The 72,089-nt window shown below is 37.5% G+C and overlaps 1 protein-coding gene across 1 annotated transcript; it reads left to right on the forward strand.

The window, feature by feature from the left end:
* The first annotated feature begins 32,928 nt into the window (after positions 1-32,928).
* LOC145958327 (uncharacterized) lies at positions 32,929-39,720 on the forward strand. Its single transcript, XM_083075279.1, has 3 exons — positions 32,929-33,260; positions 34,182-38,594; positions 39,510-39,720. Exon 2 carries the CDS (start codon positions 35,093-35,095, stop codon positions 36,116-36,118), a length of 1,026 nt encoding a protein of 341 aa, XP_082931405.1. The 5' UTR covers positions 32,929-33,260; positions 34,182-35,092; the 3' UTR covers positions 36,119-38,594; positions 39,510-39,720.
* The last annotated feature ends 32,369 nt before the right edge of the window (positions 39,721-72,089 follow it).

Consider the following 72,089-nt stretch of genomic DNA (forward strand, 5'->3'; position numbering starts at 1 on the left):
AGCCAATCTCTCTAGAGAATACCTAATGTTAATAGGTAAGAAATGTGCACTCTTAGTCAACCTATCAACTATAACCCAAATGGAATCATGCCCTCTCCTAGTCCTAGGCAAAGCAACTACAAAATCCATAGAAATGCTATCCCACTTCCACTCGGGTATACTCAAAGGCTGAAGTAGTCCTGAAGGTTTCTAATGTTCTATCTTAGCCTTCTAACACACTAAACAGACACTCACAAATTCAACTATATCTTTCTTCATCCTAGGCCACCAAAATATCTTTCTAAGGTCTTGATACATCTTAGTTGCCCCTAGGTGAAAACTAAGCTTGCTCCTATGACTTTCCTCTAGGATCAAACGTCTAAGTGTAGGGTCACTAGGCACGCACACTCGGTCTTTAAATTTTAACACTCCATCTACACCCAAGGTAAATTCTCCTCCAATACCTTGTCCTATAGCATCACGTCTAGCCTCTAGAAATGAATCCACTAACTGTGCTTCTCCAATTTCCCTCAACAACTCACTAGTCACCCGAGTCATACCTAGTCTCACACTACTAGGGGTCACCTCACAAGTCAAACTCAAGTCTCTAAATTGAGCCAAAAGGTCCATCTCCCTAATCATAATAGAAGACAAATGCAAAGATTTCCTACTTAAAGCATTGGCCACCACATTGGCTTTGCTCGGATGATAACTAAGATCAAAATCATAGTCCTTAAGGAACTCTAACCATCTCCTTTGCCTCATATTTAATTCCTTTTGGTCAAATAAATACCTAAGACTCTTATGATCACTAAACACCTCAAATTTTGAACCATACAAATAATGTCTCCAAATCTTAAGTGTGAATACCACAACTGCTAATTCAAGATCATGGGTGGGGTAATTCTTCTAATGTATTTCAATTGCCTAGATGCATAAGATACAACCTTTCCTTCTTGCATTAACACTCCACCTAAACCCATCTTAGAAGCGTCACAACAAACCACAAAAGTCTTACTAAGGTCAGGCAACACTAAAACAGGTGCACTAGTCAACTTCTCCTTAAGGGTTTGGAAACTATTCTCACATTTACTATCCCATACAAACACAACTCCTTTCCTAGTTAAACTTGTCAAGGGTAATGTTAACTTAGAGAATCCCTCTATGAATCTTCTATAGTATCCAGCCAATCCAAGGAAGCTCCTAATCTCACTAACTGACTTAGGTTTCTCCCACTTAAGCACTACCTCAACTTTAGATGGATCTACTACTATACCCCCACTTGAAATCACATGTCCTAAGAAACTCACCTCCTCTAGCCAAAAGTCACATTTAGACAACTTGGCATAAAGTTGTCTCTCCCTGAGAGTTTGAAGTACTACCTTTAAGTGTTCTTTATGCTCCTCTTTAGTTTTGGAATAAACTAGTATGTCATCTATGAAGACAACTACAAATTTATCCAAGTACGGATGAAAAATTCGATTCATGTAATCCATAAAAATTGCAGGAGCATTCGTCACACCAAAAGGCATTACTAGATACTCATAGTGTCCATAACGAGTCCTAAATGCTGTCTTAGGTACATCCTCACCCTTAACTCTAATCTGATGGTACCCCGATCTAAGATCAATTTTACTAAATACATAAGAACCCACCAACTGGTCCATAAGATCATCTATCCTAGGCAATGAATATTTATTCTTAATGGTCACCTTGTTCAACTGGCGATAATCTACACACAATCTCATGCTACCATCCTTCTTCTTGACTAAAAGTACGGGTGCTCCCCAAGGTGATACACTAGGCCTCACAAATCCCTTCTCTAACAAGTCTTCTATTTGTTTCTTAAGCTCCACTAACTCTATGGGTGACATCCTGTAAGGTGCAATAGAAATAGGTCATGTTCCTGGTACTAAGTCTATGGAAAATTCTACTTCTCTTCTAGGTGGTAAGCTAGACATATCATCAGAGAAGACATCCGAAAAGTCACACACAACAGGCAGTTCATTCACCAAAACATTACTCTCAGCATTCAAAGAAGCTAACAACATGTACACTTGGGCATCCTCTTGTAAAGATACCTTAACTTGGTTGGCAGTCAAATAATCCTTACTCACTTTTTCAACAGGCTCACCAAAAATAATAGATTTATCAGCACAATTCAAAAGGACATGATTGGAAGATAACCAGTCCATACCCAAAATAACATCTAGCTGACTTAGAGGCAAACAAATTAAGTCAACCATGAAATCTCTACCATCAATAATCAAAGGACACTTTAAACAGACATCAGAAGTAGACACTGAACCACTAGTTGGTGTCTCTACTATTAATTCAAAAGACAAGGAAGAAACAGATAATTTAAATCTGGATACACACGCATGTGATATAAAAGAGTGAATCGCACCAGAGTCATACAAAACAATTAGAGGAGTTTCATTGATGAAACACATACCCTGGATTAAGTCTTTGGATTGTGAAGCTTCAGCACCACTCAAGGCAAACACCTTCCTATCGCTCTAGGTTTGCTAGCACTCCCTCCAACCTCTGTTGTCTTGTTCTTGGGGCAATCACGAGCTCTGCGTCCCTTCTCTTGACAAATGAAGCATGTTATTACTCTGGGCAACGGACACTCATATGCCCTATGACCTGGCTTCCCACAATTGTAGCAGTTGTTGTGTGGAACAGAACCCACACTCCCTCCTCTAGAAATTTGGCTAGCTTGGCTCCTTTATTGCACAGAACCTTGATTATTCACCTTAGAACTTGCGTCCCTAGTAGACTTGGTGTAAGGTTTACTCTTACTAGATGAACCAAACTTATTATTCCTCATAGGGCCTCCACTCTTATAATGAGTTACCCTAGCACGGTTGTCCTCATCATATACTCGGCACTTGTTTACCAATTCATGATAGTGAGTGATCCCTTGATAATTGAAAACTTGTTTAATCTCAGGGCAAAGACCACTCACAAACTTCACACATTTGTCCTCCTCATTGCCCACACCATCATACATAGGACAAAATCTGACCAAGTCTTCAAACTTAGTCACATACTCAGCCACAAAATCCTCTCCTTTCTTCAATTCAAGGAATTCCACCTGTTTCTTCTGTCTCACATCTCAGGGAAAGTATTTCTCCAAGAATAGCCGCTTGAAATTCTCCTAGTTCACTTGGGTACCTACAACCATCATTCATTGTAAAGCACATTGCCACCAAATGCCATCCTCTCTAGAAAGCATGAAGGCAACAAAAGTCACCTTCTGTATCAAAGGACATCCCATAGCTTGGAATATCTTTTCAACTTCAAAAATCCATTCAGCAGCTCCATCAGGATTATAACCCCCACGAAAGCTTGATGGATTATTTCGCTGGAATCTCTCCAACCAATCTATCTCTGGTTTTTGGTTCAAATTACCAAGAGCTTGAGCCATCGCTTGTAGAGCATCAGCGATTGCACGATCGTTCCTACCTCCTGCCATTACTATTCTGGATCACCAGAAAAGTTACCAATTATACTATAAGTAAACAACAAACTTAATCAATCATAACACTAACATATCAACAAATTCCACAATCAATTCATTCCATCAATTATCTACCAAACAAGCATAGTAGACTCATAACTCACGGCCGATTGGATCGACCTGCTCTGATACCACTAAATGTGACACCCTTACTACCCCAACACATATATAAATATTACACATATAAATATTAATCATGTAAATAAACTAAAGAATAAAATTTTCCACCTTGGTAAAATGGTTCACATAAAACTTCATAACTGTTCTTTCTTCAATATCCAAAATAACTAGAAATAAAACTTGGAAAGTAAAATTTAAGAGTTTACAAATTGTTTTCAAAAGACAAGGTATAACTCAAAAGACATATAAAAAAACTATATCCTAGAATTCTCTGCCCCGATGTCACAATATCAGAGCACACCCACAATTCAACTATTGGCACCCTAGATGCCACTCAAGCCGGGTCTTCCTCACCTAAAACATCCACAAATCGTACGGTGAGAAAAGAAAATATCTATATATATAGCACATAAGAAAACACAACATATTATCTCATTATAACTTAATATTCATAAGTATTTCAACATATTTTATTTCAATCAATCATGCATCGTCTTCACGTCATAATTCTCAATCACACCATTCATCACAAATCTTGTACTTCACACTATGCCAAGGTCTCGCTACCTAATTAACAATCCAAGGTCGTGCTCACCCCTGATATAACACTATGCCAAGGTCACGTTACCCCCTACCTAGGGCCGTGCTCACCCCTGACCTAGGGTCGTGCTCACCCCTGACATGTTAACCAAGGTCATGATACCCACGTAACAATCCAGAGCCGTGCTCACCCCTGATATAACACTATGCCAAGGTCACCTTACCCCTAACCTAAGGTCGTGCTCACCCCTGACATGTTAACCAAGGTCACGATATCCATGTAACAATCTCGGGTCATGCTCACCCCTGGTCATAGGTGTGAAGAACCACAATCACATCTCATTCACATTCCACACAACATCTCGTAGTTCAATTCCATACACGCATCAGATAAGTCCAAAATAATGGTTTCATACATCTCAAGCAATTCACATATAAATCATCAATTATTATCAAGTAATACAGCAATAACATTCATAAATTAATATAATAATCAATGAACTTATCAATTTAATACAATCTTAACATAAATAGTAAAACCCCAATTGTTCCAAAACCTGGCTCACAGGCACTTTTCTATAGTTTCGTTCTCTCTCTCAGATCATCATTCTTACAAATTAAATATATATTTCTAATCCTCAACACATACAGAATCTAATGGTATCATTAATTCCTCAAACAGAAATAATCTAATTTTTCCAAAACCTAACTTACAGACACTTTTCTATAATTTTGTTCTCTCTCCCAGAGCATCATTTTTACAAATAAATCATATATTCATAGTCCTAAATACATTCAGAATCACATAAGATCAATAATTCTCCAAACAGAAATAATTATAAAATTACTCATAATCCTAAGGGCTCTTCCTTTACCCAATTCCCTCATGTAACTCTACATATAAATAATCCCCTTTTCCCCCGTACCTGGATATGTAGAAGCTGAATTTATACGAGATCTGGTTGGTCTCCCTCGCTAGGTTCCCCTCGGTCTGAAGCAGAACATAGAGGGAAAAGAAGAGAGAGCTGAAGAAAAGAAATTGTTAGAAAAGAATGGCCAAATCCAAGAGGGGGGGTGAATTGGATTCAATGACCCTTTAAAAATTTATCAGAGTTTTTGGATCTTCACTTTCAATTACAAACTTTTCTATGACAGAATTCTCACTTGAAGCACTTCTCAAGACTTGTTATGATAATATGAATGCAATATGCTAACTTGATTACAACATCATGAGGTTCATCAACAATGTTCAATTTACAGATTTAAAACATCAAGAATTACATTCACTTGTTAATCAAATTTTATCTTCCTTAAAACTCAATCAAGAAATTACAAAACAAGAGATAAGGTTGAAGAAGATTGCACAAGTCTTTTATACTGGTTCAGCCACTCCACATGTGACCTACATCCAGTCCTTAATCACCACCTGATTAAGATTTTTCCACTATCTTTAAGCAAGAAGGTTTACAAGCAAACACACATGCATATACTTCACTACTAAAAGATAATCACTTTCTTGACCCCAAGAAAGTACCCCTTGTAGATCCCACTACAAGAACCTTAATCACTTGAGAAACCCTTCTCAAGATTTTCCACAAAGATTCACAAAGAAACAAAAATGAAACGAATTCACCTGGAATTCTTGAACAATTCTTTGTCCTTCTCTTTCAAGAGTATGATGATGATGATGATTTTCACAAGTTCTTTCACAAATGTTTTTCTTCTTGGAATTTCACAAAGAAACCTTTCCAAGATGTCACACAGACTCTCTAAAGTGCTTTTAGAAGTTGATTATCATTTCTCACTCAATTATCTTATGTTTCAAAATAGTTCAAGTCTATTTATAAAAGTTCAAACCCAGATAATCGATTATTTTAAAGAATAATCGACTATTTTGTTCTTCAGATTTCTGGAAATCAACCAAGAACAATTTAATCGATTATTTAGCTGGATAATCGATTATTCCAGAGAGTTGTTTCTGAAATAATCGATTATTTTGGCAAATAATCGATTATTACAGCAAGGCATTCCACTTAGCCCATTTGCTGAAATAATCGATTATATTTAACAATAATCGATTATTTTGAGTCAGTTCTTAAAACTTCATTTTAAGTCTCAAAATAATTTTCCAATGTTCTCAACTCATCATCATCTACTCCCTACTTGATTTTAGACAAGATTTGCTTAATGCACAAAGCACACACACAAGCACAAATATAACAATTCTTTTATAACACTTTATTTCCTAAACACTATTACATAGCTATACTTCAAAGCATTTTTCTTGAACTTCCTTGACTTTGTTTTTGTGTTCAATGTTGTTGTTGCACACTTGTTGTCTCCGGCTGTTGTGATCATCAAAACTCTTTTTCAGCTCTCCTAAGCTCAACAATCTCCCCCTTTTTGATGATGACAACCCATGACAACCCACGGACAATGATATCAATCCATAATGCACTTTGTGCCTGCTTCTTATTGTGTCATGAACCAAAACCTGTACAACACACACACACACAAAGCACAATACCTGCAACAAAAACTCAACACACAATACCATTTCTCCCCCTTTGGCATTATCAAAAACAAAGTAAGCCAAGGTTAACAATTATAAGCCATGTATAGAATTTTTCAGCAGCTCAAACCAAATCAGTTGCTCATTATTCAACCATACTTCAACCCAAAATAAACCAATGTGTGATTCCAATTGTGCACCATACCACAAACCAAATCAAATCAAGTCAAGATATCCATTATCTCAGTACAAAAATAGAGTATTTCAAATAATCACATTACAACATATATGCTCACCAAAAACAGAGCATTGTGCACCAGTATTCCAAAATAACCTTTGGAATCAAAATCAAGCCAATCACATAAGCAAACCAAACTTCAAATTCATCAAACTTAAATTGTTCAACATCAAAAACAATAAACTTGTTCAGGAATTAAAATCATTACAACCCAATTGAACTTATAAATTGTTCCAAACGTAAATTTAAAAACGACACAGAATAACAAAAACAGAAATCACTCCTCATCCTCCGGAATTCCAAGCTGAGTCTTGATCAGCCTAACTTCGCGATCCAGATCATCAAACCTGTCAAGCAAACCAGAAAACAAAGTCTCATGTCTCCTTGACATGTCCATAACAGCATCAATCTTGTTAATCATGATCTGCTCAAAAGGTGAGAACGGCTTTAGTTCCGGCTCAGCTTCTCCGACCGGCATACCATTCGAAGTAGTATTCCTAGGCCTTCTCATCGGCGAACCACTTCGAGATGAGTTGCTCCGAGGGAAGAGGGCGCTTGCTCCCCCTCACTTCCAGCTTCTTGGGTCTCTTGGAGGAAGATGCCATGGTTGGGTCTTAGAGAAAAATGAAGAAGAAGAGGGTTTTGAGATGTTTTGAGAGAGTTAGGGTTTGGAGGGTTTGGGAAATAATGAGAGAATGAGAGAATGAGATAATGAGAGGTTCTGAGAAGATTTTAAGGTGTTTGCACGTTCTGGGTATGGAAAAAGTGGGTAGTTTTATGAGTTGGCGCGGAGTTAATCGTTTTAAGAAAATTTAAAAAAAACCGCCCAAATAATCGATTATTTGTGCAAATAACCGATTATTTGCATCAGTAAACTCAATTTGAACCATTTTCTGATATGAATAATCGATTATTTTAAGGATAATCGATTATTACAGAGGGTTCATTTTCCTTGTACTCCCCAGATAATCGATTATTGACTGAAATAATCGATTATTTCAGTGACCTTTGAGTTTCTTCTTATCAAATAATCGATTATTACCCAAATAATCGATTATTCCAGTGACTTTTGAGTTTCTTGCTTACCAGATAATCGATTATTATCCAAATAATCGATTATTTTTGAAACTCTTGGAATTCTTCATGTTCCAGATAATCGATTATTTCCTCAGATAAGCGATTATTTTCATGAGTCACTTTAAGATAATCGATTATATCTTAAGATAATCGATTATTCCAGTGATGATTTGTTTCACTGAAAATTTTAACTTCTCAAATTTCACCAAGTCTTGTTTGCAACTTCCAAATATTATCTTCCACACATCTCTTGTATTCATTCTCACAACATAATCAATTCAAACTTGTTTCACTAATTATTCCCAGCTCAATTCTCAATTGATTGAACCTCTCTCTAGGTAGAGGTTTTGTGAAAATATCAGCTAGTTGTTTGGTTGTCTCTACAAACTCCACAACACAATCATTCCTTTGAACATGATCTCTCAAAAAGTGGTGTCTTATCTCAATATGCTTAGTCCTAGAGTGCAAAATTGGATTTTTGGTCAGATTTATTGCACTTGTGTTATCACACCTCAAAGGAATCTTGTTCAACTCAATTCCATAGTCTCTTAATTGTTGCTTCATCCAAAGGATTTGAGCACAACAACTTCCAGCTGCTATATACTCAGCTTCAGCTGTACTTAAAGCAACACAAGCTTGCTTTTTGCTATGCCATGAAACAAGTGCACTACCTAACAAGTGACATGTTCCACTTGTGCTCTTTCTGTCTAGCCTGCACCCAGCAAAATCTGAATCTGAGTAGCCAATTAGACTCAATGATACTCCTTTTGGATACCACAAACCAACATTAGTTGTACCCTTCAAATACTTAAGGATTCTCTTTACACTTTTCATATGAGATTCTTTAGGATTTGCTTGAAATCTTGCACATAGGCACACAACAAACATTATATCAGGCCTACTTGCTGTCAAGTATAAGAGTGATCCTATGATACCTCTATATTTTGAATTATCAACAGCAATTCCTTTCTCATCTAAGTCAAGATTGCAATTGTTTGATATTGGTGTGGCAGCCTCCTTACACCCTTCCATACCAAAAATTTTCAAAAGTTCATTGCAATACTTGCTTTGACTTATGAAAGTTCCATCATGCATTTGTTTGATTTGTAATCCCAAAAAGAAGGTAAGTTCTCCCATCATTGACATCTCAAATTCTCCTTGCATTGTTTTGGCAAATTCTTTACAAAGAGAGGAATTTGTAGATCCAAACACAATATCATCCACATATATTTGCACATACATTGTATCATTTTTAAATCTCTTAACAAACAATGTATTGTCCACCTTTCCTCTTTCATAATCATTCTCAATTAGAAATTTGCTCAACCTATCATACCAAGATCTAGGAGCTTGCTTCAAGCCATAGAGTGCCTTTTTGAGCTTGTACACATGATTAGGATTTTTGAAGTCCACAAATCCAGGTGGCTGTTCCACATACACTTCCTCTTGTATCAGCCCATTGAGGAAAGCACTTTTTACATCCATTTGATAAAGCTTGAAATTCTCAATTGATGAATAAGCAAGAAGTAGTCTAATAGCTTCAATCCTTGCTACAGGGGCAAAAGTCTCATCATAGTCAATTCCTTCTTCTCGATTATATCCCTTAGCCACTAATTTTGCCTTATTTCTAAGAATTATTCCTGATTCATCAAGCTTATTTCTGAAAACCCACTTGGTTCCAATAATTGGATAATCTTTTGGTAATGGCACTAAATCCCACACTTCATTTCTTTCAAACTGATTTAGTTCCTCTTGCATAGCCATTAACCAATGCTCATCTTTAAGTGCTTCATCAATGTTCTTAGGTTCAACTTGTGAAACAAATGCCATAGTGTTGCAAATATTTTTGATAGCACTCCTAGTTGTAACACCTTTACCAATATTTCCAATTATGTTATCTATTGATAATTCTCTAGAAGTCTTCCACTCTTTTGGCAATTGTTCACATGTTACCTTTTCTTTCTCATGTGATACACTCTCCTTAGATTTTTCATTTGGTTCACTCTCCAATAGGGGTTGATCAAGCAATTCATTTAAATCTTCAATTTCTGTTTGCCTTGTCTCTTGCTTATTTACTTCATCAAATACTACATGAACAGATTCCTCTACCACTAAAGTTCTCTTATTGTAAATTCTATAAGACTTACTATTTGTAGAGTATCCTAGAAATATTGCTTCATCAGCCTTTGCATCAAACTTCCCAAGTTGTTCTTTCCCATTGTTCAGCACATAACACTTGCAACCAAACACTCTAAAATAGGAAATGTTAGGCTTATTTCCTTTATAGATTTCATAGGGTGTTTTCTTTAAAATAGGCCGAATTAGAACTCTATTTAACACATGACAAGCTGTGTTAATAGCATCAGCCCAAAAGTATTTTGGTAGGTTTGTTTCATTTAACATTGTTCTTGCAAGTTCTTCTAAGGACCTATTTTTCCTCTCAACAACTCCATTTTGTTGAGGTGTCCTAGGTGCTGAGAAATTATGGTTTATACCATGTTCCTCACAGAATTTTTGAAACATGATGTTTTGGAATTCACCTCCATGATCACTTCTTATAGAGGTGATGTTTGAACACTTCTCATTTTGAACAAGCTTAGCAAATTTTCTAAAGGCATTAAAAGCATCATTTTTATTTGCAAGAAACATAACCCATGTAAATCTTGAGTAGTCATCAACAATTACTAAGCCATAGTAGTTTCCACCTAAGCTCATTGTTCTTGATGGACCAAACAAATCCATGTGAATTAATTGCAAAGGTCTAGATGTTGAAATCTGATTTTTGCTTTTAAAACTAGCCTTCACTTGCTTGCCCTTTTGACAAGCATCACATAATTTGTCTTTTCCAAACTTGAGTTTAGGTAGACCAACCACCAATTCTTTCCTACTCAATTTATTTAAGTGATCCATGTGAATGTGTGCAGCTCTCCTATGCCAAAGCCATATATTTTCTTCTTGAGTTATTAGACATTTAGTGTTTAACATTGATATTGAATGCTCTAAGTCTAGCATGTATATGTTGTCAATCCTTTTTCCTATAAATCTGATTTCTTTACTCCTTTTATCACAAATTAAGCAACATGTATTGTCAAATTCAATTTTAAAGCCTTTGTCACTTAATTGACTTATACTCAGCAAATTGTGCTTCAAACCTTCAACAAGCAATACATTTTCAATCAATGTTTGAGAGGAGGAATTACCAATATTTCCATGACCAAGAATTTTGCCTTTATTGTTGTCACCATAGGTAACATACCCTTCATTCTTCAATTTCAGACTTGAGAATTTGGAGGGATCCCCGGTCATGTGCCTTGAGCAGCCACTATCAAGATACCACAGCAAATTTTTGGCCCTCAAGCATTCCTACAAAATAAATTCAGAGGAAAAATTTAGGTACCCATGTGGAGGGTCCTTTTTGGTTAGTTCTCAGCCCTTGACTCTTCTCAACCCAAATCATTTTTCCACTTGGAACTCTAAATTTTCTTGAGTAACAGTTCCTAATAGTATGACCCATTTTACAACAATAAAAACAAGTTGCTTGTTTAGAAAAGTTACTTTTGAGTTTTCTAAAATTTTGACTTTTCACAAAAGCTACTTTCCTAGACTCAAATGGTATGCTTGTGCTTGGATTAAAGCCAAGTCCACTCCTATCAAAAGTGTTTCTTTGTTTTCCCAAAAGAATGTTCAAATTTGCATTTCCCTTTGTGAACCTTGCAAGTGTGAATTTTAAATAAGCATTTTCCTTTTCAAAAACTTTGCAATGTTCACAAACATCTTTTAAGGAATGAGCTTCACTAAAGTTAAACATAGTTTGAAGATCATCATGCTCATGCTTCAAATCTTCAAATTTTTGTTCAGCTTTAATTAAAGCATTTTCATACCATTTCAGCTTGTTTTTCAATTTTAAATTTGAGGCACCTAATTTGACAGCCTCTTCATGAATTTGAATGAAAGCTTCTTGAAGTTGGTCATAATCAGGATTTGATTCAAGGTCTGAGTCACTTACTATTGTGTCTTGTGCAGTTCCAGCCATCAAACACAGATTGTTTTCCTCACTTTCAGATTCTCCACTTGTTGTGCTTGAGTCATTGTCTTCCCAAGCAATATAGGCTCTTTTTCCTTTTGCATTTTTCTTAAACTTCTTCTCCTCTTGTTGTTTTTTTAAGATATTTGGACAGTCAGCTTTCATGTGTCCAGGCTTTCCGCATTCAAAGCAATTGAAGGAGGAGGAGGATGCTTCCTCTTTCTTGTTTGGCTTTTTGTTGAACTTATAGGGAGAGTTTCTTTTTCTTCTTATAAACTTTCTGAATTTCTTCACTAGCAGGTTGAAATTTTCGGTTTCGGAGTCATCGGAGCTTGTTTCTTCATATACCTCTTTTCCTTTGGCAGTTTTTAAGGCCTTCAATGACACTCCTTTACCTTTCTTGTCTTGCTGCTCATGTTCATCAAATATGTGCAGCTTTTGTTCATGCTCCCTTAATTTTCCAAAGAGAGTAGCTAATGTTAAGGAGGTCAAGTCCTTTGATTCTTCAATGGCTGTCACCTTTGCTTGCCATGTTCTATCCAAGCATTGCAGCACTTTTAGATTCAGCTCTTCCTTTTCAAATTTCCTGCCAAGATCAACAAGGTGATTTATCAAATGTGTAAATCTTTTTTGAAAATCAGAGATGGATTCACCATTTTGCATTCTAAACAATTCATATTCTCTAATGAGAGTATGTTTTCTTGATCTTTTGACATCACTTGTTCCTTCATGAGTGACTTGCAAGGTGTCCCACATTTCTTTAGCTGATGAGCATTGTGAAATCCTGAAAAATTCATCAATAGACAATGCAGATGTGATTATATTTTTTGCTCTCTTATCATGTTGGGCTCTTCTCCTTTCCTCATCACTCCACTCACTCCAATGTTTCTCCTTAAGCTCACCATCATCATTCTTTTTCATTGGAACATAGGGTCCATTTTCTATAGCATCCCATACAGCAATATCAATAGCTTCAATGAAAATTCTCATCCTAATTTTCCAATAGACATAATTTTCACCATTGAAAACAGGAGGTCTATGTATAGAGACACCCTCACCATAGGGTAGGTTGTTGTTGGCCATTTTTAAGTCTTGAACAACTCTCAAGAACCTTGCTCTAGATACCAATTGTTAGAAAAGAATGGCCAAATCCAAGAGGGGGGGTGAATTGGATTCAATGACCCTTTAAAAATTTATCAGAGTTTTTGGATCTTCACTTTCAATTACAAACTTTTCTATGACAGAATTCTCACTTGAAGCACTTCTCAAGACTTGTTATGATAATATGAATGCAATATGCTAACTTGATTACAACATCATGAGGTTCATCAACAATGTTCAATTTACAGATTTAAAACATCAAGAATTACATTCACTTGTTAATCAAATTTTATCTTCCTTAAAACTCAATCAAGAAATTACAAAACAAGAGATAAGGTTGAAGAAGATTGCACGTCTTTTATACTGGTTCAGCCACTCCACATGTGACCTACATCCAGTCCTTAATCACCACCTGATTAAGATTTTTCCACTATCTTTAAGCAAGAAGGTTTACAAGCAAACACACATGCATATACTTCACTACTAAAAGATAATCATTTTCTTGACCCCAAGAAAGTACCCCTTGTAGATCCCACTACAAGAACCTTAATCACTTGAGAAACCCTTCTCAAGATTTTCCACAAAGATTCACAAAGAAACAAAAATGAAACGAATTCACCTGGAATTCTTGAACAATTCTTTGTCCTTCTCTTTCAAGAGTATGATGATGATGATGATTTTCACAAGTTCTTTCACAAATGTTTTTCTTCTTGGAATTTCACAAAGAAACCTTTCCAAGATGTCACACAGACTCTCTAAAGTGCTTTTAGAAGTTGATTATCATTTCTCACTCAATTATCTTATGTTTCAAAATAGTTCAAGTCTATTTATAAAAGTTCAAACCCAGATAATCGATTATTTTAAAGAATAATCGATTATTTTGTTCTTCAGATTTCTGGAAATCAACCAAGAACAATTTAATCGATTATTTAGCTGGATAATCGATTATTCCAGAGAGTTGTTTCTGAAATAATCGATTATTTTGGCAAATAATCGATTATTACAGCAAGGCATTCCACTTAGCCCATTTGCTGAAATAATCGATTATATTTAACAATAATCGATTATTTTGAGTCAGTTCTTAAAACTTCATTTTGAGTCTCAAAATAATTTTCCAATGTTCTCAACTCATCATCATCTACTCCCTACTTGATTTTAGACAAGATTTGCTTAATGCACAAAGCACACACACAAGCACAAATATAACAATTCTTTTATAACACTTTATTTCCTAAACACTATTACATAGCTATACTTCAAAGCATTTTTCTTGAACTTCCTTGACTTTGTTTTTGTGTTCAATGTTGTTGTTGCACACTTGTTGTCTCCGGCTGTTGTGATCATCAAAACTCTTTTTCAGCTCTCCTAAGCTCAACAGAAATCAGAAAATGAGAGGTGTGCTTTTTGGGAGTGGCAGAGAGCTCAATTTATAGGCATCTAGCTTCGCCAGAATGGCCCATTCCAAATTCAGAACGGCCCATTCTGGACCCTTAAATTATGGGTAAAAATCACAACCAGAATGGCCCGTTCTCAAACCAGAACGGCCCGTTCTGGTGTGCATTAATTAATCACAACTGCCATAGCCCGTTCCAAGCCCGTTCCAAGCCCGTTCCCATTTAGAGTTAAAGGCAGTTTTTAATAGTCCAGAACGGCCCGTTCCAACTTGAGAACGGCCCATTCTGGGCTACGAACTCGCATATATTTTGGTAGTTTCGAACGGCCCGTTCCAATTCCGGAACAGCCCGTTCCAAGCTACTAAATCACCCCTATACATTTATAAAATTTACCTAAATACCCTCAATTTAATAAAATAAAAATGAAATAAAACTTGGGTGTTACACAAAACAAGACCAACAAGGCGTCGATCAAGTAGGTATACCCCTAACCTAAATACAAAGAGTACCCAACCCTTATTCGATTCCAAAACACGAAGGTAGTAAGTGGCTCAAGTAACCTACTCATCAACCATGTTTTGATCGTCCCCGTCACCTTCATGAGTATCTTCCTCATCCTGGATAGTAGTACCCGGGTCTCAGGTGCAAGAAAACGTGAAGGAGCCACCTCATCCGACTTGGCGTACTCAAGCATATCGTTGTACTCCATGTATACCGCTTTGTAGAAATCCTTATTGTCTTCAAAGTAAAGGTAGGAGGAATACTACAAAAGTAGGTCGCTTGACGAATCACATGCTTGAAGCCTGACTCATGCTTATGAATGATCTTGTTCTCACATTTGGTTTGGATTTCTTGCATAACAGCCTTTGAAGCAGCCTTAGCCTGAGCCTCACGCTCCAAAACCTCCTTCAACTTGGTCATACGCATCTTCTCGACCTCCTTCTCCATGATCGCTCGACCCGTCCCCCAAGGTCTTCTTTAAATGTGCCACTTTGACCTCAAGTTGTAACTTCTCTGTGGAGGTTGCCTCGTAGGCCTCAATCGAGTGCTGCAAAACAGTCTTTGTCTCTTCCAAATATTTCTTCAAATTATGGGCATCAACAAGTGGCTCCAAAGCCAACTTCCAAAGGATAGTAGTGGCACGAACCTGGAGTTTGCACACCATCGCCCACTAAGCCGAAGGGGTAGTAGTATAGACTCTAGCATCCGATGACCTTGTGCAGAGAGAAAGTCTAGAGCCACTGTCGCCACCGGCCCGAAACGGGCTTTCGGCATTCGCGAGGGATGGTTGGACTCGTTTATTTGTTTAAAAATAGTGGATTGCTAGAATGACTTATTCTCAAACTGAGACCTCGTCAAACGAGCAATTTTATTAAAAGGCTCACTAATCCATATTAATCCCAAGCGGGACCCTCCATGGATTAGTGGTTTTCATAAAAGGAGGGTTCGTGGAGTCGCCACCAATGTTTTACTCAAAACATTGGAAAAAGGGATAAGGCAATTGATTTAAAAATCAACTTTGGCCACTACAACCAGAGTTGGGTAAGGGAGTCGGTTACGCGTGGGGAAGGTGTTAGCACCCCACAGCGCCCCTTTCGGGTTCCCTATGACAGATTATTTTTAACAGAACAGTATAAAATTACTAAATTACCCCTATTTATTCTAAGCAATTATAAATTGACTATCTACATGATGACAGTTTTAAATATGCACACAGAAAGCAGTAAAAGGAAGGATTGAAGGGAAACCTCTTGAAGCGTGCTTTTATATTGCAAAGAACTGGGAAGCGTTTTGGCGTTCCCTCGCTCTACAAGCCCGCCCCTCGCTCTCCTAGAACAAAATGACTACGGAAATCCGGAGGATTTCCCTTCGACTAGGTTCGAATCTCCAAGCTAAGTGCTCGGAATTCCAGAACTTCGTCGGATCGACTCCCAGAGAGATTTCTAGGGCAGAACACTGCTCAAAAACCCCAGAATCCTCAAGGAAGGAGTCAAAACTGAGTGAAAAAGTGTCGAATGACGTCCAATTGACGTCATATTTATAGGGAATAGGCGCAGTACGGCCTACAGGGCCAATACGGCCGTATTGAAATTTTTGAACTTCAATACGGTCGTATTGGAGTTCAATACGGTCGTATTGAAAGTCAGAAATTTCAATACGCCCGTATTGAGTTCGCGGCGGTCGTATTGAAGTGTCAATACGGTCGTACTGACTTCAGTACGGCCGTATTGAAGCTTCAATACGGCCGTATTAAGTTCAGTACGGCCGTATTGGGCTTTTTCCCTCCACTTCCTTATTTTTTAGCTATTCTAAGACCTCTAGACCTACAGAGAACCCTCCTAGGGCTTTCCAGGAGTCCTTCTGGCTGATTATCCTTCAGTCTTCGAGAATCTTCAAGCTTTTATTTCCGACCCGGACAATTTTAGGGGTCTACAGCTGCCCCCCCTTTACTTAGTCGGACGGCCTTTTGGTGTATCGGCTGACAAGTAAAGGAGTTGACCCAATTGTCCGGGTATTGTGCCGACCTTCTGACTTGTAGCGTCTTCCGGTGGAAAAATGTTGAGTAGCCTCTCCAGGTGGGTGCATACCTCGGCGCTTTTGACATCCTCGGTAGCTGAGTTTACCTTCTCCAAGGTCAACTTCACTCGACGCTCGAGCCGGAAGTTGGACATCAACGCACCTCTGATGACGCTGATGGTTGAGTACCCGCCTTTCCAGGCTTAGCTTCACTCTTTGTTCGAGCCGGAAACCAAGCACCTTTACGACGACGGTGAGCAGTGTGAGTTTTGCCTCTCCAGGCCTTGCTTTGCTTGTTGCCCAAGCTGGAAGCTGTGAGTACCGTCTCTCCAGGCTTAACTTCACTCTTTGTTCGAGCCGGAAGCTAAACACCTTTGTGACGACGGTGAGCAGTATGAGTTTTGCCTCTCCAGGCCTAGTCTCGCTCTTTGTTCGAGCCGGAAACCAAGCACCTTTGGGACGACGGTGAGCAGTGTGAGTTTTGCCTCTCCAGGCCTTGCTTTGCTTGTTGCCCAAGCTGGAAGCTGTAAGTACCGTCTCTCCAGGCTTAGCTTCACTCTTTGTTCGAGCCGGAAGCTAAGTACCTTTATGACAACGGTAGGCGGTGAGTACCCTTTTTCCAGAGATAGCTTCGCTCATTGTCCGAGCCGGAAGCTGCATACCTCCGTGTTTGTGACGACGGGGTAGCGTGAATATCTCCTTTCCAGGGATTCGTGATGATTTTGTCTCCACAGTCCACGATGCTGCTTCGACGGTTGTTTTTTGATTTTGTGCCACTAAGGGCTGGATAACGCAGGGATCCGTCTAGGGGATGTGCAGTTACTCATAGGTTCTTGTGTCCCAACTTTCCATTGCGTAGTTGGTTCCCACTGGGGAATTTCTGATTCCTTTGGGTGCAGACACAAAGATGCTCTTTCTGATGTGAGCGGTGCCTTATGATTGGCTGACGTCCTTTCGACGTTGGTGGAGTATCCCGGTTATCCTTGTTCGGGTGTCTCTTTTGGTTTTCTGATTTTGCTGCCTCTGTGTAGGCTGTTATCCACTGGGGGATTTTGTCGTTGATTTTGATTAGCCTCTTCTGTTAGGCATATCAGCTTGACGTTCAATGATTGGCTGAGAGCCAGATTCCACTTGGGGAATGATCATTGATTTTTATTTTCTTCTCCTTCTGCAGGGATGCCTCTTGAGTAGGCGACTGGGGATTTGGGGATCTTATGTATCCCAGAGTATTATTTAGGAAGCCTCTACAGGCTTAGCCTCACTCGACACTCGAGTTGGAGAGCTATCTTCACTGAGGAAGTTTAAGTCCTTTGACTTGGATATTCTGCTTGGGTGATCGTACTTCCATTGGGAATGTCGTCGATCTTGTTTTGATAGCTCTTGCTGGGGATTTTGAGTCCAAGAGCGTGAGTTGAGGTTTCTCTGGGGAGTATTATTTCTGCGAGCCTCTCCAGGCTCAGTTATTTATGAGGGAGTATTATTTCGGTGAGCCTCTCCAGGCTCAGTTATTTTGAGAGTATTCTTTCGGCAAGCCTCTCCAGGCTCAATTATTCTGTATGATGCTGCTGATTTTCTGAATCTTTGTATTTTGCTTGCTGCTGTCATACACAAGCAATTTTCTATTTTTCTATTTTATGCAGTTGCCTCATGATAAGGTCTTTGAATGTGTAACTCATGTGTGTGATGCACAAATGTAATACAATTTTATTTTTGTTCATTTATTTAGAAAAGTGAGTGGCTCTCCCTGTCCTCTTCTTCTTGGAGGACTTTTTGTCATTGACGCGAGGGAGTATTTTTGTGAGCCTTTATGCAGGAGATTATGGATTTTACAGGAACCCCTCCAATTTTCTTTTATTGACCGATTATTAAGAGTTTCGTACAATTTTTAGAAACATCAATTTAAAGGCATAATCACAAGGTCAAGAAAGAAAAGAAACAAATGGATATTTTATTGATATTCACAAATGTTTATACAGAAAGATTTACAAAGGGAATTTCTGAAGAATGGCTGGCCAAGGTTGGCTATACATTTTTGGCTTAAACAATTATATCTGTAATTGCTGCTCTTCCCGTTTCCCTAGTTGTTTCGGGTGAGATGCCTGAGCCAGGAGTGTAGATACTGCAAGACGCTTGCTTCTAGAAGATTATCACTTGAACCGCCTTTCGGTTTTCGGTTCAAGTGATCGTCGCTTGCTTTGTTTTTATATCTTATTCTTTCGCCCCTAATTTTTTGCCTAGGACATGTCCTAGCGGGGATAATTTTGCCTTTGTTTTGCCTAGTACCCTTGTACTGGCGGGCTTTTTGTCTTGCCCTAACTTTTGCCTAGGATGCCCTTTTTGGGTTTTCATCCTAGCGGGCTGATGCAAGCAACGTCTTCAAGCATAATACTTCTTTACCACGTCAGCGTTGACTGGGTATCGAAGTTCTTCTCCGTCCATATCTGTGAGAATCAATGCTCCTCCGGAGAAAGCTCGTTTCACCACATATGGTCCTTCGTAATTTAGGGCCCACTTTCCGATTTTGTCCTTTTGAGCTGGTAGTAGTTTCTTCATCACCAGCTCTCCCTCATGGTAGATTCGAGGATGGACTTTTTTGTCGAAAGCCTTTTTGATCTTCCTTTGATAGGCTTGACCATGGCATATGGCGTTCAGTCGTTTTTCTTCGATAAGGTTCAATTGGTTATATCGACTTTGAACCCATTCTGCCTCGGAAAGTTTTGCTTCCATGATTACTCTCAGAGACGGTATCTCGACTTCAACCGGCAGAACTGCCTCCATTCCATAAACAAGGGAGAATGGAGTAGCTCCTGTGGATGTACGTACTGAAGTCCTATAACCATGGAGAGCGAAGGGTAGCATCTCATGCCAGTCTTTGAATGAGACAACCATCTTTTGTACTATCTTCTTGATATTCTTATTGGCTGCCTCGACTGCCCCATTCATCTTTGGTCGATATGGGGAAGAGTTATGGTGCTGGATTTTGAACTCTTTGCACAGCTCTTCCACCATCTTATTGTTCAAATTGGATCCATTATCAGTGATGATTTTATCGGGAATACCGTATCTGCATATGATATTCTTTCTGATGAAGGATGCTACCACCTTTCGGGTCACATGAGCATACGATGCCGCTTCTACCCATTTGGTGAAATAGTCAATGGCCACAAGGATGAACCTATGTCCATTGGATGCCTTTGGCTCGATGGGTCCAATAACATCCATGCCCCACATTGCAAATGGCCATGGTGAAGCCAGAACATTGAGTGGCGTTGGTGGGACATGAATATTGTCGGCATATGCTTGACACTTGTGGCATTTCCGGACGTATTGGTAACAATCCCTTTCAATGGTCGACCAATAATATCCTGCTCTGAGGATTTTCTTAGCCATTGCAGGCCCGGGAATATGGGTACCGAAAACCCCCTCATGTATTTCTTTGATTACATTTTGAGCTTCGACTTGGTCTATACATCTCAACAAGACCGAGTCATAATTCTTTTTGTAGAGGGTTTCTCCAATCAACAGAAATCCCATGGCCCTTCTTCGGATATGCTTTTTATCATTATCACTAGCCATATCAGGATATTCCCCTTTTGACAGATATTGTTTGATGTCATGGAACCATGGATGATCGTCAACAACTTCATCTATCAGTAGGCAGAACGCTTGCTTATCGTGCCGCCGGATATTGATGATGGGCATTTCATGCTCCTTGTCCAAGGCGAACATCGATGATAGTGTAGCAAGGGCGTCAGCAAACTGATTCTCCTCCCTTGGAATGTATTCAAAGATGACACTTTGGAAAAATTGTGTCAAATCTTTGATATGCTCAACATATGGTATCAGTTTAGGATTTCGGACTTCCCAGTCACCTCGCAGTTGGTGAATGACTAAAGCCGAATCTCCAAATACTTTGAGCTTTAGGATACCATTGTTGATTGCTGCTTGGATTCCTAACGCGCAAGCCTCGTATTCGGCCATGTTATTTGTACAGTCAAAGTTGAGTCTTGCCGTTAAGGGGATATGCTTCCCTTGCGGGGAAATTAATACTGTCCCAATCCCTTGTCCAAGCATGTTGGAGGCTCCATCAAAATACATGGTCCACGCATCGTCTTTTGGTTCTTCATGTTGTATACTCATTATGTGCTCGTCGGGGAAATCATCCTGAAGGGATTGGTAATCATTGGTCGGCCCATGTGCTAGGTAATCAGCTAGGGTACTGCCTTTGATGGCCTTTTGTGTGACATGTATGATGTCAAATTCTGATAATTGCACTTGCCATCGGGCAATCTTCCCAGTGATTATTGGTTTGTCGAACACGTACTTAATTGGGTCCATTTTGGAAACCAACCAAGTAGTATGCCTTATCATGTACTGCCTGAGCCTTTGTGTTGCCCACGCTAACGCACAGCAAGTCTTTTCTAATGGCGTGTAGCGAGTTTCATAATCAAGGAACTTTTTGCTCAGGTAGTAGATGGCTCGTTCTTTCTTTCCAGTTTCGTCCTGTTGCCCTAGCACGGCTCCCATGGACTCATCAAGCACTGTCAGATAGAGGATTAATGGCCTTCCCTCGACAGGTGGCACCAATACTGGTGGATTGGCCAAGCACTGTTTGACCTTGTCAAAAGCTCGTTGACAATTCTCATCCCAAGTTTCGGAATGATTCTTGCGCAACAGCTTGAACATCGGTTTGCACGTGTCAGTCAACTGTGCGATGAACCTTGCGACGTAGTTCACCCTGCCGAGGAATCCTCTAATTTCTTTCTCAGTTTTAGGAGGAGGCATTTCCATTATTGCCTTTACTTTATCGGGGTCCACCTCTATGCCTTTTTCACTGACGATGAACCCAAGAAGCTTACCCGACCGAACTCCGAAAGTACACTTAGCCGGGTTTAGCTTAAGCTGATACTTACGAAGCCGATTGAATAATTTTCTCAAATATTGGATGTGGTCCATTTCGTCTCTTGACTTTGCGATCATGTCATCCACGTATACTTCAATTTCTTTGTGGATCATATCGTGGAATAGAGTCACCATCGCTCGTTGGTAGGTGGCACCCGCATTTTTAAGTCCAAAAGGCATCACCCTGTAGCAGAAAGTTCCCCAGGGTGTAATGAAAGAAGTTTTCTCGCGGTCTTCTATATTCATCTTGATTTGATTATACCCCGAGTATCCATCCATAAAGGAATAGAGCGTGTTTGTGGCGGTGTGATCCACGAGTGTATCAATATGTGGCAAGGGAAAATCGTCCTTTGGGCTGGCACGATTCAAATCCCTATAATCAACACACACTCTAACCTTCCCATTCTTTTTGACGACTGGCACAATGTTAGCCAGCCATTCGGGATACTGGGATACAACCAAGAATCCCGCGTCCAATTGTTTTTCCACCTCCTCCTTAATTTTTAAGGACCATTCGGGCTTGATTCGTCGAAGCTTTTGCTTAATAGGTCGAAACCCCTCTTTTAAGGGCAACTTGTGTTCGACAATGTTGGAGTCCAACCCGGGCATATCATGGTACGACCATGCAAATACGTCCTTGTATTCCCTCAATAATTGAATTAATTGCGTTTTTATTCCATCACTGATACGGGTCCCAATGTTGACCTCTTTCAACTCTTGACCCTGCCCCAAATTCACGGTCTCCAATTCTTCTTGATTCGGTTGGAGTAGACGAGCTTCTTGATCTAGCAGTCTTTGCAGATCCGGAGAGATGGTCTCCTCATCACTGTCCAACTCAACCCATTCACCCTCGGCTTTCGGATCCCGGTCAGAGCGAGCAATCACAGACATAATTATTTATTGGTTCTGTTTAGGTTTAGAGTTTATTAATATAAATGAGAGAGAGAGAATAGAACAAAAATGCGAGAATAATGTGTGAAAAATGCCTTTTTATTGATATATGAGTGTAAAACTGTACAAAACCCTTTATTTACATGAAAAGGTCCTCATGATCTCGGGTACTGATCGTGAGTCCCTAAAAGAAAAAATGTGGAGGGGCCCTATCATGGCTTGCCCTTCTCTCTACTCCTGCTGCGGTAGAGGATTCTTGCTCACGTCGGGCGCCGTCGAATCGAAAGTGACCCACCCAGCGTCGATAAGGTCTTGGACCTTATACTTGAGAGCTCGGCAGTTCTCCGTTGAATGCCCTTGTGCCCCCGAGTGGTATAGACATTTGTCTTGTGGATTGTACCAATCGGGGTAGGGTGGATTCACCTTCTTTGGTGGAATGTAAGCTATAAGGCGTGCCTCCACTAGCTTCGGCAGGAGATCGCTGTAAGTGGTCGGAAGTCTGTCAAACTTCTTCACAGAGTTGTTTTGCGATTTTCCTGACTTCGAAGCGGAAGAAGATGGAGCAATGGTTACAGCGTTGATTCCTCCTTCTTTCTTCTTTCCGAAGGCCTTCTTAGCTTCATATGATTGGGAAGTTTTAGCCAGCTTCCCACTTTTGAGTCCTTGTTCCACCCTTTCTCCTATGGTGATGATGTCCGAGAAGAGTGTCGTTGTGTTCCCTATCATTTTATCGTAATAGGGACCAGTCAACGAGTTGATGAATAAGGACACCGTCTCCTTATCCGACAGCGGGGGCTCTATCTGTGCCGCCAACTCCCTCCAACGTTGGGCGTACGCCTTGAAGGATTCATCGTTCTTTTTACTCAAGGCTTGAAGATCAGACCTATCGGGTGTTAGGTCGATGTTGTATTTGTAGCGCTTGAGGAAGGCGTCGGCCAACTGCCTCCATGTGTGTACTAGATTTCCATCTAGCTGCATATACCAGTTAAGTGCAGTTTCAGCTAAGCTCTCTTGAAAGCAGTGGATCAAGAGCTTTTCATTTGTGGCATATGCAGCCATCTTGCGACAGTACATGGTGAGATGACTTTTAGGGCAAGTCGATCCCACGTACTTTGGGAAATCCGGCACTTTAAATTTAGGAGGGAATTGAATGTCCCTCACTAAACACATGTCGGCGGCATCCTTAATGTCAAAGTCATGCCCCTCCATAGCCCTTAGCCGATCCTCGAGGGCATGGAATTGTTCCTTTGAGACCTCGGGCTCTTTTATTATAATTCCTGCCCCAAGGGGTACGGCGTTTGGAGGATCTTTTTCATGCTCTTCCTCCTCTCCCTCATGATGGGACCCATGCTCACTGTGATGAGATCCATGGACGTTGTGGTGACGCATGAGTTCCATCATTTGCGCCATTTGCTCTTTAAGTTGTGAAAGCTCGGTTGTGAGCTTTTTGTTTTGCTCTTCCAATGCTTCCATTTTCTTGATTTTCTGTGCGCGCGTAAGGACAGAGAGATGACCAGCCACTTTCTAAAATGAATATTTAGTTAGTTTATTTTACGGAATGAATACACTCTTTAACATGAGCTTGATAAACCTCCATCTTTAAGGCGCTGCCTTTTTAAGACGGAAGTTTACCACCCTTCTTTGTCTATGATTTCTCCCCAACGGAGAATCTCTATAGTCATGGGTCTCTTTCACTCATGTCAAGAGGTATTGGTGATCCTAAAATGTATGTTTTTATGAGGATGCATGATGTCTTATTGGTAATGATGTACATGCTTCTCACTTTTATTATATTTTCACACATGGTCTTTCCTCTCATGTCATGGTTTTTTATGCATGGGGATTATTTTTAGACCTTATCACGAGGTTATTTATTAATGCACAAACAATTGCACATAAGCATTTACACAAACAATTCACTCATCCACGAACAGTCACGAGCGAATCACGAGGTAGGGGTCTCCTGCAGAAATGGTGCATATTCAAGGTAGGTTCTAACTGTTCTCACCAGTCCAAGGCCCCCAAGGTGCCCCCATTATAGGGACCCAATTCCTCTCGTCGTGGGTCGATGGAAAGTTCCAACGCACCGTCGGACTCAAGTTCATGGTTATCACCTTGAGTGATGTTTTCCGACAACGGTCTACGGGCACCTATAGACCCATTCGACAACCGGCCGTACTAACATCCACTCCCTATGGTTAATCACTCATGCCCCCGGGTATAGAGGGAACTGTTGTGTGCAAAGGTTTGTGTGCAGTTTTTATTTCAAACAATTGCGTAAATTTAAAAATACAACAGTTATTAAAGCCAAATAGATAAACATATTATAATACAAGCAAAGGGGTAATGAAGTAATTTTAACTATTATTTTTTAAAAATAATCTGTCACTAAATGGGACTGACTCTCGAGGCTTCCCCAGCGGAGTCGCCATCTGTCGCCACCGGCCCGAAACGGGCTTTCGGCATTCGCGAGGGATGGTTGGACTCGTTTATTTGTTTAAAAATAGTGGATTGCTAGAATGACTTATTCTCAAACTGAGACCTCGTCAAACGAGCAATTTTATTAAAAGGCTCACTAATCCATATTAATCCCAAGCGGGACCCTCCATGGATTAGTGGTTTTCATAAAAGGAGGGTTCGTGGAGTCGCCACCAATGTTTTACTCAAAACATTGGAAAAAGGGATAAGGCAATTGATTTAAAAATCAACTTTGGCCACTACAACCAGAGTTGGGTAAGGGAGTCGGTTACGCGTGGGGAAGGTGTTAGCACCCCACAGCGCCCCTTTCGGGTTCCCTATGACAGATTATTTTTAACAGAACAGTATAAAATTACTAAATTACCCCTATTTATTCTAAGCAATTATAAATTGACTATCTACATGATGACAGTTTTAAATATGCACACAGAAAGCAGTAAAAGGAAGGATTGAAGGGAAACCTCTTGAAGCGTGCTTTTATATTGCAAAGAACTGGGAAGCGTTTTGGCGTTCCCTCGCTCTACAAGCCCGCCCCTCGCTCTCCTAGAACAAAATGACTACGGAAATCCGGAGGATTTCCCTTCGACTAGGTTCGAATCTCCAAGCTAAGTGCTCGGAATTCCAGAACTTCGTCGGATCGACTCCCAGAGAGATTTCTAGGGCAGAACACTGCTCAAAAACCCCAGAATCCTCAAGGAAGGAGTCAAAACTGAGTGAAAAAGTGTCGAATGACGTCCAATTGACGTCATATTTATAGGGAATAGGCGCAGTACGGCCTACAGGGCCAATACGGCCGTATTGAAATTTTTGAACTTCAATACGGTCGTATTGGAGTTCAATACGGTCGTATTGAAAGTCAGAAATTTCAATACGCCCGTATTGAGTTCGCGGCGGTCGTATTGAAGTGTCAATACGGTCGTACTGACTTCAGTACGGCCGTATTGAAGCTTCAATACGGCCGTATTAAGTTCAGTACGGCCGTATTGGGCTTTTTCCCTCCACTTCCTTATTTTTTAGCTATTCTAAGACCTCTAGACCTACAGAGAACCCTCCTAGGGCTTTCCAGGAGTCCTTCTGGCTGATTATCCTTCAGTCTTCGAGAATCTTCAAGCTTTTATTTCCGACCCGGACAATTTTAGGGGTCTACACCACTACAAAAAAAGTCAATTTAGCCACCGAAATTAGCGATCGATTTTTTCCGTCGCTAATAGCAACATAATTAGCGACCGAATCTGAGACCAAATTTTATTTAGCAACCAAATTAGAGACCAATCTTTTTAGTGGCAAATAATCAGTCGCTAAAATAATAATTAATGGTCAAAATAGCGACGGAACGGTTTCGGTCGCTAAAAAAATAAAAAATATTATTATTTATAATAATTTTAGCGACCAAATTAATATCGGTCGCTAAAAAAATAAAAATATTATTATTTATAATAATTTTAGCGACCAAATTAAAATCGATCGCTAAAAAAATAAAAAATATTATTATTTATAATAATTTTAGCGACTAAATTAAAATCGATTGCTAAAAAAATAAAAACATTATTATTTATAATAATTTTAGCGAACAAATTAAAATCAGTTGCTAAAAAATTTAAAAAAATATTATTTATAATAATTTTAGCAACCAAATTTAAATCGGTCGCTAAAAAAATAAAATATTATTATTTATAATAATTTTAACAACCAAATTAAAATGAGTCGCTAAAAAAATAAAAAAAATATTATTATTTATAATAATTTTAGTGAACAAATTAAAATCGGTCGCTAAAAAAATAAAAGTAGTACTATTTATAATAATTTTAGCAAGCAAATTAAAATCGATTGCTAAAAAAATAAAATATTATTATTTATAATAATGTTAGCAACCAAGTTAAAATCAGTCGCTAAATGTAAATTTTTTAAAAAATTTAGAAATATATTTCTTTTAAATGAAAGAAAATATAAAAATATATAATATTATTTTAATAATGATAAAAATATTAATGATAAAAAGTAAAAATCATTATCCTCCCAATAAAATTAATTTGTTTTTAAAATAATACAAATTATATAATTTAAAATAGATAATTAATATATCATGATGAATTAAAAAAGGAGAAACATAATGCTATAAAAGAAAATTAAATAATAATCTTTTTAATTGAATCTTTTTTAAAAAAATTGGACTAATTTAAATAATAATTTATCTAGAAAATTTATTTATTTTTCTCTTGAGAAATTTATTTCTCTTTTACCATGCTTAATATTTTTTTACATTATTAGATAATATGAAAATACATAATTTATTGTGCTTTTCAATTTTGTTAAGATAAATAAACTTCTTTTCATAAATCTTATTTTATTTTCATTATTATTTTCAAAATTGACTTAAACATCTAGTTCAATTGATATAAACACGTTAGTTCCATTAAATTAAAAATAATTGGCTTATATAAGGATTAATAAAAATTTATCAAACAAATCTAAAATTGATAAAATATAATTAATGTTTCATTAGTTTAATAAATAAAAATTATAAAAAATTATATATATAAATATATACACCAATAACACATGAGATCAATTACTTAAAATACGTTATACCATCTATCTTCGATTATGTTCGTACTACTTTGAGGTAGATATCGCTTCTTTGAGGAGACATGATTCTATTATTATATATGAATATGATCCCACCATGGGAAACTGATTCAACAACAACCATATTTTGAAATATTTTTATTTTGTGTTTAATGATAAATTAATTTTTAATATAAAAATATTTATTTAAAATATATCTAATTATACATATATATTTTAAAATTATATTAGTTAAATATGTATATAATAGTTTATCTTAAAAATCAATTCATTTAGATATTATAAAATATTTTATTTTAAACATCAATTAAATAATACCTTGCTATTATAATTTATTTAAATATTTATAAATGAATATTACATTAATTCCATTGATTATTTTAATCCTTGTCTTTAATTTTATTATATATAAAAATTATTTACCTAATATATTTTGAAATTATTTTCATGAATCTTATTTTATTTCAATTGTTATTTTAAAAGTTAGGCTTAACCATTCAATTCAATTGATATAATCATTCTAGTTTCATTGTTTAAAAGCAATTGACTTATACAAAAATTAGTAAGAATTTGTGAAACAATTATAAAATGAAATATTTTTTATTAATTTTAAAAAAATTATCATCTTTTGATTTTAATTTACTCAAAGATGTTCATAGTATTTAACTTATGATATATACACCTCTTTTTTTTAATACAATTACACCTCTTTTGTTTAAAAAGGCTAAAATTGTTGACAGTAGAGCTCGAATCCACACACATACTTACGTGGAGAAAATCTTAAGTCTCCCCCCTTAACTAATTGGGCAAACCACCCGCTGGTTCTTTTTGATCAGTTTTTAATACATCACAATGCGTTTCCTTGCTTTTTTCTCTATCAAATATAATACGTGATTGTTTTAACAGAGTTTTTTTTATTCGCACATTTATTTTAAAGTTTTATGTTGAAATAAAATTCCAACGCAAATTAACATATTTTATAACTAATATCTGGTTTTAAACTTGATATGAAAATATTATGATATAACTTGATAAGATTTTAAATTAGTATTTTATTAATGGTTGATAATTAGAAAATAAAACAAAGATAAATACATTTTTTGAATTTTATATCTTAGATTTAAGATGAATAAATATATTAATTTAATTAATAATTTATTTAAAATGTTAAAATTTAATTTATAAAAATAATATTTTAAAAGAGAAGTGTTATAATAACACAAGTGTAACTTTTACTAAGTATTACTTCGCTCAATAACTTTATATTAAATGTGAATTTTATAAATTCAACCGTTAGATTGAAATTCTTTTACTCTTAGAACATATATACAAAATTTTATATGAATTCAAGATGATTTGATACTTCATTCTTGTAAAATAAAATTGACGTAATATATACATTTCAAATATATTAAAATATGATCACTTTGATTACCTTCAAGTTGTTGTTCAATTTTAACAAAACTTGATATAAATATATAAAGTGATATGAACTTTCAATCTAACGGTTGGATTTACAAAATTCACATTTAATATAAAGTTATTGAACAGTGTAATACTTAGTAAAAGTTATACTAGTGTTATTATAACCCTTCTCAATTTAAAATATAAAAATTGTTATTTAAACTTTTAAATTTATAATAGATAATTTAAATTGTATCATAATATTAATTTTAAATAGAAATAATAGTAGATTGTTAATTATAAAAATAAGTGTATATATATATAAATAAAGATTAATTAAATATAATATAATAATTATTATTAGTAATATAATTATTACATATTATAACGGTCTGGACACATCGAAATGAGAAAGATCCAAAGATAGTATAAGTTGAGATTGTATAGTTGAGGGTGACTTAAATGAATTAATTTGTGCTACCTATACTAACAACATGCATCTGCTTTTCGGTAGCTTATCTCATCAGAACTCCACAGTTAAGTGTGCTTGACTTGGAGTAATATAGGGATGGGTGACCTTCTGGGAACTTTCCCAAAAATTGTGTAATTAACGACAAAATATGCTGAAAAGTGAAGTATTCTAAAATAGAATCCTTGAGAGGCCAAATATGAGTGTTTCATAGCGACCGAATTTGCGACGTCTATAATATTTAATAAAATAAAAAATAAATCTTTAGCGACCGATTTATTCGGTCACTAATTTGGTCCCCATACACATCAGCGACCAAAATCATTGCAACCATTTTGCGACCGAAATTTTTGATTTCTAAACAGCGACCAAAATTTTCGGTTGCTAAACCAAAATTTTCGGTCACTATATAGCTTTGCCACTAGGATTTTTGTGACTACTTAAATTCGGTTGTTAAGGTAAATAGCGACCGATTTTAGCAATTTAGCGACCGATTTTGGTGGTCGCTAAATGCAATTTTTTTGTAGTGAGCCAACATCTTAAAAGGCCGAACATCAGGATCTAGGAAATCACGAGCCACAATAGTTGAAGGGATGGCCAAGTCCGAATAGGACCCCTCAGCTCGACGATGCTTATGCACCCTCCCCCCATCGCCACTTGGTCGAGAAAGCTCCCCACTTTTTCTCTTCCCCTTATCCTTTTTCTTCTTCGCCTGGGCCTCTAGCATAGCAAAATCCTGAGGAGGGGAGCGGGCTTCATGAACAACTTGAAGTTAGATCAAAAACACATAAAAGGGGGGTTGAATATGTGTGTGTGTGAACAAAGGCATTTTAAAAATGTTTTCACAAGAAGACTATCTTTCGCCCAGTAAAATGGTATTAGTGACTGCTAAACAGAAACTGCCCAGGATTGGTTTAACAAAATCATTTTGCGTCCAGAAGTTTCATCGTCTGCATAGAGAAAATACTTCTTAAATGAAAACCATTCTTTAGGGTAACAAGTTGAACAAGTATGGTTTTCGTCCGAAGATAGTTTTAATAGACGATAAATATTAGACGAAGTTTTCAATATATTAGATCAACCAAATAAAGTGCATCTGAAACATTAAAATAGTGCAAGTATTTTATACTGGTTCGCTCAAACTGAGCTACATCCAGTCTCCTTCAAATGAAGGGTTCCACTAGATAATCAATGAAGTGCAAGTATTATTTGTTCAGCCTCTTCAGGCTCGCAGTGAGTATTATAGACCACCTAGGTCACGACCACTCCTGGTCCCAAGTATTATTAACCACTCTTGGCTCATTAACTTCACCTGCTGATGCTAGTATTCTTTAATCAGCCACTTCTAGCTCTCAATGAGTATTATCAACCACCTCCTAGCCCGCTAACTTCACCATTAGTGCTAGTATTCTTTAATCATCCACTTCTGGCTCTTAGTGAGTATTCTCGACCAACTCCTGGCCCGTCAACTTCACTCATCGATGTTAGTATTCTTTGACAAGCCTCTCCATGCTTTACAAGTATTCTTTCCCTAGCCTCTTTAGGCTTTACATATGATAGTTAAACATGTTTGGTTTGAGTGATTGGGTTACTCTCATAGAGGGGATACATAAGTTGGTACACTCACTAAGGTATGCAACCTTAGTTTTTACAATGATTGAGTGTTTGATTTAATTTCACAAAGAGAATACATAAGTTGGTACACTCACTAAGGTTCATATTCCTAAGATGCACACTTGGAACTCCTTAGTCTACAGAGATAATTATACTATGGTACATTTGACTCTATACGCTCTATCACTGGTTTCGTTGCATCGTGGGCTTGATATCACTTTTGTTAAAATTGTAGGAGCCAAAAGCCCACCTTTCAAGGTTTGAGATAGTGATATATATTATCCTATAGAATTTTCCCGTTGCAAGTGTTTGTAGAAGCAGATATAGTCGTTCATGACTAGTTTGATCTTTCATTTAATGCTCAAGATCTTGCATTAAATGTTGCTTCGTGTTTATAGACCTTGTATGAAGTCTTCTTTGCCTTGTTAGCAGCTGTGTTTGAATTTAACAAAGACATGGGAACCTTTTTGCCCTTTTCGGGTTACGTAGCTGTAGAGTGTTGTCCTTATCTGAAAATGTGATGTACTTTTTCTGACACATGCATGCTTTTGCTTTTGCGTGCTTTTCTTCTTCTTCTTTCATCACGCTATCATGTTGAGAGCATTTAAGTGATTGTAGACTATGCCTTGATTTGTCCCTTGAGACTTGAATCTTTAAGTGCTTGCGTGGCAATCTTCGTCTGCGTCTATTAGTCCTATGCATCTCAATCGGTGATCTTCGTCGGAGCATTTGAGTTTAATGCTTTGAATTTCTTTTGATCTAGTCAAGGTTACAGATGGACAGACTTTGCTTTTGTCTGAAATATTTTTCAGTCTGTGCTATCCTTTGTCTTTTGCGTAGTTGACTTTGTTATGATCTTTGACTCATGCTTCGTCTAATTTCTTATATTGCACGGGAGGTTGTCCTTGACACACCTTTGTCTGATATTAGACTCATAGTTGTCTGGTACACATATTATACTTTATTTATTCAATTAGCTTGATTTGTCTGATTCTCATGATGTGTCTTGCCTTGACTGATCTTTTATCAGAGTTGGCCATCTAGTTTCATCTGATGTTTAACCCATCTTTGTCTTGTTCCAGATTTAGCCCTATTCTGGCTTTTCACCTGATACTTCAAGGTTTCGACATGTAGTAGGCATTGTCTAGTATTTGTTGAATGTTGTAACACCCCAATTTTTTATAAAGAGTATTTTTGTATTAATGGCATTTTCGTAATTAGTAATGGTATTTTCGTAATTTTAATAAAGGAATAAGGGTATTTTTGTAAACTTATTATAAATGGCATTCTCGTAATTTTGTTAAAGTTTTTGGGGTATTTTTGGTTTCTGGAACGGGCCGTTCCAAATGTGGAACGGGCCGTTCCAAATGATAAAATTGTGTATTTTTGGGACGTCCAGAACGGGCCCAGAACGGGCCGTTCTCCTTTGGAGAACGGGGCGTTCTCCTTGCAGAACGGGCCGTTCCAGAAGGAGAACGGGGCGTTCTCCTTGCAGAACGGGCCGTTCCAGAAGGAGAACGGGGCGTTCTGCTGGGTTTTGGAACGGGCCGTTCTGATTTCAGAATGGGCCGTTCCAGTTGAAAATTTTGCGTAGATTTGAAGGGTCCAGAACGGGCGTTCCACTTTTCGGAACGGCCGTTCCGGATAGGTCCGCGAAAATGCCTATAAAAAGGCCCCTCCTCCCTCTCAAATCCTCACACCTCTCATCTTCTCTCCCTTCTCTCTTTTCTTTCTCTCTCTACTTCCTGCTGTTGATGGAAGGAGCTTAGGGGGTGGAGGTTCTACCCTAGTTCCGGTCCCGATTTAAGGAGAGAAAGTTCTGCCCGAATTTTGACTATCGTTTAAGGAAAAAGAAGAGGAGGTTCTGCTCAAGTTACTATTCATCCAGGTACGGGGGAAAAGGGGATTATTTATATGTAGAGTACATGAGGGAATTGGGTAGAGGAAGAATTTCTTAGGATTATGATTTTATAATTATTTTATTTGAAGAATCATTAGTTCTATTGAAATTATGTGATGAGGTTTATAGATATGCCAAATTGTAGGAATAATGATCTGGGAAGAAAGAAGAAATCATAAATGCTGTGAAGTAGAATTTGGAATAATTATGAGTTTCACTGTTATATTAAATTGATTATCTTATTGATTATTATAATTTATGAATATTATTGCTATATTACCCGTTAAGAATGAATGATCTTGATGTGAATTGCTTGAAGGGTGTGTAAACCCTCATTTTGTTGGGCTTATCTGTTGTGTATGTGATGTGTATGTGATGTGGAATTATGTACGTGATGTGAATTTGAGTTATGAAATGAGAAGTGTGGAATGTGATTGAGATGTGATTATGGTACTGATGACCAGGGGTGAGCACGGCCCTAAGCTGATGGGTAGCGTGACCTTGGCACAGTGTTATGTCAGGGGTGAGCACGGCCCTAGGCTACTAAAAAGGGTAGCGTGACCTTGGCACAGTGTTATGTCAGGGGTGAGCACGGCCCTAGGCTGGAAAAAAGGGTAGCGTGACCTTGACATAGTGAAATTTGTGTGGATTATGAATGAATTGTAATGTTCAAGTGGATTGTGATGGATTGATGTAATTGTGAATTGAGGTGTGAAAATGATGAATGGTTGATAAATTATGATACACACACATATATATATATATATATATATATATATATATATAGATAAATGCTTATGAATATTTTATTAAATAATGAGTTATTATGAGATTATATTGTGATGTGTTTGTATGTACTTTGCATATAGATATTTTCTTTTCTCACCGTATAAACTGTGGATATTTTAGGAGAAGAAGATCCAGCTACGAATGGCTTCTAGGATGCCAACAGTTAAAATTCTGGGAATGCTCTGATAGTGTGACATCGGGGCAGAGGATTTCTAGGATGAAATATTTATGTGTATTTGGCACTGTAATATTGTTTTGAAAACAATTTGTAAAACTCTCGTGTTTTATGTTTTATATCTCTATTAATGTGATTGTCGAATTTTTATGTGAACCCTTTTACCAACTTAGAAAATTTAACTTTCTTAAATGTATTATAATTTTTTTTTTATATATGTGTTGGGGTAGTAAGGGTGTCACATTTAGTGGTATCAGAGCCTGGTTGATCCAATCGGCCGTGAGTAATGAGTCTACTATGCTTGTTTGGTAGATTAATAATGTGATGAGTTGATTGATGTGCTAATGAGATGATTAATTATGTTCTTATTTATTTATTTGTGTGCATTGTATTCTCAAGATTTGTCTTATAGACATGATATAACTTGATGATGCTATTTTTGATTGATCTTTTCATAATTTCTTATTTGTTTGATATTTTTTTACGTAAAAAGATCTTAGATTTGGATGATTTAAGAGTTTACGGTTAATGGAATTTAGGAATCTATAGTAGTAAGCAATTGAATCAAAGGTGGTTGTATTTGAGAATTGGAGTTTTGATATTTTGATGAGAGATTGGAATGTTCCTTGAGTATTGGTGCTTGCATGTTAACTTTATGGTTTAGGTAGTATGTAAATTTTATTCTAAGTCCTTTGTGAACTGTTTTGGAAAGCTTGAATATGAGTTTAAGGTGGAAAAAAAAAAAAAAATGAGTTTGGAATGGTTAAGGTATTTTGTGAAATGTTAGTACACTAATGCTAGTATGATAATTCCTTATGTCTGTTGTTTATTTGATTGTGTACTATTTTCTTAGATTATGGCTGGTAGGAATGACCGTGCAATTGCTGATGCTCTTCAAGCATTAGCACAAGCTGTAAGTAACAACCATAGGACTGAAATCGCTCCTAATTGGTTAGAGCGATTTCAACGAAATAATCCACCTACTTTCCAAGGAGGATATGACCCAGATGTTGCGATGAATTGGCTAATGGAAATCGAAAAGATTTTCAATGCCATGGAGTGTCCTTTCACTCAGAAAGTGAGGTTGGCTACCTTCATGTTGACTGCTGATGCCCATTTTTGGTGGGAAGGAGCACTTCAAAGGATGATTGATGCAGAAATGCAATTGAATTGGGACAACTTCAAGAGGGTTTTTCTTGAGAAGTATTTCCCGGGTGATGTAAGAAGCCAGAAGGAAGTTGAATTTCTTGAACTAAAGCAAGGGAATGACACAGTGGCAGAGTATGCTGCAAAATTTGATGCCTTGGTTCGCTACTGTACTCATTACCATGGTGAGGATGGCGAAAGGGCTAAGTGTATTAAGTTCGTGAATGGCCTTCGCCCTGAGATAAAAACAGCAATCAATTATCAAGAAATTTATCACTACCCGACTCTTGTCAACAAGAGTAGAATTTATGACCGTGACAATCGTGCACGTGCTGACTATTACAAGGGAGCTGGAGGTCCTATGCGTACCACAAATTCTAGTGCTTTAGGTAAAAGTAAACCTTACACCAAGTCTACTGGGAATTCAAGTTCTAAGGTGAATAATCAAGATTCGATGCAACGAAAGAGTCAATCTCCAATGGTTGGACAAACATCAAAAGGGGGGAGTGAGGGTTCTGTTCCACGCGATAATTGCTTCAACTGTGGGAAGACAGGTCATAAGGCATATGAGTGTTGGGTACCAAGAGTGATAACATGTTACAACTGTTACGAGAAGGGACACAAAGCTCGGGAGTGCCCCAAGAATAAGAAAGAAACAACAGAGGTTGAAGGGAGCGCTAGCAAGCCTAGAGCCACAGGAAGAGTATTTGCCTTGAGTGGTGTTGAAGCTACTTAATCCAAAGATTTCATCCAGGGTATGTGTTTCATCAATGGAACCCCTCTAATTGTTTTATATGACTGGTGCGACTCACTCTTTTATATCACGTGTATGTCTAAATTACCTATTTTTTTTCCTTGTCTTTTGAACTACTAGTAGAGACACCCACTAGTGGTTCAGTGATCACTTCTGATATCTGTCCAAAGTGTCCCTTGACTATTGATGATAGAGAATTCATAGTTGACTAAATTTGTTTGCCTCTAAGTCAGCTAGTGAGATTAGGAGCTTCCTTGGATTGGCTGGATACTGTAGAAAGTTCATAGAGGGATTTTCCAAGTTAACATTACCCTTGACAAGTTTGGCTAGGAAAGGAGTTGTGTTTGTATAGGATAGTAATTGCAAGGATAGTTTACCGGGCCCTTGAGGAAAAGTTGACTAGTACACCTGTTTTAGTATTGCTTGACTTTTGTGGTTTATTGTAATGCTTCTAAAATAGGTTTGAGTGGAGTGTTGATGCAAGAAGGAAAGATAGTGGCTTGTGATTCTAGACAATTAAAAACTCATCATGGAGATTACCTTATGACTTAAGTTTACAGGTGTAATATTTAGAGACATTGCCTATATAATTCTAAGCGTGAGGTATTTATTGATCGATAGGGCTTTAATTATTTGTTGACTGAAAGAGTTAAGTTAAGTTTAAACTTCTAAGAGGACTAATATTTCAAATTTAGTTGTTATTTGAGAAAAGTCATTGTGGTAACCGATATTTTGAGTAGGAAATCTTTATATTTATGATTAGAGATTCAAATTAGGGATTTAAGTTTGACTTATGAGATTACTCTTAATAGTGTAAAACTAGGTATGACTCGAATACTAAGTGGATCGTTGAAAGAAATTGGAGAAGCATAATTAGTTGATTCATTTGATAACAAGATATGAGATTATAGGATAAGGTGATGGATAAGAATTTGACTTGGGTGTAGATGGAGTGGTGAAATTAGTGATCTGATACGTATACCTAGTGAACTTACACTTAGGTACTTGATCTTTAGAGATAACCATAGAAGTAAAACCAATATTGTAGCAGATACCTCGATTATGATGACCTCTGATATATCATTTTGATGATTTAAGGGTTGGATTTGATCGAAGAATTTAGAGACTTATGCTAGATGAGTGAGATTACCCTTAGAAGCATTGAATGGATTATGCTGAAAGTAACTAGTGAATTAATGGATGAGATTAGGGAAGCTTAGGAGTCAGGTCTTTTCTTAGAACCAAGTGGAGAAGATTGGTAGAAGTATAGATAACCATTTTTTAGTAGAAATCAATGTTGTTTTGAGGAGCAAGAACCAATTTGGGTGTTTAGTAACCTTGAATTAAGAAAGATGATTTTAGAGTAAAGACATACGAGTGTTCTTGAAATATATTTACGAACTACTAAGATGTATCAGAATTGCGCAGCGGAAGTGTAGTGACCTAAGGTGAAGAGAAAAGAAATCATATACTCGTGTTTAATATACAAGAAATCTTTACAAATTTTGTAGCAATTAGACGTCTCATTTTGGAAGTAAGATGGTGAATGGATAGACCTTAATTATAGGTTTGTTTGAGACATTTAAGAGATTGATTTAGATTCCTTAAAAATTTACTTGTCTTACCCTTAGATTTCCTTGGTAAAATGAATAGAGTTGTAGGTAGTGAGGTTGCATAAGAATTAGAAGTAAGAAGCGAAGAATTTACCATTGCAAAATTTCGAGGACGAAATTTCTAAAAGGAGGGGAGAATTGTAACACCCCAATTTTTTATAAAGAGTATTTTTGTATTAATGGCATTTTCGTAATTAGTAATGGTATTTTCGTAATTTTAATAAAGGAATGAGGGTATTTTTGTAAACTTATTATAAATGGCATTCTCGTAATTTTGTTAAAGTTTTTGGGGTATTTTTGGTTTCTGGAACGGGCCGTTCCAAATGTGGAACGGGCCGTTCCAAATGATAAAATTGTGTATTTTTGGGACGTCCAGAACGGGCCCAGAACGGGCCGTTCTCCTTTGGAGAACGGGGCGTTCTCCTTGCAGAACGGGCCGTTCCAGAAGGAGGACGGGGCGTTCTCCTTGCAGAACGGGCCGTTCCAGAAGGAGAACGGGGCGTTCTGCTGGGTTTTGGAACGGGCCGTTCTGATTTCAGAACGGGCCGTTCCAGTTGAAAATTTTGCGTAGATTTGAAGGGTCCAGAACGGGCGTTCCACTTTTCGGAACGGCCGTTCCGGATAGGTCCGCGAAAATGCCTATAAAAAGGCCCCTCCTCCCTCTCAAATCCTCACACCTCTCATCTTCTCTCCCTCTACTTCCTGCTGTTGATGGAAGGAGCTTAGGGGGTGGAGGTTCTACCCTAGTTCCGGTCCCGATTTAAGGAGAGAAAGTTCTGCCCGAATTTTGACTACCGTTTAAGGAAAAAGAAGAGGAGGTTCTGCTCAAGTTACTATTCATCCAGGTACGGGGGAAAAGGGGATTATTTATATGTAGAGTACATGAGGGAATTGGGTAGAGGAAGAATTTCTTAGGATTATGATTTTATAATTATTTTATTTGAAGAATCATTAGTTCTATTGAAATTATGTGATGAGGTTTATAGATATGCCAAATTGTAGGAATAATGATCTGGGAAGAAAGAAGAAATCATAAATGCTGTGAAGTAGAATTTGGAATAATTATGAGTTTCACTGTTATATTAAATTGATTATCTTATTGATTATTATAATTTATGAATATTATTGCTATATTACCCGTTAAGAATGAATGATCTTGATGTGAATTGCTTGAAGGGTGTGTAAACCCTCATTTTGTTGGGCTTATCTGTTGTGTATGTGATGTGTATGTGATGTGGAATTATGTACGTGATGTGAATTTGAGTTATGAAATGAGAAGTGTGGAATGTGATTGAGATGTGATTATGGTACTGATGACCAGGGGTGAGCACGGCCCTAAGCTGATGGGTAGCGTGACCTTGGCACAGTGTTATGTCAGGGGTGAGCACGGCCCTAGGCTACTAAAAAGGGTAGCGTGACCTTGGCACAGTGTTATGTCAGGGGTGAGCACGGCCCTAGGCTGGAAAAAAGGGTAGCGTGACCTTGACATAGTGAAATTTGTGTGGATTATGAATGAATTGTAATGTTCAAGTGGATTGTGATGGATTGATGTAATTGTGAATTGAGGTGTGAAAATGATGAATGGTTGATAAATTATGATACACACACACATACATATATATATATATATATATATAGATAAATGCTTATGAATATTTTATTAAATAATGAGTTATTATGAGATTATATTGTGATGTGTTTGTATGTACTTTGCATATAGATATTTTCTTTTCTCACCGTATAAACTGTGGATATTTTAGGAGAAGAAGATCCAGCTACGAATGGCTTCTAGGATGCCAACAGTTAAAATTCTGGGAATGCTCTGATAGTGTGACATCGGGGCAGAGGATTTCTAGGATGAAATATTTATGTGTATTTGGCACTGTAATATTGTTTTGAAAACAATTTGTAAAACTCTCGTGTTTTATGTTTTATATCTCTATTAATGTGATTGTCGAATTTTTATGTGAACCCTTTTACCAACTTAGAAAATTTAACTTTCTTAAATGTATTATAATTTTTTTTTTATATATGTGTTGGGGTAGTAAGGGTGTCACAAATGTTCTTCTATTTTTTATCAGACCTGATCTTGTTGCCTGATCACCCATCTTTTGATTTTCTTGTTTATTTCATCCAGGCTTTGAAGATCTTGTATTTAATGCATTTGATCTTGCATAAAATGTTTGCTCGCTGAATCTGTGTTGCATGAAGTCTTTTGTACCTTTTGTTTACTTCTATGTTTGACTTCAATCATGACCTAGGCATATCTGTACTTTTCCTGGCATTGTAGCTGTAGAGGCATTGTCTTTTACTGACTGGAAGGTGTACTTGCTCTGATACATGCAGCTTTGACTTGTGGATAAGCACTAGTCCATTTTTCTCTTCTCTCTTCTCCTATTTTTGAAGACTTCGTGTGTTCTTCTAGGAGTGTGGATGATAAATAGAACTTTTCGTTGTGATTTAGTGGACTTCATACGTAATCCAATCATTCTTCATTTTTATCTGTATATTTGAATCTCTGTCTAAAAGATAGACTTTGACTTTTTCTTTCGTCTGGTCAGCTGTGCAAACTTTTAACTTCGTCTAGGATGCTTTGATTTAGATTTGTCCATCGTCTATGATCTTGTATCATCTGAGGCTTCATTATTTTCCTTCTTATGCTGGACTTGATTTTGTTTGATATCTGATGTCTTGTAGCTTTTACCTTTTATCTTTGTTGCTCGTGCTCTGTTCTTTATTTTGCGTTGTGTCTGTGTTGGGAAGGAAGGATTGAATTTGCTGTAATGCAGGGTTTGTAGTTTGTGGGTAGCTTTGTCTGGTGTATATCCTTCTTTTGATCAGACTTCATCTAGTGCTTAGCTCATTTTGTCTTGATTCTGGTGTAGAAGGTGGTCCATGCGTATTCTCTATTCTTCAACTTGTTTGTGTCGTAACCCAAAAATTTCCGATCTTGCGACCTATGGTTTAGACATCCTTTTGAAAATCTCATCAATTAAGAAATGCTTGGACACCAGACTAATCCTTAATTAATGGTTTTGAAAATAGGTTCATGGAGTCGCCACCAATGTTTTACTCAAAACATTGGAAAAAGAAAAGGTTTTTAAAAGTCCAATAATGGCCTTGATAACCAGAATTGGGTTTGGGGGTCGGTTACTGTTAGAAAAGAATGGCACAATCCAAGAGGGGGGGGTGAATTGGATTCTATGACACTTTAAAAATTTCAGAGTATTTAGGATCTTTATTTCACTTAAACTTTTCTAAGACTGAATTTTCAATGAAGTTTCTTTAAAGACTTGTTATAGAAGAATGAATTTTATATGCTTTCTTGATTACAAAATAATGAGGTTCAAAGTTAGCACCAATATGTAATGCTTTAATTCAGTTTAAACCAACAATATTCATGCACACATGCTAATCAAGAATCATCTTCTTTAATGTACAATCAAGATATTACACAAAGTAAAAGATAAGGGTAAGAAAGATTGCACAAGTATTTTATCCTGGTTCAGCCACTCCACATGTGACCTACATCTAGTCCTCAATCAGAACCTGATCAAGATTTGTTCCACTATCTCAATGAAGAAAGTTTACAAGCATACCACACATGCATATACTTCTACACTCAAGATAACCACTTTCTTGACCCCAAGAAAGCACCCCTTGTAGAAACCCACTACAAGAATTTCTTACCACTTGAGAAACCCTCTCAAGATTTTACAAGTATTCACAAAGAATTAAGGAACGAATTCACCTGGAATTCAGAAGCAAATCTTAATCTCTTCCCTTTCAAGAATGTGATGATGATGATGATCTTTTCAAGGTTTTTCACAAACGTTTTTCTTCTTGGATTCACAAAGAAAACCCTCCAAGATTGTCACAAAGACTTCACAAAAACGCTTTTCTAATTTCGATTCTCAATTCTAACTTTGTTCTTAAGTTTCAAAAAGTTCAAACTATTTATAAAAGTTTCAGAACCAGATAATCGATTATTTTAAAGAATAATCGATTATTTTGTTTTTTAGGTTTTCTGGAAACCAACTAAGAACAATATAATCGATTATTTTGCTGGATAATCGATTATTCCAGGAGTCATTTCTGGGATAATCGATTATTGCAGCAAGGCATCCCATTTTGCCTGTTGCTGGAATAATCGATTATATTTAATGATAATCGATTATTTTGAGTTAGTTTTCAAAACTTTATTTTAAGTCTAAAAACAACTTTTTAATCCTTTTAACTCATCATCATACACTCTCTAATCAGTTTAGATATAGATTTAGCTTATGCACACAACACACACAACGAATAAACTCAATCAAATCAATTTTAAAGACTATTTCCTATTACATAACACTTTTCCTTTGACTTTGTTTTTGACTTATAAGTTGTTGTTGTTTGTTGTTGTCCTTGACACACATTTGTGATCATCAAAACTCTTTAAGCTTCAGAGGTGATCTCATAATCTCAACAATCTCCCCCTTTTTGATGATGACAAACCAAGCTAGACTTTAACCTTTTTAACCATTGTGCTTTCTCTTTTACCTTCAACACCTGCAAAGCACAAACAACACAACCTTTCTCCCCCTTTGGCATTATCAAAAACAAATCAACCCATATCTGTTCACAACAGACAATACCAGCCATATGCATAATCCTTAAATGTTTAGAATCATACCAAAGCAAATTTAACACATTATAGGTATTAGATCCAAACTTTGTGAACAATAATATCCCAGTCAGAATTATTTGATCAACAACAAGTATTTGATCAATCAAAAATTACAAGTTACAAACCACAACTCAGAATTTTACAACCCAAAAACATCAACAAAATATAGGACATTATAACAGCAATCAACCATGCTCAAAACAGAGCATCATAACAGAACATCACCATGCTCAAAATAGAGCATCAATGCATTAATCAACCAAATCACAATTTGATACATCATTCAAACCATCATTTCAGCAAAATAAACTTCAAATTCCATCAAAAATTTAATTGTTCAACATCATAAAGCATTAAAATTGTTCTGAAAATTAAAATATTACAACCAAATTGAAATGAAAGTTCAAAAACAGAATTTAAAAGTCCTAATTAAAACTAGTCAACAAAACACAAATCACTCCAAGTCTTCAGGTATGCCCAAGTGAGTCTTGAGTCAGTTCACCTCACGATCAAGATCATCAAACCTGTCAAGAATACCAGAAAACAAGGACTCATGTCTCCTAGACATCTCCATCACCGCATCAAGCTTATTTATCATGATTTGCTCAAATGGTGAGAATGGCTTAGGCTCCGCCTCTGGCTCCCGATCAAGCTCAGCTTCAACCTGTGGTGGCTGATCCTCGTCATGAGATGGAACACCATCTTCATCTGTCGCTGGCTCAGGGGTTGGGGGTACATCTCCCTTGAACACCCATTTATCTTCTTGTTTGAGCATCCCCATGTGATGCAAGGAAGATTTTTCAATCTTGTTCGAAGCATGGAGAATTATTTTCCTTTCCCCTGTCAAGTCCACCCCTGCATTCTCAAATTTTTTTTACAGCAATAGAGCATACGAAATTGGTCCATCCTCTTTCCGTCTTGCTTTCCACATACAATCATTAACGACTGATACCCAATCAATCTTGATTTTCTTCTTAATCACATGCATAAGTAAAATGTCATCTCTTGAAATTTGAGCATGGTTATGCAAACGGGGTTTTAACATCCAAGCAATTATAAATGAAATTAAACGGGAATTCTTCTTCATACCTCCCGCCAGAAATTTGTCGTAGTTGGTATTCACAAGATTCCTCTAACAGCCCCTGAAGGTCGTCAGCTCCTTGAAATCACCAAAATTGAAGGGTTGGGGTTTTTCACATCCCGTGCCGCTCAGCCCCGCAGCCGCCTTCAATGTTGGCCCGTCCAGCTTAATCAGCTTCCCCTTCACCACTGATTGCATAATACCTTCATTGCTTGTTGCAAAGCAAAGAAATAGCCTGATCAGTTTAGGGTAATAGGGTCCCTCCTGTAGACACCCAATTTCTTTCGGGGGGCATACAAACAAAGAAATGGACGTCTATCATCAAAGAATTGGAGCTCCCAAGCATTCGAACAACAGGACAAGACATCGGAAGGCCTAAAGCCCAAATACATTGGTTTTAATGGCCCGGAACGGGCTGTTCCAAAATAAGAACGGGTCGTTCCAAGCCACAAAAAAAGGGCCTAAAAACCTAGTTTGGAACGGGCCGTTCCAAAACCAGAACGGGCCGTTCCAAAACCAGAACGGGCCGTTCCAAACTAGACAAAGGGCTAAAAGAAATAGGCTGGAACGGGTCGTTCCAAATTTGGAACGGGCCGTTCCAATCTCCTAAAAAAAGGTTAAAAACCTTAACCGGAACGGGCAGTTCCTAAACTGGAACGGGCTGTTCCGAGTTAAACAAATGGCCTAAAATCTCTTCTTTAGAACGCCCGTTCCAGTCTACCAAATTACATGTTAATCTCACTACTGGAACGGGCCGTTCTGATTTCAGAACGGGCCGTTCCAGTATACGTAATTTATACGTAACGGACAGATCCAAAATGGGCCGTTTCAATTTCGGAACGGGCCGTTTCAATTTTGTCCAGCACTCCTTAGAGCTCCAAATTTCTCTCTTTTTCTCTTTCCTTCTCTCTTTTGTATTTCTTGAGATTTTGTGAGACATTGTAGTGTGAAAGGTTGCCACAAAGAACCTGACATCTCCATAGTTGAAGATCTAATAAAGCTTGCTACGAGGTATTACTCATCAATTTCTTGTTCTATCTTTCTCTTCTTTTATTTTATATATTGCTATAATAAACGCAATTATGTAGATATCTTAGGGTTCACCGTGTAATTTAATTTTCATGTAAATAATCATTAATAAAAGGGGATTAAATATTTTAATTATTAATTCTTATTATGTTATCTTCATCATAGGGTACCGATTTAGGGCGTTGTAGGGGTGCTTAATATCTTCCCTACACGTAACCGACCCCCGAACCCAATTCTGGTTATCAAGACCATTATTGAACTTTTAAAAAACCTTTTCTTTTTCCAATGTTTTGAGTAAAACATTGGTGGTGACTCCATGAACCTATTTTCAAAACCATTAATTAAGGATTAGTCTGGTGTCCGGGCATTCCTTAATTGATGAGACTTTTAAAAGGATTTTTAAACCATTAGTCGCGAGATCGGAAATTTTCGGGTTGCGACACCTCCATTTCCAAAAAATTCCCAAGTTCTTGGTGCTCCAGCAGGGTTGGGAAACTAAAGCCTTCATTCTTGAACCACTCCAGCTTAAGGGTCTTAGGAGGAATGATTCTCCGCCCCGCATACCATTCGAAATAATACTCTTGGGTCTTCTCATCTGGGAACCATTTGGAAATCAGTTGCCCAGAGGGCGTAACGGACAGATCCAAAATGGGCCGTTTCAATTTCGGAACGGGCCGTTTCAATTTTGTCCAGCACTCCTTAGAGCTCCAAATTTCTCTCTTTTTCTCTTTCCTTCTCTCTTTTGTATTTCTTGAGATTTTGTGAGACATTGTAGTGTGAAAGGTTGCCACAAAGAACCTGACATCTCCATAGTTGAAGATCTAATAAAGCTTGCTACGAGGTATTACTCATCAATTTCTTGTTCTATCTTTCTCTTCTTTTATTTTATATATTGCTATAATAAACGCAATTATGTAGATATCTTAGGGTTCACCGTGTAATTTAATTTTCATGTAAATAATCATTAATAAAAGGGGATTAAATATTTTAATTATTAATTCTTATTATGTTATCTTCATCATAGGGTACCGATTTAGGGCGTTGTAGGGGTGCTTAATATCTTCCCTACACGTAACCGACCCCCGAACCCAATTCTGGTTATCAAGACCATTATTGAACTTTTAAAAAACCTTTTCTTTTTCCAATGTTTTGAGTAAAACATTGGTGGTGACTCCATGAACCTATTTTCAAAACCATTAATTAAGGATTAGTCTGGTGTCCGGGCATTCCTTAATTGATGAGACTTTTAAAAGGATTTTTAAACCATTAGTCGCGAGATCGGAAATTTTCGGGTTGCGACACCTCCATTTCCAAAAAATTCCCAAGTTCTTGGTGCTCCAGCAGGGTTGGGAAACTAAAGCCTTCATTCTTGAACCACTCCAGCTTAAGGGTCTTAGGAGGAATGATTCTCCGCCCCGCATACCATTCGAAATAATACTCTTGGGTCTTCTCATCTGGGAACCATTTGGAAATCAGTTGCCCAGAGGGCAGAGGGCGCTTGCTCCCCCTCACTTCAAGCTTCTTGGGTCTCTTGGAGGAAGAAGCCATGAATGGGTCTTAGTGAAGAAGAGAAGAAAAGAGAGAGTTGAGGAGGTTAGGGTTTGAGGGTTTGAGAGAATGTGGGAATGTGAAGAAAAGAGAGGTTTTGAGAGAGTTTATGCCCTAGCACGTTCTGAGTGGGAGAGGTTTTCTAACTGAAGAGTTATGGGAGGTTTAAGGGTTTGGCGTGCATATAACCGTTCAAATGCTTCATAAATATCAAAAGTCGCCCAGATAATCGATTATTTATACAAATAATCGATTATTTGTATCAGTAAAACCCCTTAAAAACACTATCTGATAGGAATAATCGATTATTTTTGGAATAATCGATTATTCCAGAGAGTAGTTTCTCCTAACTTTGCCCAGATAATCGATTATTGTTAAGATAATCGATTATTATAGAGGCCTTTCAAATTCCTCTTCCTAGATAATTGATTATTTCCCTGGATAATCGATTATTCCAGAGTCTCTTGAGATTCTTCATACCAGATAATCGATTATTGCCCAAATAATCGATTATTACAAAGGCTCTTGGAATTCTTCATCTCCCAGATAATCGATTATTACCCAAATAATCGATTATTGTTATGGGTTCACTTAAAATAATCGATTATATTTTAAGATAATCGATTATTCCAGAGAAGTTTTGCTTCTCAGAAATTTAACCTTTCAAATTACACCAAGTCTTATTTGTTTCTTGGACACACTCTTTTATGCATCAATGTTTCACACTTATTTCCAACATTCACTCTCAAATCATAATCAATTTAAACATGATTCATTGATTATCCCTAATTCAATTCTTAATTGGTTGAATCTTTCCCTTGGTAGAGGTTTTGTAAATATATCAGCTAATTGCTTACTAGTCTCTACAAACTCTACAACACAGTCATTCCTTTGAACATGATCTCTCAAAAAGTGGTGTCTTATCTCAATATGTTTTTTCCTAGAGTGCAAAATTGGGTTTTTGGTCAAATTTATTGCACTTGTGTTGTCACATCTTAAAGGTATTTTATTTAGCTCAGCTCCATAATCTCTTAATTGTTGCTTCATCCAAAGAATTTGAGCACAACAACTCCCAGCAGCTATATACTCAGCCTCAGCTGTACTTAAAGCAACACAAGCTTGCTTTTTGCTATGCCATGAGACAAGTGCACTACCTAGTAGGTGACAAGTTCCACTTGTGCTTTTTCTATCTAGTCTACACCCAGCATAGTCTGAATCTGAGTAGCCTATCAGACATAGTGAGACTCCTTTTGGATACCACAAACCTACATTGGTTGTACCTTTCAAATATTTAAGAATTCTCTTTACACTCTTCATGTGAGATTCTTTTGGATTAGCCTGAAATCTTGCTCATAGGTACACCGCAAACATTATATCAGGCCTACTAGCTGTCAAGTATAAGAGTGATCCAATGATACCTCTATACTTTGAGTTATCAACAGCTATTCCTTTCTCATCTAAGTCAAGATTGCAATTGTTTGATATTGGTGTGGCAGCCTCCTTACACCCTTCCATACCAAAATTTTTCAGAAGTTCATTGCAATACTTTCTTTAACTTATGAAAATTCCTTCACTCATTTGTTTGATTTGCAACCCCAAAAAGAATATAAGCTCCCCCATCATTGACATTTCAAATTCTCCTTGCATGGTTTTAGCAAATGCTTTGCATAGAGAGATATTGGTAGATCCAAATACAATATCATCCACATAGATTTGTACATACATTGTATCATTTTTAAACTTCTTGACAAACAATGTATTATCCATTTTCCCTCTCACATAGTCATTTTTAATCAAAAATTTGCTCAACCTGTCATACCATGAACTTGGAGCTTGCTTCAAGCCATAAAGTTCCCTTTTAAGCTTGTACACATGATTAGGATTTTTAAAATCCACAAAGCCTGGTGGTTGCTCAACATACACTTCCTCTTGTATCAACCCATTGAGGAAAGAACTTTTCACATCCATTTGATAAAGCTTGAAATTCATTATAAAGGAATAAGCAAGAAGTAGTCTAATGGCTTCTATCCTTGCTACAGGGGCAAAAGTCTCATCATAGTCAATTCCCTCTTCTTGATTATACCCCTTAGCCACTAGTCTTGCCTTATTTCTTATAATTATCCCAGATTCATCAAACTTATTTCTAAAAACCCACTTGGTTCCTATAACTGGATAATCATTTGGTATTGGCACTAAATCCCATACTTCATTTCTTTCAAACTGATTTAGTTCCTCTTGCATGGCCATTAACCAATGTTCATCTTTTAGTGCTTCATCAATACTTTTAGGTTCCACTTGTGTCACAAAAGCCATAGTATTACAAATATTCTTGATGGCACTCCTAGTTGAGACTCCTTTACCAATATTTCCAATTATGTTATCTATTGATAAGTCCCTAGAAGTTTTCCATTCCTTAGGCAATTGTTCACTTGTTTCCTTGGTGTTTTCATGTGATTCACTCTCTTTAGGCTTATTATTAGTCTCACTCTCCAATAGAGGTTGATCAAGCAAATCAGTCAAGTCTTCAATTTCAGTTTGCCTTGTCTCTTGTTTGTTACACTCATCAAATACAACATGGACAGATTCTTCAACAACTAGAGTTCTCTTGTTATAGATTCTATAGGCTTTGCTATTTGTTGAGTATCCTAAAAAGATTGCCTCATCAGCCTTTGCATCAAATTTTCCAAGTTGCTCTTTCCCATTGTTCAGCACAAAGCACTTACACCCAAAAACTCTAAAATATGAAATGTTAGGCTTCCTTCCATTGTAGATTTCATAGGGTGTTTTCTTTAATATAGGCCGGATCAGAACTTTGTTTAACACATGACAAGTTGTGTTAATTGCATCAGCCCAAAAATATTTTGGCAGTTTTGTTTCATTTAACATTGTCCTAGCTAGTTCTTCTAAGGACCTATTTTTCCTCTCAACAACCCCATTTTGTTGAGGTGTCCTAGGTGCTGAGAAATTATGGTTTATACCATGTTCCTCATAGAACTTTTGAAACATTATGTTTTGAAATTCACCTCCATGGTCACTTCTTATAGAGATAATGTTTGAACTCTTTTCATTTTGAACAAGCTTGGCAAATTTTCTAAAGGCATTAAAAGCATCATTTTTATTTGCAAGAAACATAACCCATGTGTATCTTGAGTAGTCATCAACAACCACTAAACCATAGTAGTTTTCACCTAGACTCATGGTTCTTGAAGGACCAAACAAATCCATGTGAATTAATTGCAAAGGTCTAGTTGTGGAAATCTGATTTTTGCTTTTAAAGCTAGCCTTCACTTGCTTTCCCTTTTGACAAGCATCACATAGTTTGTCCTTACTAAACTTGAGTTTAGGTAATCCTACCTCTAGTTCCTTCCTACTCAGTTTATTTAAATGATCCATATGAATATGTGCAGCTCTCCTATGCCAAAGCCAAATATTGTCTTCTTGAGTTATTAGGCACTTAGTGTTGGAAATAGTTATTGAGTGTTCTAAGTCAAGCATGTATATATTTTCAATCCTTTTTCCAATGAATCTGATTTCTTTTGTCTTTTTATCACATATCAAGAAACATGTATTATCAAATTCAATTTTAAAACCTTTGTCACTTAGTTGACTTATACTCAGAAAATTATGTTTCAATCCAACAACAAGCAATACATTTTCAATCAGTTTTAGAGGAGGAGTTACCAACATTGCCATGACCAAGTATTTTCCCTTTGTTGTTGTCACCATAGGTAACATACCCTTCATTTTTCAATTTCAGACTTGAGAATTTTGAAGGATCTCCAGTCATATGCCTTGAGCAGCCACTATCAAGATACCATAGTAAGTTCTTGGCCCTCAAGCATTCCTACAACAAAGATTCAGAGAAAAAATTTAGGTACCCATGTGAAGGGTCCTTGTTGGTTAGTTCTCAGCCTTTGGCTCTTTTTAATCCAAACTATTTCTCCATTTAGAACTCCATATTTCCTAGAGTAGCAATTCCTTATTGTGTGGCCTCTTTTACAGCAATAGTAACAAGTTGTTTGTCTAGAGAAATTGCTTTTAAATTTTTTGAAATCTTTATTTTTCTTAAAAGCTTGTTTCTTTGACTTAAATGGCATGCTCATGCTTTGATTAAAACCAAGTCCACTCCTATCAAAAGTGTTTCTTTGTTTTCCCAAAAGAATATTTAAATTTGCGTTTCCATTTGTGAACTTTGCAAGAGTGGATTTTAAATCAGCATTTTCTTTTTCAAAAGTCTTGCAATTTTCACAAACATCTTTTGAGGAGGAGGAGGTTTCACAATGAGCTTCACTAAAATTGAAAATAGTTTGAAGGTTTTCATGCTCATGTTTCAAATCCTCAAGCTCTTGTTCAACTTTAATTAAAGCATTTTCATACCATTTCAGCTTGTTTTTAAGTTTTGAATTTAAGGCATCCAATTTCGCAGCCTCTTTATGAATTTGTATAAAAACTTCTTGGAGTTGATCATAGTCCGGATTAGATTCAAGGTCAGAATCACTTACAATTGTGTCTTGGTCAGCTCCAGCCATCAAACACAAGTTGTTCTCCTCACATTCGGATTCATCACTTGTTGTGCTTGAGTCATTATCTTCCCAAGCAATGTAGGCTCTCTTCCCTTTTCCATTTCTCTTGCTTTTCTTCTCCTCTTGTTGCTTCTTCAAGAGGTTTGGACACTCAGCTTTCATGTGTCCCGATTTTCCACACTCAAAGCAATTGAAGGAGGATGTGCTTGCTTCCTCTTTCTTGTTTGTCTTTCTATTGAATTTGTAAGGGGAATTTTTCTTTCTCCTTGTGAATTTTCTGAACTTCTTTACTAGCAGATTGAAGTTCTCAGTTTCGAAATCATCGGAGCTTGATTATTCACACACCTCTTTTCCTTTGGCAGATTTCAAAGCCTTTAATGACACTCTTTTGCCCTTCTTGTCCTGCTGTTCATTTTCTTCAAATATGTGCAGATTTTGCTCATGCTCTCTTAGCTTCCCAAAGAGAGTAGCAAGTGTCAAGGAGGTCAAATCCTTTGATTCTTCTATGGCTGTCACCTTTGCTTGCCAAGATCTGTCCAAGCATTGCAGCACTTTCAAATTCAGCTCTTCTTTCTCAAATTTCCTGCCAAGGTCAACAAGGTGATTTATCAAGTGTGTAAATCTTTTTTGAAAATCAGAAATGGATTCACCATTGTTCATTCTAAACAGCTCATATTCTATTATGAGAGTATGCTTTCTAGATCTCTTTACATCACTTATTCCTTCATGAGTGACTTGCAAAGTATCCCACATTTCTTTAGCAGTTTTGCATTTTGATATTCGAAAAAACTCATCAATTGACAATGCAGATGTAATGATGTTTTTGGCTCTATAGTCATATTGGGCTCTTTTCTTTTCATCATTACTCCACTCACTCCAATGTTTTTCTTTCTTCTCATCATCATCTTTTGTCATAGGGATATAGAGTCCATTTTCTATTGCATCCCATACAGCAATATCAATAGCTTCAATGAAAATTCTCATCCTAATTTTCCAGTAGACATAGTTTTCACCATTGAAAATAGGAGGTCTATGTATAGACACACCCTCACCATAGGGTAAGTTGCTATTGGCCATTTTTGAAATCTTGAATAACTCTCAAGAACCTTGCTCTAGATACCAATTGTTAGAAAAGAATGGCACAATCCATGAGGGGGGTGAATTAGATTCTATGACACTTTAAATTTTTTAGAGTATTTAGGATCTTTATTTCACCTAAACTTTTCTAAGACTGAATTTTCAATGAAGTTTCTTTAAAGACTTGTTATAGAAGAATGAATTCTATATGCTTTCTTGATTACAAAATAATGAGGTTCAAAGTTAACACCAATATGTAATGCTTTAATTCTGTTTAAACCAACAATATTCATGCACACATGCTAATCAAGAATCATCTTCTTTAATGTACAATCAAGATATTACACAAAGTAAAAGATAAGGGTAAGAAAGATTGCACGTCTTTTATCCTGGTTCAGCCACTCCACATGTGACCTACATCCAGTCCTCAATCAGCACCTGATCAAGATTTGTTCCACTATCTCAATGAAGAAGGTTTACAAGCATACCACACATGCATATACTTCTACACTCAAGATAACCACTTTCTTGACCCCAAGAAAGCACCCCTTGTAGAAACCCACTACAAGAATTTCTTACCACTTGAGAAACCCTCTCAAGATTTTACAAGTATTCACAAAGAATTAAGGAACGAATTCACCTGGAATTCAGAAGTAAATCTTAATCTCTTCCCTTTCAAGAATGTGATGATGATGATGATCTTTCCAAAGTTTTTCGCAAACGTTTTTCTTCTTGGATTCACAAAGAAAACTCTCCAAGATTGCCACAAAGACTTCACAAAAATGCTTTTCTAATTTTGATTCTCAATTCTAACTCTGTTCTTAAGTTTCAAAAAGTTCAAACTATTTATAAAAGTTTCAAACCAGATAATCGATTATTTTAAAGAATAATCGATTATTTTGTTCTTCAGGTTTTCTGGAAACCAACCAAGAACAATATAATCGATTATTTTGCTGGATAATCGATTATTCTAGAGAGTCATTTCTGGGATAATCGATTATTTCACAAATAATCGATTATTGCAGCAAGGCATCCCATTTTGCCTGTTGCTAGAATAATCGATTATATTTAATGATAATCGATTATTTTGAGTTAGTTTTCAAAACTTCATTTTAAGTCTCAAAATAAATTTTTAATCCTTTTAACTCATCATCATACACTCTCTAATTAGTTTAGATATATATTTAGCTTATGCACACAACACTCACAACAAATAAACTCAATCAAATCAATTTTAAAGACTATTTCCTATTACATAACACTTTTCCTTTGACTTTGTTTTTGACTTCTAAGTTGTTGTTGTTTGTTGTTTTCCTTCACACACATTTGTGATCATGAAAACTCTTTAAGCTTCAGAGGTGATCTCATCAAGTTCAGGCTCCCCTAATCTCAACAGTTACGTGTAGGGAAGGTATTAAGCACCCCTACAACGCCCTAAATCGGTACCCTATGATGAAGATAATGCAATAAGAATTAATAGTTTAAATATTTAATCCCCTTTATTAATGATTATTTACATGAAAATTAAATTACACGATGAGAAAAACAAGTGAGAAAAGCATGTGCTAGTGCATTACATTTGAACCTAATCTACATCTCATTTGTTTTCAAATTTTAAATTGGTTTTTGGGTGCAAATTTTGAAAGTGACCGAGAGCTATTTGACTTCAAAACTCAAAAGAGAAAAAGCATCTCCTATATATAAAAAAAAATGAAATCAAATCAAAATCAAAATAAAATTCAAAAAGAACTTTGATAAAAAAAAAATATGCAAACCTAATTTCAAGTAAAAGCCAAAAAGGAGATTGTATTATATGTTAATGTTTCTCGGTTTCCATGTGTGGCATGAAGTATATGAATTGATTTTCAGCTTTACTCCTTGAGTTCATTTTTGATTTTTCATTCTAAATCTAGAACCTATCTAGGAGAATTCTTTCTTGAGCTAGCCTTATTGTCTTCATTGTTCATCTAATTCTTCTACTCTACTCTTTGTTTTTTTTTTTGAGTTCACTAAAGTGTCTTGACTGTTTGAGCTTGAAATTGATCTCTAAGTGTGGCCTAGTGTTGATCTAACACATTTCTTTAGAAGCTAGTTCTACAAGGGTCATCAAAAGAGAACTAAGATAGAGTTGAGGAAAGGTGACAAGTGGAGGAAGCTTTCGGTTGGCTACTAAACAAGATTATCAAACACTTCAAACACTTGGATTTTTGGCTGCTGCACTTCCTTCAAAGCTGTTGAGTTTTACTTGGAATAAAGCTTTAAATTGTGTTGTTTTAAAAATAAAAAAAAATAGGGCACTAGAGACGGAATTAGAGACGGAATTTCCATCACTAAATTGTTTTTCCTTGCAAAATTGGTCTCTAATTCCATCACTAGTTTCGGTAGCTATTTTGTTTTAATTGATAAGCCACTTTGATTAATTTTATGTTTTAGCATTTGTTCTTTAATTGTAATTGGCCATTTGGAGTGTCTTGGAAGTGTCTTTGGTACACAACCATCTCTCCATAGAACCCTAATTTGCGTTAGACTTGGTGGAAGTGGTCCTTGAAGGTCTTTGGTACCTCTCAAGCTTTCACCATAGGAATCTATTTAGATAGCTTTTAAATTTTGCAATTTAGTTTGCCTTTAATTATTTGTTTATCTAGATATATCATCACATCAAAAATCACAAAAATATTTTCATTAAAAAAGGTTTTAGGTGATGATTAACTACAAGGGGGATTAATAATTTTTACTTGATGAGGCTTATTAAGTGGCTCTTAGTAGCTCACCTCCCTCCAAAGTTCAATTTGTATACTTAGTCCTCCAAGTACTTAGTTCAAACCTTCAAAAATTATTTTCAAAACGTCTTTCATAAAAGAAAAACTTTCACCTATAATGGAAGAATTTTCTACTCCTCAAAGTGATAGTGATTCAAGTACCTACAAAGATATTTCAAAGGTGGTACATGAATTAAGATCACTAAAAGTTTGGAGAGAGCAAGAGGCCAAGCAAAGACTTAAAGAAAAACTTGAAAGAGAGGCCTAACTTGCACTCTTGGAGGAGGAAATTCGGATATTAAAAGAAAAAGAAGAAAATCTACATAACAAGCACCGAAGTAGGCATGGTAGTTCTCAATTCCATAGTTCAGCCCTAGGAGAGTCCATGCATGATGATAGCCTAGCTTTAGGAGATCATTATCAACCACCTCCTAGAAGAACCCATAGGACCCCCAAAGTTAGGGAACCCAAAGTGGATCTCCCTTATTTTCATGGAAAAGATGATGTGGAGGGGTACCTTGATTGGGAAATGAAGGTTGAACAAATCTTCACTTGCCATCAAGTGAGTGAATAAAGAAAAGTGTCTCTTGCCAGTCTAAGTTTTCAAGGCCACGCCATGTATTGGTGGACATCCCTTGTTAAGGATAGGCATCTTCAAAATGACCCTCCAATTCAATATTGGAATGAGTTAAGGAGTGCCTTGAGAAGGAGACACATTTCCTCATATTACACTAGGGAGATTATGAATAAGCTCCAAAGACTCCATCAAAGAAACATGAGTGTTGAGGAATATAGACAAACAATTGAGTTATACTTGATGAGGGCTGGAATTAGAGAAGAGGAAGACATTACCATTGCTAGGTTTTTGAGGTCTTACCTTAGAAATAAGAGATAAAGTTGAGCTTTTACCATATCGAGATTTGAATGATTTGGTTCAACTTTGTATCAAGGTTGAACAACAAGTTTTAAGAAAAGGTTTTATGAAAGAAAGCTCATATTCATCTTCTTATTCTAAGAAAGATTACAAGAGGGAGGGTAAAAATACTTTTGAAAAGAAAAATACTTTTGATTCCTCCAAAAACCTAGATAAAGGTAAAGAAAAAGAAAAAGAAAAGAAATACACCTCACACACTAGCACCAAGTCTAGTGAGATAAAGTGCTTTAAATGTCTTGGGAGAGGCCACATTGCTTCTCAATTCCCTAACAAGAAGGTCATGATATTAAGGGGCCAAGACATTTATAGTAGCCAAGATGAAGCTACTACTTCCTCATCTTTAAGTGAAGATGAAGAAGAAGCAAGTGAGGAAGAATCATGTGAGGTCACTTACCCTTACAATGGGAAACTTCTTATGATGAGAAGGGTCCTCAATAACCAACCTAGTGATACACAATCCCAAAGAGAGAACATTTTCCACACAAGGTGTAATATTTCAAATAAAGCTTGTTCTCTAATTGTGGATAGTGGATCTTGGTGCAATTGTTGTAGCACTAGGATGGTTGAAAAGTTGGGATTAACTACCACACCCCATCCAAAACCTTATTAACTTCATTGGCTCAATGATGATGGGGACATGGTGGTTAACCAACAAGTGGAAGTAGAGTTTTCCATTGGGAACTATCAAGATAAAGTGAAATGTGATATAGTTCCCATGGAAGCTTGTCATATCTTGTTGGGAAGGTCATGGCAATTTGATAAGCAAACACCTTCACAAGATAACTTTCACTCATAAGGGTAAAAAGTTTGTACTTCATCCTCTAACACCTTCACAAGTAGTAGAGGATCAAGTAAAAATGAAGACCAAACGTGATCAAGAAAAAGGAGAGGAAAACAAAAAAAAAGGAAAGTAAAAAAAAACCCTTAAAAATTAGAACCCAAGAGGATTTGATGGAATAACACTAAGGCCGAGAAGACCAAGAGGTGACATACTAAAGGAGGCAAGAGGAATGGGATAGTAAGGCCATTTTTGGACCATTAGCTCCTAAGTTTTATAGCATTTATTTCTTTATTCCTATTTTTCCCTTGTCTTTAATTTCCAATTTTACCCTTGTATTTTGGGGTATCTTAGTCATAGGATTTATTTTCTTGTATTTCCAATTTTACCCTTGTATTATGGGGTGTTCTAGATGATTAGGGTTTTAATTTTGGGCTAGGGTTTAACATTAGGAGGTGACGCATTTTTTTTGGTGACCTTGGACCTATTTTTGGTGTTAGAAAGGCTTAGGCCCAAGTGGAGGGCAAAGGTTGCATGGTCTTATCATGCACCTAGATATAGCCAATCTAAACCCATAGATTCCATCCTTGGCCACCAAGTTGCATCTAGGGTTCATTTGCATTTCATTTGGAATGCATTTGCCTACTCCAAATGCAACCCTAGATGCCTCCCCTCCTATAAATACCCAACACCCCACCACTTGTAAATACTTTGGAATATATGAATTTGAGTGAGCCTTTTGTGCCTCAAATCCTCTCCTTAGTCACTAGGTCTACACGGCCTACCCCTCCTATCTCCTCCCTTGAGTGAGTTTAGGGTTTATTGAGTGGCCTTCATCTCCACTTGGTGAAGTGAGCCAACCTAGAACCACCTAGACACCTTCCTCCTCCATTTTCTCCTATTCGCCCAACCATCACCCTACACGCCCACCTTCCTTTATTGCCTCACCCTTGAAGGAATATCCACCCTTAAGGTCATCATTTTGGCCTTAGCTAGGAGATTCTTCCCACCTTGGTCGTCCATGATCAACCCCTTGGTGGAAGGAGTCCATCATTTGGTATCAGAGCTTAGGTTATCTTCAAGGGTAACTAGCTTCCTTTCCATTTCTTTGAGTCTTTTCTTTTTTTGAGTCTTGATTTGCGTCATCTTTGAGTTCTTTGTCATCCATGAAAACCTTGTTAAAAATGTCTTTTTATGTTACTCCATGGTTCATTGCTTATTCATGAGCCTCCTTTTGTGCTTTAGGGTTTTTCTTGAGTTTTAGGTTCTTGTGTGCCATTTTTGTTTTTACTCTTGTTGCTGGAAAAATATATTATGAACATCAAGAACATGTCTTCCATCTCTTTTTGATCTTTTTACCTTTAAAGTTTTGTCAAAACTTGTATTTATCTCACCTTTCTCAAAAAGACAAAAAAATATATGTATGATGCACCCATTTGATGTATGAAACCATGAAAATATGAAATGTATGTGTTTTTCCATGAGGTGGCCTAAATTTTGCTGCACCATTTAGAGGTCATTCATGCATGTTAACTAGTCCTTGGCATGCTCCAAATTTGTGTTGAAATCTATGTGTTATTTCCTTCCTACACATACATGATTGGCCACCTTTCCATGCACATCATTACATGATTATTCTTTTGTACTTTTATGCACATGTGTGAGTGATAAGTTTTGTGTGTGAGTGCTGGAATCTTTGAAAAAAAATCTGCACCAAAAAGAAAATAGTACAAGACACACTCCACTCACAAAATGCTTCTATACCCACTCATGTGTTGCCACTTGTCTCTCTATTTTTGACTCCTTATATGTGCTGAATTTTTAATCACCCACAAGTGTAAAAACCAAGCAACATTTAAAAGAAAAATAGAAACAAAATCTGGACAAAAATATTAAAAAAAACGTGACCAAAAAGGATAAAAGAAAAAGAAAGAAAAACAAAAAGGACTTGTTGCTAGACTTGTGGACATTGACCTAATTACCCTTGCACATTGGAGTTAGACTTGTACTGAATTTTTGGACCTTATTGGACCATTTTGAGACACAAAACCGTGGCTGGACCTCTACCAAAAAGGACTTAAAAATTCACAAGTGAAAACCATTAAAGTTTTAACTCCATTCTAGTGTCATTCTAGGACTTTTCCTTTGTGTGCTAGCCTTTTTAATGTGTCTTAATGTTTTTGCTTGTCTTCTTTGGAATTCTTATGTTTGTCTCATTAATCTCTCTTTGAGTTTAGCCTTTTAATTGAGCATTTTCAGTTTTATTCCTTTGGCCTCCTTCTTGTTCTTGGTTGGTTTGTTATCTTTGGGTGTAGGTGAAGTACTACCTCCAAGAAACCCTTAGCAAAACTTCTTTGGAGGATTGAGTGGAGACTAAATCCGTGAGGTCCCAAGTGCTTTGGAGAAGGATATCATATCTCAAAGAGTGCAAACACCAAAGGAGAGGACTAACTTTGTTTGTTCCTTGTGAAGGGGAGCCAAATTGGAGGAGTTGAAGACCTTTAATTTCTTTTCTTTCTTACTTGCTCATTTTGCTCAATTTTTGGCCACTTGTAATTGGGCCTTAGTTTCATTCTTTTGGTTTGTAATTTGGCCATTTCTAAACCTCTTCACTTTGGTTTTAGTTCGTGTAGTTGAAGGTGATTTGAAAACCTTCACCTAGGACTTCGACTAGAGTATGCTTTAAATGCTTTCCTTGTTGCATGTTTTAAAGCTTTTAGTAGTATAATTGCTTAGGTCCTTACTTTGCTTCCAATTACGTTTAGAAGGCTTGCTTTTGCCTACTAGGGGTAACGTGCACACACACACTTCATTGTTGTGCCAAATTGTTTTGTAAGAAAAGTTGAAAAGGCTTAGTGATTTTTACTTGATAAGGCTTGGTTATTAAGTGATTCTTTGTAGTCCACCTCCCTTTGAAAGTTCACTTTGTACACTTAGGCCTTTCCTACCTATCTTGCACTTTGAAAACCTTTTGTGAAAACCCTTTTATCACTCACTCTTTGTGAAAACCTTTTTCAACCTTTTTGAAAACAAATTTGTGAAAACCTTTTTCTTGATCAAAGATGAGTGATCATTTTAGTGCACATGGTCATAATTCTTGTAGTACTAGGTATAGTGTTAGGGATGAACTTAGGCAACTCAAGGAGTACCTAAGAAAAAATATAAAAAGAGAGAAAGAATTAAGACAAAAAGAAAAAGAGTTTGAAAAGAATAATGAGGAAATAAGAAATTTACTTGCAAAGTTGGTAGAAACTAGTGGATCCAAACCTAGGATTGTTCCAACTAGATCTCAAATAGGAAAAGAAGTTAGAGTCCCTAGGAGTATGCATGAGGAGGAAAATAAAAAAAGAGAGGAAGGACTTAGAAGAAAAGAAAAAGAAAAGAAAATAGAAAAGAAAGAAAAAATGAAGAAAAGTATAGAAAAAGTTCAAGAGTGGTTAGAAAATGAAAAACAACAAACACTCTTAGAGAAGAGTAAGGAGGATAATGTTTCCTCCAAAGGGCTTATGCTTGAAGAGAGTCACTTTTCCATTGAAAATGATTTAAAAGAAACTCTCTTTATTCATCAAGACCTCAACTCTTTCTCCCATATTGCCACTAGTCATGAAGAGGAGATTCAAAAACAAACCCTTTTTAAAGAAAAAGAATCTCAACTTCAAGATTTAGTGAAGAAGAAATGGACTTCACTTAGTTCCACTTCTTGTGCTACTTCCTTGGTGGTGCCCAAGGTAGATAGCCTTCCTTTGTGTAGGACTTTTCCTACCTTAGTTGTGTCAATAATGCACCCAATTTATGGAATATATTATTTGTTGGATATAACATATGAACCTTCAAGGTTCCTTGTGACAAATTCTTTTCATAACTATCCAACAAATAATATAATCCAAAATTGCTTAGGAAATTTTCTAGTTGTATTTCCTTTGTTTTCTAGGAAATGCCTAGGTTACCACATAGGGTACTTTAGGCAAGATGTTCTAGTTTTTAAGACTAATGCATTAGTGTGCTATAGTTTTAGTCTTTTTACCTTTTTAGGTTTTAGTTATACACCTAGACTTCATCATGGGGAGGATCCTATCCTTAGCATTAGCGAGTCTAGTCTTTTTGGTTTAGAAAATATTTTTAGCAATTTTTGTGGCACTCCTCTTAGGATGCACTTTCCATCTATATCATATACTATTACCTCTCATGCTTACTTTTATGTTTTTGTTGGTCATGAGGCCCACCATGAAGAACCTCTTGATTTGAGGTCAAATCCTTTTCAAGAGGGAGGGGATGATGGAATAACACTAAGGCCGAGAAGACCAAGAGGTGACATACTAAAGGAGGCAAGAGGAATGAGATAGTAAGGCCATTTTTGGACCATTAGCTCCTAAGTTTTATAGCATTTATTTCTTTATTCCTATTTTTCCCTTGTCTTTAATTTCCAATTTTACCCTTGTATTTTGGGGTATCTTAGTCATAGGATTTATTTTCTTGTATTTCCAATTTTACCCTTGTATTATGGGGTGTTCTAGATGATTAGGGTTTTAATTTTGGGCTAGGGTTTAACATTAGGAGGTGACGCATTTTTTTTGGTGACCTTGGACCTATTTTTGGTGTTAGAAAGGCTTAGGCCCAAGTGGAGGGCAAAGGTTGCATGGTCTTATCATGCACCTAGATATAGCCAATCTAAACCCATAGATTCCATCCTTGGCCACCAAGTTGCATCTAGGGTTCATTTGCATTTCATTTGGAATGCATTTGCCTACTCCAAATGCAACCCTAGATGCCTCCCCTCCTATAAATACCCAACACCCCACCACTTGTAAATACTTTGGAATATATGAATTTGAGTGAGCCTTTTGTGCCTCAAATCCTCTCCTTAGTCACTAGGTCTACACGGCCTACCCCTCCTATCTCCTCCCTTGAGTGAGTTTAGGGTTTATTGAGTGGCCTTCATCTCCACTTGGTGAAGTGAGCCAACCTAGAACCACCTAGACACCTTCCTCCTCCATTTTCTCCTATTCGCCCAACCATCACCCTACACGCCCACCTTCCTTTATTGCCTCACCCTTGAAGGAATATCCACCCTTAAGGTCATCATTTTGGCCTTAGCTAGGAGATTCTTCCCACCTTGGTCGTCCATGATCAACCCCTTGGTGGAAGGAGTCCATCAGGATTCTAGAGAGATTAGTGTTCCCTCTCTAGAGATAATTCAAGAAGAGAAATTTGAAACAAAAACTTTGCAAAAAACATCTCTCTTACTTGAACCATCTTCTTATATCCTCATGTGTAGAGGAACACTCACATGCACTGCCACAAAATCTTTGGAACTTTCTCTACCTCTTGAGATTCAAAATCTTTTGATTGAATTTGATGATTTATTTCCTAGTGAAGGCCCTATGGGACTTCCACCTTTTAGGGGAATAAAGCATCAAATAGATTTTGTGCCTAGAGCTAGTCTACCTAATAGACCAGCTTATAGGACAAATCCTCAAGAAACACAAGAGATAGAGAAACAAGTACAAGATTTGTTGGATAAGGGTTGGATTCAAAAGAGTCTAAGCCCTTGTGTCGTACCTATTTTATTGGTGCCCAAAAAGGATGGAAAATGGAGGATGTGTTGTGACTGTAGAGCCATCAACAACATCACCATTAAATATAGGCACCCAATTCCTAGGCTTGATGACATACTTGATGAATTGCATAGGTCATCCATATTTTCCAAAATAGATCTTAAAAGTGGATATCACCAAATTTGGATTAAGGAAGGTGATGAGTGGAAAACTTCTTTTAAGACTAAGTTTGGATTATATGAATGGTCAATAATGCCATTTGGGCTTACTAATGCACCTAGCACATTCATGAGGCTTATGAATCATGTCCTTAGGGATTGCATTGGTAGGTTTATAGTTTTTTATTTTGATGATATTTTAATCTATAGCAAAAGTCTAAGTGATCATGTGGATCACCTAAGACAAGTGTTGCTTGTGCTTAGAGACAATCACTTGTTTTCCAATGTAGACAAGTGCACCTTTTGTGTTGATAATGTTATATTCTTGGGATTTGTGGTGAGCAAACAAGGGGTTCATTTGGTCCCCGAGAAAATCAAAGCCATTCAAGAATGGCCTATTCCTACTAATGTAAGTGAAGTTAGGAGCTTTCATGGATTGGCAAGCTTTTATAGACATTTTGTTCCTAACTTCTCTACATTAGCTTCACCTCTCAATGAATTGGTGAAGAAGGATGTGGTCTTTCTTTGGCTTGAAAAACATAATTTAGCCTTCCAAGAACTTAAGCAAAAACTCAAGCACCTGTTCTAGCTCTCCCTGATTTTAGCAAAACTTTTGAGCTAGAATGTGATGCTTCAGGTCTTGGCATAGGAGCTGTGTTGTTACAAGGTGGCCACCCTATAGCTTATTTTAGTGAAAAACTTCATGGGGCTGCCTTGAACTACCCAACCTATGACAAGAAGTTGTATGCTTTGGTTTGAGCCCTTCAAACTTGGGAACATTATCTTGTAACCAAGGAATTTGTCATTCATAGTGATCATGAATCACTTAAATACTTGAAGGGCCAAGGTAAGTTAAATAAGAGGCATGCAAAATGGGTTGAGTACCTAGAACAATTTCCTTATGTCATCAAGTACAAGAAGGGATCTATTAATATAGTAGTTGATGCTTTATCAAGAAGACATGTGTTGTTAAACATCCTAGGATCTCAAATACTAGGGTTTGATGACATAAAGGAATTGTATGGGAAAGATCCTGATTTTGCTAACTTTTATCTCCTATGTATTCAAAAATCTTATCAAGGTTACTATATTTCCGAGGGGTTTCTCTTTAAAGAAAACAAACTTTGTATTCCCTAAGGATCTATTAGGAAACTCTTGGTAAAGGAGAGCCATGAAGGTGGGCCCATGGGGCATTTTGGAATTGAGAAGACTCTTTTACTTTTAAAAGAGAAATTCTTTTGGCCTCATATGAAAAGAGATGTTCAAAGGTTTTGTACTAGATGCATAGCTTGTCTTCAAGCTAAATCTACAATAAAACCTCATGGACTATACACCCCCTTGCCAATATCCAATGCTCCTTGGGTAGACATTTCCATGGATTTTATCCTTGGTTTGCCTAGAACCCAAAGAGGAAAGGATTCCATCTTTGTGGTAGTGGACTGTTTTAGTAAGATGGCACACTTTATTCCATGCCACAAAGTGGATGATGCAAGCAATATTGCTAAGTTATTCTTTCAAGAAATAGTGAGACTTCATGGGATACCTAAAACTATAGTTTCGGATAGAGATGTTAAGTTCCTTAGACATTTTTGGAAAACTTTGTGGGCAAGGCTAGGAACTAAACTTCTATTTTCTACCACATGTCACCCACAAACTGATGGGCAAACTGAGGTAGTCAATAGGTCTCTTGGAGCTATGTTGAGGGCAATCCTCAAGGGCAATAAAAAGTCATGGGATGACTATCTCCCTCATGTGGAGTTTGCCTATAATAGGGTGGTTCATAAAACCACTAAGATGTCTCTTTTTGAGATTGTTTATGGTTTCAATGCTCTTACTCCTTAGACTTATTACCCCTACCTGATGTTGCTTCTTTTATTCATAAAGAAGGAACATCTAGGGCTGAATTTGTTAAGAATAGGTTTGGCTCCACCTTAGGAAGGATAGATTTCCTTCCAAAAGAAAGTCTAAACTTAGTCCTAGAGGGGATGGACCCTATCAAGTCCTTAAGCGAATAAATAATAATGCCTATGTCCTAGATCTTCCCTATGAGTATGGAGTTAGTCCCAGTTTCAATATATCTTATTTATCTCTTTTTACAGGACTTGCTGACCAAGAGGAGGACTCTTTGGATTTGAGGACAATTCCTCTTCAAGAGGGAGGGGATGATGGAGGAGGCCCATGGGCCAAAGGCCCAACTACTAGGGCTATGGCCAAGAGGATACATGAAGAATAGGCGAATGCTCAAGAGAAGCCCATAGTACTCTTTATTTGGGCTTTGACTCAAGCCCAAGTAGATTAGGTTGTAGTATAGGTTTGGGCCTTTGGGCTTGTATTGTATTTTTGGGCCTTGTATTTCGGCCACCTAGCATAGGAATTTCATTTCATTGCCATGTGAATTTAGGGTTAATCTAGGCTAGCATGTGCATGTTCATTTGCATGTAATTAGTATTCCATTTAGTATGCATTTCAGCCATGTGCACACATGCACATTGTGTGACCAAAATTATGCTTAAATGAATACCAAATTACATCCAAATGGGAGGCGCACATGGTGGTGACCGGATTTGGCACCAAAATTTGAATTTAAACATTCAAATTTTGGCGCCTAAGGTTAGTTAAACCATGGTATGGTTTAACTTAACCTTAGGTCAAGCCAAACTTGTTCACTACACTACTCTCCCTATAAATTCACCTTGGTCGGATTCTGTCACCACTTTTGGAAATATATGAGAATTCTTCTTGCAAATTCTCTCCACCAAAAGTCACCTTTACAAGCCTTTCTCCTTCTCTACTTGAGCTTCTCTCTTTGTAGAGCTAGGATCACCTTGCTTCTAGTGGAAATTGGGAGCTCACTCTCGGCCACATACTATAAGAATTTCGCGGATTAGCTAGGGAATTTAGCGAGGGATATAAACCCAAGCTATTTGCTCGCTAATTAGCGAGGGACCAGCGAGGGACACATTTCCTCTCAAATCCCTCGCTAATTAACGAGCAAATAGCTTGGGTTTATATCCCTCACTAAATTCCCTCGCTAAATAGAAACATTTTGTGACCAACCTTTATCTCCTCGCAAATCCGTCGCTGAAGTTAGTGCTTATTTAGCGAGGAACTTAGGCCCTCGCAAATCCCTCGCCAAATTATGAGACAAAATAAAAAAAATGAATTTTTCATCTAGCGAGGGACTTTTTGTGTCGCAAATCCCTCGCCAATGAGTTATAAGTATAGCCCTCGCAAATGCCTCGCAAAGCCTTCGCAAATTAGTGAGGGAAACGTTTTTTCAGTAATCCCTCGCAAATTTAGAGAACAGGACCCTCGCAAATTGTTATTAACTCCCTCGCAAATTTAGAGAATAAATCCCTTGAAAATTGCTTTATGGTGTGTTTGGATGACGTATTTTACAAATTCAAGAAATTTTAAATTCTTGGTATTTGAATTACTTTGATTTCAATTTCTATCATTCTTAAAATATTTTGTTTGGATAAGTCAATTTAAATTTCTCAAATTTTAAATTATTAGGTTGGATTAAATGATGAATTTGGTGGTTCAAATGAGCTAACTTATACTGATTATTATCAAGATGATGGATCCGTAAGAGCACACCAAAGTGTTATACACGATGAGACGATACCATTGTTTGATGGAATTGCTTCAATGGAAGAAGTAGGCAACAATGATATACCTCATCCAATGGACAACTTGCATCATGATCACTTCATTGATGATATTGAAGATAATGAGATTGAAGATATTAACGAGTTCATAGATGACGAGGAATTATATGATTCAAAATCTAGTTATGATTAACAACTTGATTTTGAAAGGTGATGAATATATTCTAAAAGGTTTTAGTTTCAACACATTACACATAATTACTCATTTTTTAGTGTTAAAATAAGAAATAGATAAAAGGGTTTCTAATTGGTACTAATATTGCCTTATTTGATTACTTGTGGTTCTTTATGACTTTACTTTCCCATATAAATGATCACTTTTTGTTGTTTTAATTTTATGTAGGTAATCATTATGCCAACTACTCGAGGAAAAGGGCGTCGGGTTAATCAAGCCAATAATCCCCATCAGCTCACTCAAATTGCTTCGAATCCTCCACCACAACATGTTTCTCATCACTCACCTCGTACACTTTTAGAATAACATTTTAATTATTAACTCTATATTTATTTAAATGAAATGCATAAATACTAACTTTTCTTTACTATGTTTGTCTAGGTGATGGATCTACTAGTTCATTAGCTAATGGTGGTGCTACATCAGCTAGTGGTGGACAATCATCTGATACCACCCCATTGATTAATGGTGGTGAATCAAATACTATCCCAACATCAGATAATCAACAACCTACTATGGTACCTTCAAGTGAAGATTCTAATGTAGAAGTTGATAGGAGGCAAATAATATCTGTGGAGGCAGTTTCTAAACCGTAAATAAAATTGAATTTATGAATATGATTGTAGACCCCTAAAATTGTCCGGGTCGGAAATAAAGCTTGAAGACTCTTGAGGACTGAAGGAAAGTCAGCCAGAAGGACTCATGGAAGGCCCTAGGAGGATTCTCTGTAGGTCTAGAGGTCTTGTAATAAGCTCAAAATAAGGAAGTGGAGGGAATGAAGCCCAATACGGCCTCCCAAAAGTTCAGTACGGCCGTATTAAACATTTTGAACTACAATACGGCCGCACTGAACTCAATACGACCGGATTGAAGTTTCTAAACTTCACTATGGCCGCACTGAACTCAATACGGCCGTATTGAGTTTTTTTTTGAACTTCAATACGGCCGTACTAAATTCAATACGGCCGTATTGTAGTTCAAAACTTCAATACGGGCCGTATTGACTCCAGGGCCCGTATTGCGCCTGTTCCCTATAAATAAGACGTCATTTGGACGTCATTCTACACTTTTTCACACTTCTTGGACTCTCTCCTTGAGTATTCTGGGGTTTTTGAGCAGTGTTCTGCCCTAGGAATCTCTCCGAGAGCCGATCCGACGAAGTTCTTGAGTTCTAAGCATTTAGCTTGAGAATTCGAACTAGTCGAAGGGAAATCTTTTGATTTCCATAGTAAAAATTATTTTTTAGGAAGGAGCGAGCGAGCTTGTAGAGGGAGGGAGCGCCAAAAAGCCTCCTAAACTTCATTGATATATAAAAAGCACGCTTCAAGAGGTTTCTTCTCTAAAAATCCCTTCTTTTACCGCTTTCTGATTGTTGCATATTTAAATTCGTCATCATGTAGATATTTAATATATAATCGCTTATAATAAATAGGGGTAATTTAGTAATTTTACGCTATTATTTAATAAATAATCCGTCATAGGGAACCCGAAAGGGGCGTTGTGGGATGCTAACACCTTCCCCACACGTAACCGACTCCCTTACCCAACTCTGGTTGTAATGGCCAAGGTTGATTTGCGAAAATCAATTGCCTTATCCCTTTTTCCAATGTTTTGAGTAAAACATTGGTGGCGACTCCAAGAACCCTTCTTTTTACGAAAACCACTAATCCATGGAGGGTCCCGCTTGGGATTAACATGGATTGGTGAATCATTTAATAAAATTGGTAGCTCGACAAGGTCTCAGTTTGAGAATAAGTCGTTCTATCAATCCACCACTTTTCAAAACTTTAAAAAGAGTCCAACCATCGTCGCGATTGCCAAGGTCCGTTTCGGCGGGTGGCGACAGATGGCGACTCCGCTGGGGAAGCCTTGAGAGTCAGTCCCATTTAGTGATGGATTATTTCTAAAATAATAGTTTAAAATTACTTCATTACCCCTCACTTGTATGATAATATGTTTTATCTATGTGGCTTTTAATAACTGTTGTATGTTTAAATTTTCGCAATTGTTTGAAATAAAAACTGCACACAAACCTTTGCACACAACAGTTCCCTCTATACCCGGGGGCATGAGTGGAAAGCCATAGGGAGTGGATGCTAGTACGGCCGGTTGTCGAATGGGTCTATAGGTGCCCGTAGACCGTTGTCGGAAAACATCACTCAAGGTGATAACCATGAACTTGAGTCCGACAGTTCGTTGGAGCTTTCCATCGACTTACGACAAGAGGAATTGGGTCCCTATAATGGGGGCACCTTGGGGGCCTCAGACCAGTGAGAACAGTTAGAACCACCTTGAATATGCACTTTTCTGCAGGATACCCCTACCTCGTGATTCGCTCGTGACTGTTCGTGGATGAGTGAATTATTTGTGCATTGATTATGTGAAATTGTTTGAGCATACATTGCATTTCTTTAAACATACAACATTCTTTTTTAAAATAAGAATAAATAGGAATAAGAATCTTCCATTGCATGGTGTTAACATCTACCTTCATCACATTCATATAGGTAGTTTCCCTTTTCACCAAAAAAAAAAAAAATACAAAAAATACCCAAAAGAAAAATAAAGAAAAAATATTATTTATCCAAACCAAGCAATATCATGCATCATTTTAGGAATATCCCGAAAACATGATAATGCTTAGTTAAATAAACACTATGCATGCATATTCAACATCACCATTTCATATCATGCATTTTATTGTAGATTATGGAGGGATCTAGGGGAATACAAGGGCAATTGAAGAAAGTGGACTTCTTATTGTACCGTGCCGAGAGGTTGGATCACCTCTATTCCTTGATGCCACGAGAGGCTCGTTTGGAGTTCGAAAAATCTTATGGATGAGTCCTCGACTTGATGAAGATTTGTGTGGATCCAGCTTTTCTGAGAGCATTGGTCCATTTTTGGAGTCTCGATCTGCATTGTTTCGAGTTCCCCCAGTTTGACTTAGTTCCTACTCTCGAGGAGTATGAGCTCATGCTACGATGGCCCAAATCAGCAGGGGTCTATATCTTCCATGGAAATCATGTGGCCGTAGAGAGGGTCGCGACTCAAGTCAAACTGCCATCACGATCATCCGCTTTAGTGGGGAACGGCAGTATCAGGGGTTGGAAGCTCGCAATGATTGAAGACCACCTTTCTTCCTTGGCTGGTGAGGGAGATTGGTTAGCTTTCAACAAGACTCTAGCGTTAGCCGTGTTTGGGACGATCCTATTCCCCTTTCACGCTAACACAGTGGACCATGCTGCTATGGACGCCTTCTTCGCTTGGGACGTACACATGAAGAGTCCCGTGCCTGCCATTCTTGCCGACACCTTGCTTTCTGAAGCAAGGGAAGACTATCCGATGCTGCACCTCCTTGTTGTATGTGTGGGGCATCACACACTTCTATGCCTCTAGTCACATGGGGACCTTGCCTGATCCGTTGAGGAGTTTTTCGAAGATCCCCGTACGCCGCCGATATGCTTCCAAGTGGAAGGAAGAGATGGAACAGTGGAGTATTGAGCACTTCACGTGGGTTTGTCCTTGGTTCCGTCCAAGTAATGTATTGACAAGATGCGGCAGTTATCCAAGCATACCATTGATGGGCCTTAGAGGTTGCATAGCCTACTCACCTAGATTGGTTATGAGACAACTAATGAGGACTCAAATTATTCCTACTAAAGAGGAGCTTGGAGGGTTGTGTTTCTCCTTTGATTCCGAGCATCAGAGGGATATGCACGCTGTCATTAGAGCGTGGGAGAAGCCAATCTATGAGGGAGATCGAGAGCTTGGAAAGCCTCGGGTATCCGCCTCCACCGACTACGAGATATGGAGGAGCGAGAGGGGGGTGTCTCAACCATCCACCTCTTGCGCAACCGCAACCGCAACCACAAGGAGGTTAATGCAAGAACAAGTCGACGCCTTGACCAAGAAGCTGGAAATTATGGGAGCTCAGATGAGAGTTCTTGAAGAGAAAAATGAAGAATCCAGTTTCATCATTGATGGTCTACAAAGGCAATGCAAGAAGAAAGATCACGAGATAGAGCGGCTCAAGGATGAATGTGCTAACCTCAATGAGGAGGCTACTCGGGCATCCAAAATGCCAAAGGTTGAACCGAGTAGTCAACTCCAAGAAATTAAGGCAAAGATAGCACGCCTTGAAGCCGAGCATGCAAGGCAGGCACAGTTGATCAAGGACATGCAAGACGATCTGCTCTTGACTCGATCCGACGCACAACAATGGCGGGAAGTTGCTCAACAACAAACCGCAAGCCTTTCCAACTTCCGCAAGAGGGAAAGGGAAGGACTAGCACAAATGGCTAGACTCCGAGAGGAGAAGGATCGAGCCGAAGACGAACTCAATGAGCTACAGGCCATGATCAACTATCACATTCAAAAAGCGAAGGACGCTCAGAAGATCAGTGATGATATGAGCCAAGCGGTCCATACGCAAGTTGAAGCAATGGCACGCCATGTAAAGGAAGCCGAAGACGAATGGAGAAGAAATATGAACCCGCCTGTGGGTTTTTACCGGCTTTTCTCATATTGTAAAAAATTGCTTCAAAGCATCGTATGATAAGTTGTACACTTTCTATGATCAATGAAATCAAGTTTTTGATTTATGAAATCTCTCAATTGCCCTTGCATTTCATAGTCATTCATTTGCATACATCTCTCCAAGTAATTTAATAATAAACATTAATAAAAAGAAAGAATTAATCGATGCGTATGTTCAAAGAATGGATCGCACGCCGTTCGTTATCAAGTGTAAGCCAACAACCGCGCCAAGCGAACACACGTCAACTCCGTTGTTGGTAATCAAGACAAACAAAGGGGAAGGTCCAACACTATTAAGGATCACCGCTCCAAGGCCCTTCCCTTACGAATCAAATAAGGTTGTGCCATGGATATACGACATCCATTCTTCTGCCGACAGCGATATCTCTAACATCGCTGGACTTGGGGGCATGACTAGGAGTGGCAGGATCTACACTCCCGAAGATCTTCATAAAGCTCCCAAGAATAAAGGGAAAGAAAAAGAAGAGAAAACCGACGAAAACAAAGAATCCGAGGAGGAGACAGACGAGCTGTTAAAGTTTATCCGACAAAGCGAGTACTCCATCGTGGATCAACTTCATAGGACGCCAGCAAAGATTACGCTGTTGTCGTTGATCCTAAGCTCCGAACCGCATCGGCAAGCTCTGTTGAAAGTTTTGAACGAGGCATATGTGTCGCATACCATCTCCCAAGACAAGTTTGAGGGGATTGTTAGTCACATCACGGCTAATGATCACCTCACTTTCACCGATGAAGAGATCCCCGCCGAGGGACCAAATCATAACAAGCCCTTGCACATCTCTGTAAAGTGCAAGGAGTATCACATCGCTAAAGTCTTGGTAGATAATGGATCTTCCTTGAATGTAATGCCAAAAAGAACGCTCGATCAAGTGGCAATCAAGGGAGTCCAAATGCGCCCGAGCAACATGATCGTCCGAGCTTTCGACGGTTCTAAAAGAGAAGTGGTGGGAGAAGTCAATCTCCCAATCCAAATTGGGCCCACCATCTTCAACGTCGAATTTCAAGTGATGGACATTACTCCCGCATATAGCTGTCTCCTCGGCCGACCTTGGATTCATGATGCAAGAGTTGTTCCTTCTACGCTCCACCAGAAAGTCAAATTCATTGTGGGTGACAAGTTGGTGACTGTACAAGCTGAAGATGATATACTCATCAGTAAGCCATCCACCATACCTTACGTGGATGCAGCGGAGGAAGCTTTAGAAACCGCCTTCCAAGCATTGGAAATCGCCAATGTCGAAACGTTTCCCCGAGAAATGAAGAAGGTAGCCTCCATGCTCACCAAGAATGGATACTTGCCAGGACAAGGACTTGGCAAGGATTCCCAAGGAATTCCCGAGCTACCCACTATCAAGGATAATCCGGGGAAACAAGGGTTAGGATACAACCCTAATAAAGATCAAAGGACGAAGAGGAACCAAGATCCTTCTCGACGTTCTTTAAGCTAGATCTTTAGGAAGGCCGATTCACAAGCGTCAAGGCCGGTCGTCGTCATCAAGTGTTCTTCTCCTTCTGATAGGGATGTATAGACCTGATGACTATTAGAGATTACTCCTCGGGGACAGCCCGACCCCCGAGCCTCGATAGGGCACATGTTTCCATTATGATTATAATAAAATCATTCTTTATTATTTCTTACTGCTTCTCTTCTTGCTTACAATAAATCTCTAAACCACATTATTTTTAACCCTGTTTGAATAAGCATGAATGAGGTTAAAATTGTCTTAATAACAATAAACCCACATCATTTTTATGTGGAAGTGTGCGTGACAACTTAGAGCACCTTTCCTTGGCCTCGACAAGTGCCATCATGGATAAAAAGA

This window comes from Cajanus cajan, chromosome 5 (genome assembly GCF_000230855.2).
Source record: "Cajanus cajan strain Asha chromosome 5, NIPB_CcT2T_4, whole genome shotgun sequence".
NCBI classification, from domain to species: domain Eukaryota; kingdom Viridiplantae; phylum Streptophyta; class Magnoliopsida; order Fabales; family Fabaceae; genus Cajanus; species Cajanus cajan.

Bases quoted from the DNA above. Each gene is read 5' to 3' on its own strand.
- LOC145958327 (XM_083075279.1), top strand. From the start codon at position 35,093: ATGGCTGGTAGGAATGACCGTGCAATTGCTGATGCTCTTCAAGCATTA.